General features: G+C 41.2%; 4 protein-coding genes across 8 annotated transcripts in view; 3 read left to right on the plus strand and 1 right to left on the minus strand.

Moving 5' to 3' along the window:
* Positions 1-3497: 3497 nt before the first annotated feature.
* Positions 3498-19151, plus strand: kcnk5a (potassium channel, subfamily K, member 5a). The gene is made up of 5 exons (XM_066675381.1): positions 3498-3987; positions 14343-14454; positions 14932-15098; positions 15588-15756; positions 16014-19151. The coding sequence occupies exons 1-5, from the start codon at positions 3802-3804 to the stop codon at positions 16958-16960; spliced, it is 1581 nt and encodes a 526-aa protein (XP_066531478.1). The 5' UTR covers positions 3498-3801; the 3' UTR covers positions 16961-19151.
* Positions 19152-50689: 31538 nt separating this feature from the next.
* gnmt (glycine N-methyltransferase) lies at positions 50690-65054 on the plus strand. Its single transcript, XM_066675433.1, has 6 exons — positions 50690-50973; positions 60586-60713; positions 60817-60930; positions 61057-61199; positions 62236-62360; positions 63496-65054. The coding sequence occupies exons 1-6, from the start codon at positions 50768-50770 to the stop codon at positions 63668-63670; spliced, it is 891 nt and encodes a 296-aa protein (XP_066531530.1). The 5' UTR covers positions 50690-50767; the 3' UTR covers positions 63671-65054.
* A 616-nt stretch (positions 65055-65670) lies between these two features.
* lgals8b (galectin 8b) lies at positions 65671-70768 on the plus strand. Of its 4 annotated transcripts, none has more exons than XM_066675404.1 (9): positions 65671-65777; positions 66181-66300; positions 66543-66631; positions 68019-68229; positions 68538-68657; positions 68768-68794; positions 69029-69117; positions 69177-69360; positions 69976-70768. In XM_066675404.1, exons 2-9 carry the CDS (start codon positions 66262-66264, stop codon positions 70123-70125), a joined length of 909 nt encoding a protein of 302 aa, XP_066531501.1. In that variant the 5' UTR covers positions 65671-65777; positions 66181-66261; the 3' UTR covers positions 70126-70768. The 4 variants fall into 4 exon arrangements, with proteins under 4 accessions (XP_066531501.1, XP_066531508.1, XP_066531492.1 ...); XM_066675411.1 differs by lacking the exon at positions 65671-65777 and adding an exon at positions 65780-65857; XM_066675395.1 differs by lacking the exon at positions 65671-65777 and adding an exon at positions 65867-66023.
* Positions 70769-71353: 585 nt separating this feature from the next.
* Positions 71354-72089, minus strand: part of LOC136700171 (palmitoyltransferase ZDHHC14-like) — a 57987-nt gene continuing 57251 nt past the window's right edge. For both annotated transcript variants that reach the window (XM_066675453.1, XM_066675444.1), the window contains exon 10: positions 71354-72089. This exon is cut by the window's right edge. In XM_066675453.1, the coding sequence (XP_066531550.1) occupies positions 72049-72089 (41 nt within the window). In that variant the 3' untranslated portion in view covers positions 71354-72048.

Here is a 72089-nt window from a genome sequence, read left to right on the forward strand (position 1 = left end):
TACACTAGGAACACTACACCAATAGAAGCCCTTTGGTAAGACTCATAAAACTGCAAAAGACTACCACTGAGTGAAAACCTCAAAAAATAAAAAATAAAGTCTCTTTAGAAAAAAGTATCTGCCAGATAACATAAATGTAATTGTAAACAATGGACTGATCATAGCTGAGCCCAGACCTCAACATCACTAAACATGTTTGGGATTGGGGTGTGTCTTAGATCCTGTAAATGAGACAATTTAACAGCTTTTATCTGTGCAAATCTGTGCTATATTCCTGCAAATTTCTTTTCAAAACTTGAAATAAGGCAAAGGGTGGATGCACTACTACAATTAATACATTCATTCATTCATTCATTATCTGTAACCCTTATCCAGTTCAGGGTCGCGGTGGGTCCAGAGCCTACCTGGAATCATTGGGCGCAAGGTGGGAATACACCCTGGAGGGGGCGCCAGTCTTTCACAGGGCAACACAGACACACACACACATTCACTCACACACTCACACCTACAGACACTTTTGAGTTACCAATCCAACTACCAACGTGTGTTTTTGGACTGTGGGAGGAAACCGGAGCACCCGGAGGAAACCCACGCAGACACAGGGAGAACACACCACACTCCTCACAGACAGTCACCCGGAGGAAACCCACGCAGACACACGGAGAACACACCACACTCCTCACAGACAGTCACCCGGAGGAAACCCACGCAGACACAGGGAGAACACACCACACTCCTCACAGACAGTCACCCGGAGGAAACCCACGCAGACACAGAGAGAACACACCACACTCCTCACAGACAGTCACCCGGAGGTAACCCACGCAGACACAGGGAAAACACACCACACTCCTCACAGACAGTCACCCGGAGGAAACACATGCAGGTACAGGGAGAACACACCAAGCTCCTCACAGACAGTCACCCGGAGCGGGAATCGAACCCACAACCTCCAGGCCCCTGGAGCTGTGTGACTGCGACAACTACCTGCTGCACCACCGTGCCGCCCCAATTAATACATTTTATATAATATTTTGTTGTTGAATATTTGTATGTCATATTTTCTCAATTATTTTTTTTCCAGTTGAAAATGTACCTTGTAACTCATGGCTCTCTCATGACAGGAAAAACAAACAAATGAAGAGTGCTCTTTTGTGGACTTTCTGCATTAGCAGGACTGTCTGGTCTGGTGCAGTGTTTTAAGTGGCTGTTGGTCTTGATAATCCAGGTCCATTTTCTTAGCATTGTGAACCTCTGTGGAGCCCAGTGCTTCATGCACGTGTATGTCATTGTGAGTAAAAGCAGAATTCACATACACAAGAATATAACCGTGTCTGTACACAGAAGAGTGTTTCCAAATTAATGTGCACACACAGGGAACAAGACTCGCCCTTTAGTAATGTTTGCTCTGAAACAGTTGCCAGTTCTGGTTATAAATTGGTGAAGTGCCAAGAGTTCCTTTCAGGGGCAGTGAGTGTATGGGGGTTAAAAGTTAGACCTGTGACTGAGAGGGGCCCTTGAAATGTTATTATGACACAGGTGGTGGAGCCCAATATCATACCATTTCATGGGCCCCAAAATCCCTATCAGCGTCTGTTTCCTTTCCAAGGAAGTCCTCCTAAAAGACAGTCTCTAAACTTTTTGCAAAAGGCCTAATTAAATGTGGTCTTCAGTGTACCTGACTGTAATGCTAGTGTCTTCATGGCTCAGACTACAAAGGCTTTCTCCACTCAAAGCAAACGCTAAGGTAGGTCTACGTAGTCTGCTACTGACAGTATGAACGGCCAACACCTTGAAGCAGAAAATGTTCATTTTGTCACATCCATGCTGTTTGTAAGCTCAGGCATGCCCAGGCCTAGGACTCACAAGTCTAAACAATAGGTTTGAAATGACTAAATTACATGAACATCTGTTATTATAATAGTGTTTTCCTGCACGCCAAGGCTGGCACTCAGTCACACTATTTAAAGATTAAAGAGCGCTAAAGATACAAACCTCAGACGTAAACACACACGTAAACTTGGCACAAACAACATAGCCTTAGGTCCATTCATCTCCCCCTGACCTTAAGCCTCCAGCCAGAGTAGATACATGCAGCCATAACAGAGTCATGTCTTCAGATAACCCACTAATCCCCAGGCAAACAAAAACACACGGATCCAGCCTGCAGACATTAACCCTGCGGACAGCAGAGCCCTCCCTAACACAATAGCAAGCTCTTTATTCTTAAAACTGCACTTCATCTGTGTTTACAGGAAATGTTCCACCTAACATTTCCCCATAGCAAAGAAAACCAAGAAAACATAACCCCTTTCCCTCTGTACAGAGTCTTCTCTGACATGGTCATCCTGAACATCCTCACAGCTTCGTATCAACACACTTAGAAGAGAGAAAGGGGAGCAAGTGAAACAAAAACATCCTGGATTTAGAGGATGGAGCAAACAAGGGAATAACATCTGATGGAAAGATGGGGGTCTATAAATGAGGACGAAAGCACGTAAGCAAACATGGAAGGAAGAAAGAAAGAAAGAAAGAAAGTGTCATGCGAACAGTAATGGTCAGAGTGATGATGGCTGTGTGTGTGTGAACGAAAGAGAGTAAGAAAGAAAAGTGTAACATGGATAGTAGTGGTGAGAGAGATTAACGGGGTGTGTGTGTGAGTGAGAGATGTTTTTATTGCCTCTTATCCCTCATTCTTTCACCACTGAAATACATAACCATTTAATATAATATAAATGTCTCCATTGTTCTGGAGACACAACTTATACTTTCACTTGTAGAGTGTGTGTGAGAGAGAGAGAGAGAGAGATAGTGTGTGTGTATGTGTGTGTGTGAGAGAGAGAGTGTGTGTGTGTGAGAGAGAGAGAGAGAGAGTGTGTGTGTGTGTGTGTGTGTGAGAGAGAGAGAGTGTGTGTGTGTGTGTGAGAGAGAGTGTGTGTGTGTGTGAGAGAGAGAGAGAGAGAGAGAGAGAGAGAGAGGGTGTGTGAGAGAGAGAGAAAGAGAGAGTGTGTGTGTGTGTGTGTGAGAGAGAGTGTGTGTGTGAGAGAGAGAGAGAGAGAGATAGTGTGTGTGTGTGAGAGAGAGAGTGTGTGTGTGTGTGTGAGAGAGAGAGAGAGTGTGTGTGTGTGTGTGTGAGAGAGAGTGTGTGTGTGTGTGTGAGAGAGAGAGAGAGAGAGAGGGTGTGTGTGTGTGAGAGAGAGAGAGAGAGAGAGAGAGAGAGAGAGAGAGTGTGTGTGTGTGTGTGTGAGAGAGAGAGAGAGTGTGTGTGTGAGAGAGAGTGTGTGTGTGTGTGTGTGAGAGAGAGAGAGAGAGAGAGAGGGTGTGTGTGAGAGAGAGAGAGAGAGTGTGTGTGTGTGTGTGTGTGTGAGAGAGAGAGAGAGAGAGAGAGAGAGAGAGAGAGACATTTTTGGCCCCTGGCTCTAGTAGGCGGTGCTTATTTGAGGCCCCGCCTTATTGCCTAATGTCGGTGTCGGTGCTACAGCTGTGCACGTGGCCACGGTAAAGATCAGCGTTCTGAAACACCGGCTTCAGTGCTGTTGCAATCCACTGAGATCCACTTCCCTGGCCTTCTGCTGGCCTTTCACTGCCCAGAGTGCCGGCGGGAAGCTCCGGTGGGGCTCATGAGGAGCAGAAGAGACGCGACTGGAAATCCTGAACCTGGAACTCCTCCTCTTCCCCGCAGAGAGCTGCCCGTGAGAGCGAACGATTTGAGTGTGGCGGGCGTTTAAAGAAGTTGGTGTTGGTAGATGGGCAGGGTTGAGGCAGTGGCGCCTGCTCCTCTGCATCTCTCTCAGCTCCATTATGGTGGATAAGGGTCCCCTGCTGACCTCAGCTATTATCTTCTACCTGTCCATCGGGGCAGCGATATTCCAGGTGCTGGAGGAGCCCAACTGGAACCTTGCAGTCAACCAGTACAATGACAAGAAGGAGAAGATTCTGAAAGACTACCCGTGCCTCACCAAAGCTGACCTGAACAGGATTCTGGAGGTAGGCTCCTTTTACACAGACTTTGTGACCTCCAGACCTCACTACCACTGTATGTTTTGTGATGTAGGGTGCAGTGCCTTAGCCACCTGTGTGTGCTCAACTAAAGATGCACATAGAGGTGTTTGCACTGTGCTTTGTTTATATTGTCTTATGAAAAGACTCCGTTGCATGACACTTCATCTTTCTCCATTTAAAAGTTCTCCAGGTTAGTTTTAAAAGTTCTTTAAACATGTCCTACTCCATGCACCTGTGAACTGGAGATTGTAATGTTATTCCAAGTTAAAAACCACTTCCCAGAGACTGTAATTTTACAGCATTCACAGCTTTCTCTTCATTGTGTGTAAGAAATTGCTGCATGGAGTATTTGGGTCTGGTTTCAGGAGCATTTCCTCACAGTTTCAACAGGTGCACTTTATATTTGGATCCAGTAAATTATACCGCAACATTTTGAAAGCACAAAACAGGGCAGGAATCACACACTGATGTCAATAACTATTCATTGATCACTGTATTCAAAGTAATCATTGAACACAGCAGCTGTCCTTTTCATTGTGTTTAAATTTCACGAGGAACAGACTGTTTAAAAAGCTCCAAATTTATTGGAATAAAGTCTTTTAACAGTGACTCCCACTGACATTTAAGGTTTTTCTCTTTTAAAGTTACTATTTTGGTGATACAGCTACTCTTTTGGATAGTGATGATATATTATTTAAACTCAGTAATTATTGAATGAAACATGAGACATAGTACTATATTACCTGTTATTTCACTTCAGATATATTAAGAAATATTCTGCTTGGTGACCCACAGAACTAGTTCCAGGACTAATTCTGACATGTAGTGAAAGGCAGCGTTTCCCAACTGCAGCTCCACTTTATGAGATTATTTTTAATTGCCAGAGGTTTCATTCCACTGTAATCTGTTTGTGTCCTGCTTAATGGCCACTTGTTTTTGCCTCATGTCATGAACTCATAATGGGTTGGTCACCTCATAAGACTTGAATAGACACACTGTCTGCACTTGCTCTTCTTGCCTTGGTTTCTTTGTCTGTTCGTTTACTTGACAATTTACGATTCTCAATTAATGCCTGTAATCTGAGTGTTGGATAAGGAAATATAGTTTATGGTTGAAGACCATTGTGTTTACACTGTCTCAGACTTTTATAACTGCAAGTCATTATTTTTGCACATGGCCACTTTTATACATTCAAATGACCTGCTTTTAATGGAAGATGTGCACTTAAAATAAGCCTCCAAATGTAGGCGGTTGTGTTCAAACTACTCAAACAGGTGCAGTAATGTAATGAGAACATTGATATATATCCCAATATATATGGTGTCATGTCTGTTTTTGTGGTTCCCAACTTTCATCCATTACTCTCCTGTATCTCATAGCTTCATTACTTTTATATCAAGCCTGATCCAGAGAGGGGTTTCTGAGAGGCCAGTTTATATTTGTTAAAGTTTGGAAGATGCCGCTGGTGAAAGGTAGTTTTATTAAACAGGGAATGTATGTTTTGCGCTTTTCTATTGTCAGTCTTCAACTCAATATCAAGACGGAGTAAAGAGGTCTAAGACACATAAAATGGCACAAAGACACTGACCTGAATGCCAGCCAGGACATGTTGAAACAAGTCCTGTCCATCTGCCCCTCCAGAGCTTTTTGGGCATTGAATAGCTGAAGCTTGTGCATAATTCATGAACCCCCCACCTCCCTCCCATAATGACCCCCCACTCCCAATGTAAGTGGAAGGAAAGTGGGAGAAAAATAATTTGTATGCCCCATTGAAAGCTGCAACCACCACCAACCCCCACTTCGCTCCTCTGTATTCGCTTTTGTCCCAGTTCGGTTGATGGTAGGTGGGTTTGGAATTGAAGGATGTGTGTATGTTGGCCAGTTTTGTGGAGGTTTGTCCAGGCTTTGTATGTCAGCTGTTAGAGGTTTGATCTAAACAGCCAGAAAAAAACAGAATAAGGCCAGAATAAAAAAAAAACCAGACTTTTACCAGAAGCAACACCTTCTGAATGTGCTGCTTGCTGCAAAGAATATTAAATCCGCCACGCGGTTATTACGAAGCGCCAAAAATGATTATAGGCTGTTCTAGCGGTTAACTAAATTCCGACATGAATGCAGATCCTCTTTAATTTCTCGGATGGGTTATGCTAATGCTTGTGGCTTTATGATTTATGAAGTACTCAGTTTTGTTTTAACTTAGTTTTGAGACTCTAATTTCAAATTCAAACCCACATATTTGATGGATGACTGTGTTCTGTTCTTTTGTACTGAAGTGGGCCTTGGTGCTACTATCAGGCAGCCCATTGTTTTACACAAATTAAGTTACACCTGGACTTCTTGGGAATGTTGGGTAAATAATTAGCCCGGATGGCAGCAAAACATTGCCTTCAGGCGTAACACTGTTGTAAGTTTAAGAAATTACTCATGTCCTGGGATTTTTTTTTTTTTAATGTCGGAAAACCCAATCACCCAGAGAAAGGAGGCCGCCTTCTAGCTTTGAATTATTTAGATTACAAGTTCAATAAGGAAAACACTTTTCAAATAACTTGAATGGGTATTTCATATCTTATCAGTGTAACTTTCTGGTGCAAGCGATTGGCATTGGACCCAGTTTTCTCTGGAACACAAAAACATGTTTATTATCACCATTTAGGTCCGAAAGTGATACCTGCTTCCTTCTTCAGTACTCTAAAGCATGTTGAGACGTTTATAACACAGTTTGCTCTTTAGCAAAGGTAACAGACGCCACATGAAACATATTAAGTTTAGAATTTCCAGAGATTTCAAAGGTTAAAATATACCTACTGACTAGGGTTACAGATTAGCTAGATTAGATGGTTTATGGATGACAGTGAAGCAATCCAGCCTTGAATGCTTCTCATGTCTAAATTCTTTTGGAGACTGAATTATGTCGATCATTAACTTTGCAAAGATATGATACCCTTTATGAGGATATCATGAACAGTGAGACGGTATACAGGGTTTGCAGACCTCTGTAAAAACTTCTCAGAATGTTATGTAAATTGACCTATTTAATTATGTTCGGGAGAATTCATACTGAACATTTCCATTGATGTTTAATGTGCTTTTCTTTTGTATTTAACTTTGATTCATTCTGACTGTAGTTTTTTCACATGGGGGAAAAATTAGCCTTATGTTGATTCCTTTTGACTGTCATCGTTGGTGTACTTGGTTGTCATAGCGTCTCAGAAATGCATCACAGTCCTGTCCACTGTAACTTAGCTTCACAAACCAAACAAAGAAATATTCTATTAGTTTTAATATGTGTTTATTGTTCAGGGTAATCTTTCACTTTGAGATGTATTTAATTGCATGCCGGGAGCAACTGCAAGCCAATATGTTTTGGCTACTGTAATTTAGACCATGAGCTTGACCAGTGGTGGCTCTTTAAAGCAAATGGTGTAAGACTTGCTTAATGCTGAAAAAGGTTATTATAACAATAGTAGAACTCTTTTGGGTACTATATAGAATCATTAAAACAATTTTAAAAGAGCTGTATTCAACATGTTCACTGTTTTAGAGACCTTGTGACCATTTGCTTTGAAACGATTCTTTGTTTTGGCACAACCCTATACATAAAGGCATTGCTTTTACTAAAGAGCCCTTGAGGAATTGAATCTTAAACAATTCAGGTGCCACAGAAAAGGTAATTGTAAGCCAAGAAACTCGTGATAATCATAAGAGATTCAGAGGCTACATAAGTCTCGTTGTTAGAAGATTCACAAGCCTATCATCAGCGAGTCAGGTGTGTTTTGCTTGATAGCAAGACTTTCCTTTGATCCAAGAAAGAGCCATTTTACTGACATGCAAAGCGACCAACCGTAGACTGCTGTTTAGTGTGGTGCAGAGTATTAGTACAGTGCTGCAACACAAACACACCTGCGGAAATAAAACTCGTATGTGCTAACCAAAATGCAGGAGTATTTAAATGCTTCAAATAAAACCTTTTTTTTTTTTTCAAAAGTCTATCTTGTTCAGACCTATTGATATGGAATTTTGTGTTTGCTTAATCTCCACAGTATTAAGGAAAACCCTCAGGCAAACATCCTAGGGCTAGATTTGACTTGTTCCTCAAGTGCACCTGGAAAAGCTGGCCAAATACCATAAATGCAAATGTACTGAATATATATGTAGCTCTTGCACCCACTGGTTTGATGAAAAGAAGTGCATATCCATGGACATGCAAGCAACCAATCAGAATAAAACTGAAATTACTGATAGCTGGGGCCAGTTTAACGTACTTTAGATATCAGACGTCTCCTATCTTTGTGGTCGAAGCAGCTGACGCTCAGACTGTTGTTTGAAACTTGAAGTATGAATCTTTGCTGCAGCTGTAATTTCGTAACATCGGTTTTGTGATAGAAACATGAACAAGGTCATGTGATTCTGATGGTTTAGTTACTCAAAACAAGAGAAAAGAGCTTCTGCACTGTCAGCCCATTTGTTTGTCTGAATTAATGGCTGACTGCACACTTTTTCACAACACTAATGATGGGATGGCATCCGAGCATGGGTGATGGCTGTAGAAAAATGTGACTGTTTAAGTGTGTGTGTGCGGGACATGGTTGGTGTATAAACTTGTTTAGTATATACAGCAGCATGACTGTATGTTATTATACATAACAGTAAGAATTATATGTGTTTGTATATATTCTCAAGGCGATATTTTAAAAAATAATTCAAATGTTTCAGGACACTTCTACTTGCCGATTTTTCAGTGCAGTGCTCTCCTCTGACCACTCTTCATTTATGTAATTTCAGGTCAGATTTGCCATGAAATGAACGTAGATGTGTTTCTGAGTGGATTAGATTCAAGAAAACTCACAAACAGAGAAAACGGAGTTTCTAAAACTGGTGATAGAGAAAATGGACCCCTAATAAACATTCAATATCAGTTGTTTTAGCTTTGAGTGATCAGAGACACTCTCATTAAGCTCTTATGCCTAGTACCGTATAGTCGACAATATTAGTGTCTATTGCATCATTTAAATCATGATTGACATTATGGGTCTCTGAATTTCCTGGGCTGCTAATGAAATCTCTTTTCTGACTATGAAACTGTTAAATGGCTGTATTATTTGAGGCTACAGCAATTCAATCCCTGCCCCTCAGAGCAGCTGTTTCAAGTTCTTAGGCACCTTGTGCTCTCTCCATGCAGAGGAATGGAAAACTACCCGCAGTGTAGATCCTTCAGTCACAGAGTCAGCTGGCTGATAACAGTTGGAGTTTGTCATTGTGGGTTTACCACATGCTGTTTATCAGCGCTGCACCGGGCTCCACCATAGAACTTTCTTTTCTCTTTCCCTTTCTACTAGTGTAAGTTTGCCTGTGGGTTTCAAATCCAGAGGAAGATTGGGGCTTGCTTTGAAGAGAAGAACTATCACATATTTTATAAAAGAAACTTTTCTACTCTATAGTTGTGGATCTTTGTGGGATTTTAGAAGCATTTGTAGTTTTTAGATTTCATAAACTTCTTCAAAGGTCTTTGATGTTTTGCCCGGTCAGCTGTGCTTTTTAATGCCGCCAGCCTTGAGGACTGATTGACATTGATCAGATAAGGAAATGAACGTGTTAGCTTTACCATTTGTTTTGCCATGACCTTCCACAGACCAAACAGTGACTAAGGTTATGATGGTACAGAGCTAGACTAAATCATTGTTGTTGACTTTCTAAAAGCTGCCTGAAACTATACACATTTCCAGTCATCTTGGGACTTCTTATTCTTTTGAAAAACATGCTGGCTTTGTGGTTGGCTTTTAGGGAATCCGACAGAGGCTGGCGGTAATGTGACAGAAGTTGGACCGCTGGTAGTTGGACACTGAAGTAATGCTGAGCTCAGAGTGGTTTCAGGGGACTTGGAGGAAACCTCTCATTGTCTGTGCTTATGGCAGGACCATTCTTTGGAAGCTGAAGTGCCTGGGGGACTGTGGCTGATGGCAACATTATGCCATGATGCTTAAACTTGCGTCATATTTTCGAGGTCTGAGGATGAGGGTGGTTCTGGCCCTTGGAAAAGGCTAATAAGGCGTTTGACAAATGCATTGTACACAGACAGTCTGCAACAGCACAACAGCTTTTGTGGCTTTTGAGGCTTTGGAACATTGAGGAGGCCTAGTTTCTCCTCTTTGTTATTATTGTTAGGGTTCTTATTATTGTAGCACACAGTGTTGCTTCATTATCATTGCCAAATTTGTCATCACTGAAACAAATCCTTTTTATTCATCAGACACTTTGGCACCTATTTACTTCTGTATTAATATTTGTTGCTCAATATTATATTACCTACTGCATAAAGAGACAAGTTTCAACCATTGCAAAAGATGGTAGACCTTAATATTAAACTGGTTCATGTTACTGGTCCATTCCAAATTCTTCTTCAGAAAGAAGACAATGAGACAATGTCTAGAACATTTCTCAACATTCCCTTCATCAAGAGAAAACACTCTTTCAGAGGCATATTGACTTCCTTGATACCATGGACTAGGGAAGAAACAATGTTATGATATTTCATGCATACCTGTGATAATAGGGGTGAATTAATCAGAATATTACGGGAAAAAAATCTTTACTTTTGGTTTCATTATGAATGTCTGTCAGTAAAATGTCTATCTGATTTTCCCTTTTTTTATCCATTTGTTGTACCAGTAAGGATTGCCCTGTTGCAGTTCATAATAAACCCTGTCCATTAAGATGGTACTCAAAGGTCGCCATTTTTTCCCCCTATAAAAAGTAACCCGAGGCCATGTTTGAACCAACAACCTGGTGCTACATGTTGTGCCACATTTTTATTTATTTATTTATTGGAGAATGCTTCAGTTTTGATCATAAGCAGCTATGTTTGGACCACACCTATGTCAAACACAACTTTCCCTTTAAGTAACCTCTGGTCTCAGGTCGAGGGATAAGTCTTTTTTATGACCCAGGATGATTTAGAGTTGACCAGCTGATAAACCTTCCGAGAGTTATGGTCTAAGGATATGGACTGCTGTCTTGGTCATGTCCTTTATCGGCAGTGGAGGAGTGCAGATAAGCTGTTGATGAATGGCCTGATTGGGAGTTCTTCTCAGTGTAAATATTTTGCTTCCTTGGTTTTGAACTGGAGCAACAAGTCCTATCCAAATGAGATTTACATGGAGATGAACTGAATTTAATGCACTTATGACCGGTCTGAGCTGGATATGCATAACTTAGAGGTGTGCAAGTACCACAGTACAATTTGCTGTTTACAAAAAAAAAAAAATCACATGTCCAAACATATATATGTAAATCATGTTTTGGTATGAAACCAAACGTTTTCTACAATTGTCATCACATGCTGATGTTTAGAGTTGTGTACTTGACGTAGAACTGCCCGTATTAGCTATTGGGATGGTTAATAAAAACACAGAAACTCTTCCCAAAGATGCAATGAAGTATTCTACCAATATAGACCGATAAATTGGGCTGATTTTTGGTAGGTCCAGAGCATCCCATTCTATTGCCCCTCCGCCTTTTTTAAATGGAGATTGTACAGTGTGCACAGCTGAAATTGTGTCAGAAATGGTTACACCAGAAAGTAACCAAATACACTAATTAGTGTGGCTGTCTAAAGCTGTAGTAGAAATAGAACTGAGTCCTGAATACTGAAAAGATGTGCATGACTTATATTTCACAGCCAGAGCAGCCTTAATTCTATCTGCTAACGCACATTCATGCCAAAACACTGAGTGTAATCATCAAAACGTTTCAATGAGCTGCATGTTTAGTTCAAGGACGTCTTGATTTGTAAACACACATTTTGGCCAAACTCCCACACAATTCTCTTCTCTGTCCAGTCACACTCACTGCTGTATGCTAAGCTATGGGTCCTGTGTCATGTCCGTGCATGGTGCAATGTTGACAGTTGGTGAAATCAGATTGGACAGACTTATGTGTACATGTTTGAATTTCACAACCAGATACATTTTCGCTTCTGCTTTCAGCAGCTATCCTGTCTTCAAAGAAGCTATTTGCAGAAGCCCTGTAGACGCAAGATTTCAGATCCCTTTTTAAAGAGAGTTTAAGAATGTCACATGTTGTGTTCTTGGCCTGCAGCTGGCACCATACTGTAGTCTGTGTAAAATGGAGCTTTTCTTTGGAACTCAACAAGTGTCTGTAAGCTTTTTTTGAAATCTGAGGTTTTGTGTCTGTGACATTCAGAGAAATCATTCAGATCCCTTTTAAAGAGTTTTAAGGTCATCACATGTTGTACTCTGGGCCTCCAGCTGGCTATAGACTTTATAGTCGTCAGAATGGAAAATTTTCATTTTGCTCAAGTCTTAGCAGGTGTCTCCTAGTCCTTATCCAAAGAAATCTCATATAACTTCTCAAATGCTCCCATGCTGCACCAAATGGTGACTCCCATAAAGCCTAGTGTCCCATCATGATGTATTCAGCAGATGGATGAATCGCTGGCCCTCAAAGGCTCTTGACCAGCAGGGGCCTGTAATGGAGGGGCCAGCCACAGCACATCATTACTCAACACTGAGTCTACTGATTTGATGGGGCTGCAGGGACAGTGATTTATTCGCCAAAATTTCTCTTGTCTAGTCATGCCTCCCAGACCCAGACATCTCAGGAGTCATTTTAATAGCTGTTCAGCATCTGTTCTCTGAAGAACTCCTACTGTTTCCAGCTCTACAAAGTAGTGGGTAATTCTGCTAACTTCAGGATTAGTGCTTGATTCCCCTCCTCGGTAACCCGCCTATGCTTCAGCAGTAAAAGTTCTTGGGCAAGACTCCTAACACTACACTCCCCTACATCTATAACTTGATTAAAATTGTAGGAGTGCATGGTACCTCTTTACGCCATTGCATAGCTGTGTTTTTTTAATTATTGCAACACAAGGGAGAAATCTACTCCAAAGCTAGAAGAGCTAATTGTGTACATATGCCTTCTGTGGAAATGAAACTGCAAAATAATTCCTGTCACTGAATAATTTCTGGCATTTAAGTACTGTGCATGAAACACTGTTCTGATTTATTTATTTTATAAGACCAGATTAAAGACCAGACACACATGTCAATTTCTTGGAACAGTCTGCTTATAAATGTTAATTATTCCACTCTTAAATATAAAATTTCCTAAATAGTTTTTGGCTTAGTTTCATAGCCTGAGATCGCCCCTCTTTTCTTAAATTTCCAGTCTGATTTTGATCACATGGTTAAGGAGATATTTATTCATGAAATTGACTTGCAGAAAATGAAAAAGTATGTTAGATTTTCAAAAGGTATTTCTGCTAAACATTATTTTCATTCAAGACAGATGGTTTCTGACCTTTGTGCTAAACATTATGATTCTAGGAAAAATATTAATCGGTTTATATTTGTTGCATAATGCTCTCTCATGTACAAAACGTTATTTAAAGAGCCATACATTTAAAGGTTCTTTAGAGAAGCAGAAATTAATTAGTAGCTAAGTTACAAAGAAATATTTTTGCCAACTTTTTTTTTAAGATTTTTCTTAGAAACAGCAGAAGCTGGCGTACATAAAGTGACATAATAATGATTTATGGAATCAAATCTGCAGGAACCCAGTGATCTCCTGTCCATGATTGCATGGTATTATTATTATATCACTGTTGTTCAAACAAACATCGCTTCTCTACTCCAGCACTAACTAATAGAACTAATTAACTGAACTAATAGAAATGGTCCAAATTTGCTTAAGCAAAATATGAAAATGATTTGTCATTCTATTCCAAGATGCCATTTTGAACATAAGAGCTCTGTACCGGAATGAAGATGCTGTAAACACGGAAGTCCATAGTTTGTTGTTTTTGAGACTCGAACATTCAACTCGGTCAGCTGTTGTAAGTGATGTATTTATTTTCTTAAGCTGGAGGGAACTTTCTGAATGGTTGCCATGAGCAGACCCCAGCTGCTCCTTTCATCTGTGATTACACAACTGCCTGAATAGCTGTTTAGGGACAAATCCACTCTGTCGCATATCTGTGATAGCTGTGCGTGCCGAGGGTTTAGAAGCGAAGCCAAAAGCCCTTCAGGTGAGGGATGGTCGTCTCATGTCCCCAAGTGGCCTGTTTGTCAGCACTGTCCTCATCAGAGGCCTGCTGATGATCTCAGTGGTTCACAGGAAGGATGTGGTACAAAGTCTGGACTGAGACACAATAAATCCTCCAAAGTGTGCCTTCTTTACCCCTTAAATTAAAGGCTAATTAGCTGCTTATTCTTTTATTAAGTGTTAATCCAGAGATTTTTTCAGAAAGTACTTTGTCTATATATGCTCTTTTATAAAGGCTTTTGGAGTTTAATTGGTTAAATAGTTGTCTTTTTCTTTTCTAGGTGGTGTCTGAAGCCGCAGGGCAAGGCGTTACAATCACTGGAGATAAAACGTTCAACAACTGGAACTGGCCAAACGCAGTCATCTTTGCTGCTACAGTAATTACAACTATAGGTAAATGTCCAGTCTCTCCATTTCACAGTGCAAATCAGTCCAATCTGTTTATTGTTTAGGAATAAACAGCGGGAGGACTGATTATCTTAACTAATCAGATAGGACAGGAAGTAGTTAGCTTTATTTATCCCCTGCGGATCTCCGGAATCTGTTTAGTAATCATTTGGAAACAACCTGTTTAAAAGTTTTCTGGGCTGTTCACACTCTCAGGTGGATTGCTTGCTGTAGTGTCAGCATCACCAGAGTCTAAACGTCCAGTTCTGTGTCCTGATAAGAAGAAGTTGCTTGAAAGACAAAGACGGAGATAAGAAGAGTTTGATTTGATAAACCAGTGTGAGCAGAACATTTAGAGAACAACAGCATAATGATGTTTTCTCCTCAAGAAATGTTATAAAAACAGTTTTTCTTTATCTGATTGCGTGTGGAATTGTGCACCAAGTACAGACAACTCTGACTTTTCTTATTCTCTTTTCTTAGGTTATGGAAATATTGCCCCCAAAACATCATCAGGGAGGGTTTTCTGTATTTTCTATGGACTGTTTGGTGTCCCACTTTGTCTGACCTGGATCAGTGAACTTGGCAAGTTTTTTGGTGGTCGAGCAAAACACCTTGGACAGTATCTCACCAAAAGAGGTGTCACACTGGTAAGTAACACAAAGCTCAGTGGCATGTCCTTTTAACAATGGGTACAAAACAGTCTGTAATTGGAATTCCACTTGTTTTTCAAAATTTTAGCATAATTATATTTTTATGATGAAACAAATTATGAATGGCTGATTTATTTGATGTGACGATCCGAAGAATGAGTTATTGCTTTATGATAGTTGTAAAACGGTAGTTTATCTTTAAAAATGTAACAGTAGAATGGTGTATAGAGTGGTCACTATTTTACCTTTATCAATATTTTCATATCAAATACTCAGTTTATTAGAGAATATTTGTATATATGACATAGAAGTATTAAAAATAGTTTATATTAAATGCAATGATCAACAGTAATTGATTCTGAATGGGAGTTTGTCTTAACAGGACAAAGATTTTTCTTTTAAATTTCCTTTTTAACATTAATTTTTGTGCAAGAAATGTATGATTGCATCTCTAAATATACCTTTATCTCTTTTTTGGCTTTACAGAGGAAGGCACAGTTTACCTGCACAGCCATCTTCCTGCTGTGGGGAGTACTGGTGCATTTGGTCATTCCTCCATTTGTGTTCATGTCTCAGGAGGGTTGGACCTACATCGAGGGGCTGTATTTCTCCTTTGTCACTTTGACAACTATTGGATTTGGTGACCTTGTAGCAGGTGATTTGTACATTGATATATAACTAACTGTTGAGAATATATAAACTTTATAATTCAGGAGAACTGCCCTGAACCCTTAACTATTGACTCTGTATGTGTGAATGATGACTGCCTGCCAATAAATGAATTTATATCACTTTCCGAGAACCATAGGAAATGTCTCTTCCCCAATGAAACACAAGATTTGAAAGTTATCCTAATGCTACCATTTGTTCTGTAAAATATAATTCATGTGCTTTCCATTTTTGTATTTCTAGGTGTTGACCCCAATGCAAACTACCCTACACTCTACCGCTATTTTGTGGAAGTGTGGATTTACCTGGGCTTAGCATGGCTGTCCCTCTTCTTCAACTGGAAGGTGCGGATGGTCATCGAGGCCCACAAGGCTCTGAAGAAGCGGAGGAAACGGCGCAAGCTTTCTTTAGATGAGCTGCATTACAAAGAAAATCACAAGGCCCTGCATCTGCCCCCTACTGCCAACGATGTCAACATCTTCAGCTTTCTGAGCAAGAGACAGGAGGGTTACAATGACCTAATTAAGCAAATCGGTGCCAAGAAAGAAGGAGGTCAGTGTGCAAACGGCGTGACTGGGACCAAGTCAAAAGACTTCAACCGCTCTAAAAGCTGCAGTGATGCTGTTCCCATTAATGGAAACACGATTCTAAATCTGGACCGCTCCCCCCGGCAGAAGCGACGCTATAGCTTCAGTGACAGGGTCACTGTGGCCTTCTCTAAGTCTAAGAACTACCTGCTTGGTCAGGAAGGAGGACCTCTGCTAAACGAGATGCAGGGTGACGGTGACGTTGATGTAGAAGCAGACCCCGAGACGATGTTTGAGAATCAGCTGGATAAAGATGCATCTGAAGAACACGGAAATATCGGGCCGGGAAGCCACTCGGCTGGTCGCCACATGTGGGAGTCCAAGGAGTATCATCCTCTCATCTATCAAAAAGCCAACATCAGCTTCATCGATGAGGAGAATCTCCTGAACAACAACCTGGAGGAGGAGGAGGAGGAGGATGAGGAGGATGAAGACACTAAGCCCAAACTATCAACCTCTGATGAAAACATTGAATCTGAGACTGACTCCAAGGAGGAACAGTGTTCTGAATCTGAAGGCTCAGTGTTCACAGACAGATCTGAGCACTGTTCCTATGAGCAGCTGGTAGAGGAATACTCCAAGGAAGACAACACTGAGATCTGAGGCATCTACAACAGAACACAGACTTAATTAGACCCTCAGTGACTACATTTACATGCACACCAGAGGTTCAGTGTTAGTCAGACTAAGTAAAATGGTTTGATTGTTATTGTCTGAAAAAGGTCCTAGTTAAGCTAAACTTAGCCTGATTTAAAGCATGTGGTCTGTGCTAGTATTAGCCAGACTATACAAGCCAGACTTAGATCACTCCAGTCAGTCTCATATGGAGCTTTTGAGGTTTTTTTTTTCCAGAGGGAATTACTACAGTACGACCTGTGATGAAAACTTTTTTAAAATGATAGAAAACTTGAGACATAGAAAGTGAAGGCGCTACACCATTGCACATGGGAAGAAATGGGCTTAGTCAAACATGGATTAGTCATTGAATTTTCATATTTAAAGGGGATGTCTATGATTTTAAGGAAACGCTGTTCTCTCTGGTTTGTTTACATTCAGAAGCTCCACAGTTTTTATTGTGGAATGCTATGAGGGAAAAACTACTGTTTGAAAGTAGCTGAAGTTTAACTTGTCTAAGTTTTTACTCACTGTTTGAGTTACCATAGAAACTAATTTGGAACTCAAGTTGTTTAGTTTTGTAGTACTTATAAATGCGTTTGGCCGTCTCTGGAATTTGGAGACATTTCCAACTTCCATCCAAATGATCCAAAACAACAAAAATAATTCAAAAATAATTGCCCCCCTCTGAAGCAAGAATAGAGATAAATCCTCGTCTCCGTACATGCTTTTCGACTTTTGGATTTCCCCCCATTGTTTAAGTCTAGCATACAGTACTGGGCACTTTTTTAATGTATTTTTTTACCCTTTTATTGACACTGGGGCATTCAAGCATGCAAACAGACTGGAGAGCAGCAAATGGTGAAGAAACATCTTCAGAACTTTAAAAAATCGTGAATGTCACATTTTAAATAGAACAAACAGTCTAAAAGGTAATCGCAGCTGCATCTTGAAGAGAGTTTTTACTGTAATGTAAATAGACATTTCTGCAATTAGTCTTTGTTCGGTCCAGTTTCTTAACTTGACTGAGTCAATCTAATGTGTGCATGTAAACACAGTTACTGAGAGTTTCCTAGATTGATTTTTATTTTTTTCCACTTTTGGACATTTTGCACAAACTTGAAGATGAGACTTTTCTTGTGCCTGACTTTATCAAACAAAGAGGACTGCCTTTGTGGCCTGTGAAATGTCACACACATACTAAGGTGTTAATTTAACCAAAATGGAATCTGAAGTGCATTTCAGTCAGTATTATGGCAAGCAAAGAAGTGGCGTCTTGCAAAAGATTAGCATTTGTCTTCCTTTGCTTTCACTTCAGCCAAATGATGACCAAAATGAAGTCCACAATTTCATTTATTGACTGATGCTATGGACAAATGGAGGTTTTAATTTTAGAAACTTTCATGACATCTTGACAGTTGCCAAGATCAGTAGTGGGTTCGGCTCTAATTTTCAAGTAATGTCGTAAATGTAATTTATTAGATTGTGAAAACAAGTTGACCTGTAATTATATGAATTGCATAATCAGTTCAAATGGATCCATGGTTTATAGACTATGAACAATAATGAAAAGTGATTCCTTTGAGAATTGCTCCTGGTTCTCTGACTCGTATGCATCATATTGGTGTTTTTATCTTAATCATAATGAAGGAAACACAAACTTAAGTTTTACCCACTTGTATGGGTTTTGTATTTGTTTCTCCACATCTGACCACCATCGGTTCCCTAAATCTCTGAGTGTAAGAGGGGTAGCAAAGTTATATCTCAGCCTTGTAATATATTTTTAGTATCACTAAGGAAAGATGAAACTGACCGTGATGGTTGGTACATGGGAATGCAAATGGAAATTCCCAATGCCCCTGGAGTTCTTTCATTGGATTGCACACAATCTGACTCACAAAACACACCACTCAGATGGTTTTTAATTGCTGTACCACTCCATCCAATGCATCTCATTACAATGAGATACTTTCATTTGAAGGTCTTCCGTTGCTTGCTAATGCCTTGTGTTTTGTAAATTATATTTTAAATTGGTATATGTTTTTACTGAAAAGGACAACTGTTTGTATGTTTAGCCTACCCCCACCCTTTTATTAAATGTGAAGATACATGTAAAACTGGTCAAATTTCCTGAAGAACTTAAGCGGTGTTAAATCACTTTTGTTTTTGATTAATATTACAGTGAAAGTATAATAAAATATTTTTAAATATGGATTGTTTTTGTGTAATATTTTGATGTCTCATATATCATTTCTCACCATACTGTGGCATCAGAGTGCTTTTTATTATGGTACTGAAAATCTCTACTGTCTGTTGTAAAGAAATCACTGGACAAAGCATTGACAGTTTTCCTCTTATCCCAGTTGTACCAGCTTGTGTTAGTTTCCAGAAGTCATAGAAATTGTGACTGTAATCTACAAATTATATATACATCAATGACAAATTTAGAACAAACTTACATGGTAATGTTAAATTCAATGTAGAGTTAACAGTAAGTCATAAGGATGCATTTTTGACAAAGATCTAAGCTGCTACTGACTTTGTTTATTAGCAAAGCTATCCTTGTGACTCCTGCATTAAAAACTAAAGCAGCAGAAGTTGGACACCAAACACGTCTTTAATTCTCTACTACATTTGTGGAAAGTATAAAACTGACAATTTAATTTTTAACCATTCATTGTTAGTAGTCAAGACATCTTTCTTCAATTTTTAATCATCATATTCTGTAGCGTGTGTCATGATTTTCAACTAATGCCAATCTTGATCCTTTTGACAACAAGAATGCAAGGTAAAAATGTGGATATCCTGCTGACAGTTCCCGCTACAGGTTCTCACACTGGGCTCCTGCGTCATGACACTGGGCAACTCCAGCGGATGGATTCAACAGCTTCCTGACGGGGTTTCCTGGCTTCCTGGAGATTATTTACACTGTTGCACATATTTGAGCAGTTTCATCTTCATTCTGTCTCCCACTGCAGAGATTCTAGTTTCTGTGGACCAAATTCGGGATTTGATGTTGGAGTACCGCCCCGCTGTGTTAACATGTCATAAATGCATGTGGCTCCTGGAAACGGATTAAGGCTTATGGGGTTTTATTTCTGTAAAACCTTCTCAGATGTAAAGGCCAAGTCTAATAATGAATCTAAAGGGATTGAAAAAGTCCAGAACCAAAATAGATGCCATTTACGTTCCCAAATTACTTCTCACCCAGAGATTCAGTGAATCCCGGTGTGTTTTACAAGTAAACACTGGACATCTGCCCAAAAGTGGCTACTGCTGTTCTGCTTTGTTCAGGACATGACCTTGTAGACTGTTTACATTTTTGTGCTCCAAGTGACATGAGTGACCATAAACAGACTTAACGTGAGTTACCAAGGTTAACACGAGCGCTCTTAACTCTTTCACTGATGTCAGGAGCTAGAGTGTCTGAAATGTTTCAGTCATTGATGATGCTGTTTGTGTGTTGTGTCGTGTGTATGTGTGTTTTGAGTCTCGCAAATACAAGCTATGAACAGGGCTGGGTAGAAACTACACTTATAAAAAGGTACTTAATTAAAATAGATATATACAGAATATTAATGAATAAAGGAAAAGGTTTTTACCCATATTTGAGCCTGCCACATTTGGCTCTTAGTTCCTTTTTAGGGTTTAAATTCTTTGTTTTATCTCTGCTTGGGAGCCCAAGTGATCTTTGTGGAAAACAGGTAGTGTCACAGCTACACAGCTTCAGGGTCCTGGGGTTCACAGCCTCGGGACACGGCGACAAGTTTGGCGTGTTCTCAATGTGTCTGTGTGGGTTTCCTCTGAGTGCTCCGGTTTCCTCCCACGGACAAAAACCACATGCGGTTGGCTGTGTTACGTTATCCACAGGTGTGTGTGAGAGTGACTGGGTGTGTGTCTGCCTATTTTGTGGCAAATGGATATGGATAGGCTTCAGACCCAACAGAACTAGATGAAGTAAAACAATAAATGAATGAATTGGAGCATAATGCTAGTTTTGAGCAATAAAATTGCAGTGAGACTTCATATGTCTCAGAGGTACTGTGTGTCTATAGAGAAATATGCATTGCTTTGTAATTGGTTGCACGAATTGAGTTGACTATTGAGTTTTAGAATTTAATTTTAGACCCAACGCACTGAAAATGTCCTGGATATTAAGTTCCAGTGCCATTCTGGAAGTTACTTACTACTCAAAGGTTAGCGAACTGCTACTTCTGTACTTCTACAGAGGTCATTTTTGGGAAAGTACCTCTCTTTTAACTGTAGTCATTGTTTTACTGCTCAGTACTTTGACTTGGGTATGGATTTATGCTTCTGTACTCAGTTCTAGCAATGAATATAAAACATAGTGGTGAACCACATGTTAGGACATGTACAAATACAATTTTACACCAAAGTGTATACAGCGTGATTAATTATACATGGTCTTTGTGTATAAACCAGGATATGAAATATGAAACTCCTCATGCCTTAATCAGCTCATACAACAATTCCTCACATTGATTAGCATAAAAGTGCTGAATGCAGATTGTGAGTGGCATTAATTCCCATTAAGTGTCTGTTTTAGTGGCAGGTCAATCTCGTAGGCCTTATTAGTTTTCAGTTGAGGCCACTTTATAATCTGTCACTTGGGGTGGGCTTTTTTGTGGGTGAGAGGTTTGGGCTTAGGATAATATTTCTGTGTTGTAACTCACAAGGACAAGCTACTGTTTCTTTTACTGTTGGATATTACATTTCACGTGTAAATGTTATTCAACAGAAACACAGTGAGAAACTTCATGATATGCAAGGCACCTCATGGAAATGGCCTGCATCCCACATACACACTAACACATTCACTCACTCACTCACTCACATACTCACACATGTTTAGAAACTGTTCCAAAAGGGGGTGCTACACAGTGCTTCACATCAAAAACACTATGTTTTAGAGGTTAATGTTATGCTTTTTATTTGTCAGTCTCAGCTTCATAAATTCATTGTTGTTTTGCTCTGGTGTCAGCCAGAAAAGGATGGGCCCCCAGGCCTTTTCCAAATGTCTCCATAATATAATCTCTGAGACATGAACAAAATTAATCAGATCCATGTCATGTGAAGTGATTGGTTATAGAGAAGCTGTGATTATAATTATTGTCATAAGAACCAGGAGACAAAATGACAGCAATACAGATTGTTGTTGTTGTCATTTTGTTTTGTTTTATTTCTCCACAAATGTTGCATTCCTTAAATGCATTGCATGTATATATCAACAAAACAGGCAAGCCCATTTTTGCTGGACTCCCATTGATTGCAAAGTACTTATCACAAAAATATTCAGAAATGGTGGTGTGAAAAACCTCACTGTGTCTGTGTTGTGAGTTGCTGCAGGGCAAATAAATGACCCTGTGCTCAGCGAGCTACTGGAGGGAATAAAACTCACTTGGCCTGCTCTGTGAGCTATTGTGAGATGAATAACAGTCATGCAACCCCCATGCACAAGCTAACCCTAGGTGATTAAACATCACTGGGCATGCTCTGGGAGCTACCACAGTGTGATTAAACCTCAGTGTGTTAAACCTCACCCTCCTCACATGCAGTTTTCAAAGAAGTATCTCAGATCAAAGACGCTTCTGGGCAAGCTCTCTATGCACAAATGAATAAAAGCCAGTAAAAATCTATCTCAGGTTAAAAGCCTCTCTCAAAACCCTATTAAGTAAACCCTATTAAATAGTAAGTCTTTCTGGAATGAGATTTCATGAAATGCATAATTTCTGAGTTATTCCTAATTTTTGTATTTTTATTTATTTATTTATTTTGGGGGGGATGTTAAGTAATGTTATTGTATGGATATTATCTAGTAATTCATTCATTCATTCATTCATTATCTATAACCCTTATCCAGTGGGTCCAGAGCCTACCTGGAATCATTGGGTGCAAGGCAGGAATACACCCTGGAGGGGGCGCCAGTCTTTCACAGGGCAACACACACTCACACTCACATTCACTCACACACACTTTTGAGTCGCCAATCCACCTACCAACACGTGTTTTTGGACTGTGGGAGGAAACTGGAGCACCTGGAGGAAACCCACACGGATACAGAGAGAACACACCAACTCCTCACAGACAGTCACCCGGAGCGGGAATCGAACCCACAACCTTCAGGAGCCCTGGAGCTGTGTGACACTACCTGCTGCGTAAATAAAGCATCAAATCATTTTTGATTATCAACATTTTTGCAATCCCTATGAAAACTAAACCATTCGGGTACGTTGCCAAAAATTAAGCATCACACTGTGAGAGTGTGTGGATGCAAAGAAGTTACTCTTCCACCCTACAGCCTGAGTGACTTTTACCTGACTCTAAATTTGAATAAAGGTCTCAATTTCAATCAGTGTAATTCCCCTTTAAATAATACATGTAGCACTTACTGTACTAGGAGTACAGACATATCTAATCAATTACCTATATATATCATTCCACTGATTCTGCATGTTGACGTTGCATGCTGTAGATGTGTGAGGGAATGTAACTCATCACAACTTCAGTCCTCCGCTGGAAGAAGATGTTTACCTTTCTGACACATTCCTCCAGCGCTGAAACGACTGAGATTAGAGCTGCATACCAGCAGTACTATGTGAGGCCACTAGGCTAACTGGACACATTGTCTGGATGTGGTCAACTGAAAAATCTACACCAAGTTCTGCCTGAGCAATAAATATACTGCCCTGACCTCCTGAGCCAGCATTGCATAACCGGGATTTGGGTGCACAGACGGGCGGGTGTATGTGTGTTGTGTACCGTAGCCTGAGCTCTTACACTCATGTAGAAGTGTAATAATTATTAAAAAGATGTTCTACATCAGTATTTAAAAAATAAAAGTGGCGATGATGGTGTAGAAGTGAAAGGGTCAGTGGATATGCAATAAACTTTCCTAGGATTTTGGTCCCATTTTCTCACCTACCAAGCTGGGGGAAGTGAAGGCTAGCACATGCTTCTTCTGAGACATGCGAAGAGCCACTGAGTTGTGCTGTGGTGTCCAAACAGCTTCTGAATTCCTGGGGTCCTTGGTTCCATCCTTGCCTTGGGTCTGTGGGGAGTTTGTCGTATTCTCCCTTCATCTACATGGGTTTTCCTCTGGTTCCCTCAATCCAAAACATAATCCAAATCACATTGAAAGATGGATTGGTTGGGTAAAACTTTCCACAGATGTGAGTGTGTGAGTGAGTAGGTGAATGTGAAATGCACTATGATGGACTGCTGCTGTCCAGGCTGTGCCTACATTGCACCCAATGATTATGGGTAAACTCCACACCCACCACAACCGTAACCAGAATGAAATTGTTACAAAAGGTGAATAAAAAAGCAAACAAAACTCTACACACTTGGAGGAGAAGACTAACTGCGCCACAACATTACATTTGCTAAAAGACATTGATAACTGATAAGAAGAGAGGGAGGGCCAAAAAATGCAGCCACATCACAGTGTTATAGTTCAACATTTACAGACTTTAGCCCACCTGTTTCTCTGCATTCTTTCTTATGTGTTCTTATGGTACAAGTGGATCAGACGCAGCAGTGCTGCTACGTGTTAGTGCTGGTGGCAGGTGGACCACTGTCTGTAATCGTAGCACTACAAAGTGCTCCTTTGTGGGCAGTGGAGCTGACAGAAGGGTAGGTGTTCCTAATCTAGTGAGCGTTAAGTGTATACACAGCTATCAGTTACACAGATTTTCATCACATAACAGTGAATATTTTACTCTCTGTATTTCACTCAGAAATATCACTAACGTAAACATTGTAAACACATAGCGTGCAGTGGAAAATATACAGAAAACTTTCCAGTCCAACTTCACTGACCTGTGACTGGGATAAAGTGTTGATAAAGTGAAGTGGATTTTCTGAGTCATGTTAGATAGCATCATGCTGACTTTATTCACTTTCCCTTTCCGATTGATAGGATCTCAGAGCAGTGTCAAACAGAATGTACTGCCCGCAACACAAAAGAAACACAAGTAAAACATAGCCACAGAGAGCATGAGAAGATATACCATAAAGAGAGATACACTATAAAGACACTTGATCATACCAACTTTTTTTCCTTGAAATGTTTCCTTTAAAGTCTGACACATTAAATAATAAGGCAATAAAACATTATGTGTCCCATTAACTAAAAATATAGATGTTTTTGATTTATACATTTTTAATCATATAATTTCTGAATGTATCCTATTTAGGTATTTACTAATATATTTTCCTCCGGGTGACTGTCTGTGAGGAGTGTGGTGTGTTCTCTCTGTGTCTGCGTGGGTTTCCTCCAGGTGACTGTGAGGAGTTTAGTGTGTTCTCCCTGTGTCCGCGTGGGTTTCCTCCGGGTGACTGTCTGTGAGGAGTGTGGTGTGTTCTCCCTGTGTCTGCGTGGGTTTCCTCTGGGTGACTGTCTGTGAGGAGTTTAATGTGTTCTCCCTGTGTCCGCGTGGGTTTCCTCCGGGTGACTGTCTGTGAGGAGTTGGTGTGTTCTCCCTGTGTCTGCGTGGGTTTCCTCCGGGTGACTGTCTGTGAGGAGTTGGTGTGTTCTCCCTGTGTCTGCGTGGGTTTCATCCGGGTGCTCTGGTTTCCTCCCACAGTCCAAAAACACATGTTGGTAGGTGGATTGGCGACTCAAAAGTGTCCGTAGGTTTGAATGTGTGAGTGTGTGTGTTGCCCTGTGAAGGATTGGCGCCCCCTCCAGGGTGTATTCCCGCCTTGCGCCCAATGATTCCAGGTAGGCTCTGGACCCACCGCGACCCTGAACTGGATAAGGGTTACAGATAATGAATGAATTAATTAATGGTCTATTACTAAATTCACTGCATCAGTTAAAGCAGTTCTTCAGCCTTTTTTTTTTTTGTCTCTGTTCTTTAGAAATTATCAGGAAAACGTAACTTTGAGCCGATGAGAGCTGATTAGTACACCGTTATTAATTATGACCTTTTTACATTTCATTTACTGGTGGTAATAAAAACACCAAAACCACAAAGTTTTTTTTGTTGATCTGCACAACCGTGTGTTCACATTTAGAGGAACTATGGTTGTTTCAACAGACCTCCTACACTCCTCTTTATCATCACCTTCTTCCTCTGAATCTCTCAAAATCTATGTTGACAAATCAGACAACAAACTTTGCACACAAAGGCATTTGGAAAACTAAAAATACATTTTAGTTTCATAAAAATACTTTGTAAAATTGTCTAAATGTGTTTTGTTGCTGTAAAGAACAGTTTGAATTTAGCAATAAAATAGTCTTGAGTTTTTCTCCTGTGTTTTCATGTGTTTCAATGCTTCCACTTCATTCACAGTTCAGTAGAGAACTCAGAACACTTGCCCCAAAAGGATGGAAGTTTGTTTTGGTATCACTTCATTAGATGATGAAAAAGCCATCTCCAAAGATTATGTATCGTATTTGATATGTTTGGTGTCAAAGGGTTAAAGTCACTGATAAGGAGTTTGTTCTTCTTTGTTCAAAAGTCTTAGGTACACCTTAGATTAGGTCAGGGACATTTCAAGGTATTTAGACATGCGCTTCCTTTAGTGTGTCTACTTTAATCCAGTGAAATGGATCTCATTTCAATTGGTCTTTTTAATTTTTATTTAAAATGATAACACTGGAAACTATTTTTTTTTTCCCTGATGGATCTGTGTAAGGTTAAATGGGTAATAAAACGGGAAAATGCTCTATCAGTAGGGCGGCAGGTATTTGTCGCAGTCACACAGCTCCAGGGGCCTGGAGGTTGTGGGTTCGATTCCCGCTCCGGGTGACTGTCTGTGAGGAGTGTGGTGTGTTCTCTCTGTTTCTGCGTGGGTTTCCTCCGGGTGACTGTCTGTGAGGAGTGTGGTGTGTTCTCCCTGAGTCTGTATGGGTTTCCTCCGGGTGCTCCAGTTTCCTCCCACAGTCCAAAAACACGTTGGTAGGTGGATTGGCGACTCAGAAGTGTCCGTAGGTGTGAGTGTGTGAGTGAATGTGTGTGTGTCTGAGTTGCCCTGTGAAGGACGGTCGCCCCCTCCTGGGTGTATTCCCGCCTTGCGCCCAATGATTCCAGGTAGGCTCTGGACCCACCACGACCCTGAACTGGATAAGCGCTTACAGATAATGAATGAATGAATGCTCCATCAGTGTGTTTTCTGGGGCAGTGTTCACCCTGACATGAGATGCACTGGCTACTTTACACTGTTCACAAACTCAGCAGGACTTTACAATGAAATACTCAAATGTTAACAGACAGAACTCTGCATCATTTCCACACGTGTATCATATATCACTCTGACCTTAACCTGTTGTAAACCATGGATGAGCCTGAGTCTATTCATTTATCTCTGGCCCTGGCACTGAATTCAGCCACAGCATTGCTTGAAACAAGCACCCCAGCATTTTTCATTCACATTCATTTAAGCCAGTCAACAACAGAAGCAGCTTAAAACGTTTCACTGCAGCCAAAGGTGGGTGAAAAATGAGTTGATTAGGACTGTCAGGACAGGAACACTGCAGTATTATACCTATCTGTGGAAGTATAAATCCTTGAGGGAAGGGGGGAGGAGGGCTCCTACAGGTTGAAGACCCCTGGAGTAGGTAATCACTAAGAGGTGCAGTATTATACACAAGGTGGACTGAGCATTTCTACATGCCATTTTACGTCACTGTGCTATTTGGCTTTTCATTACACAGTGGAACCTGACTGAAGTGGCCTTTACAGTGCTTTACTGTGAATTGTATGGTATTGTATGAAACAGTTTCATTTCATAAACCCTCTCTGTGTGACACTGAAGACTGACCTGCTGTGTTTACTAAGGGCAGAGAATTACTTTAGTGAGTGGAAGATGTGCCTGGAAGCATGAAATAAGTGCTGACACAACCAGCTGGTCACAAGACTGGGACTCAGAGTCTCATCCCATCTCCCTGCAGAGAGGGACTTTTGTTCTGAAATTCTTTTCTTATCGCTTTTATTCCTTGTAGAATATATATTTCTGGTGCTTTCTAATCCTGGAATTGGACTTGAGCAGGGATAAGCTGAATTTCATTGTACAGGCAATGAGGAGCTATTGGTGGCTCTTAGACCTTCAAAGAATTACATACATGATTACATACCTGTAATTTCCTGTTCATTCATATTCAACATACTTATGAGGTTAGTTGTATTATATCTGAAAAAACTTAAGCATTAAATGACAATTACAAGTACATTTTATGTGAAGGACAGCTGCTGTGTTCAAATGATGAAGGAATCTAGAAATGGACAAAAATGGAAATACATGTTTTTCATTGGACAGTGACGATGTATGCTAACACAACTGTTTTCATACCTGAACTCACTTGATACTTGTGGTGTACCAGCTTTACGGGCAATGATTCTGGGTGGGCTCCAGACTCGCAGTGACTCTGATGCGTATAAAGTGGTTACAGAAAATGAATGAATGATATATTTGTGGCCCATACTAAAGCCATAGGTTTAGATGCAGACATGACCAAGAAGCAGCGTTGGGACCAAAAGGTCACCGGATCTTCTGCATGTTCTGGAAAGGTGGGGATGGGTTAGTGAAGGAACAGTGCATTCTCTTACCTCAACTTTCACAGCTTAACTGTCCTCGAGCAAGGGACCTAAACCCAACTGCTTTCTGGCTGGCCACTGTGTGTGTGTGTGTGTGTGTGTGTGTGTGTGTGTGTGTTTGTTCACTGCATCAATGGATTAAATGTGAAGTCTTATATTAAAGATGTGAAGCTTTGCAGAGCAGGCTGGCTACTGGGTGGAATTGAAAAAATTGAAAACATGTACAAACACACCCTGCTGTTCAGGTGCGTCTAATACACTTATCTAACTAGTGTGAAACTACAAGCTGGAACATGCAAATGTAAACAGCAAATATATTCCCACTAAAATCCTGAACACAAACATTACAAATTCCTCAGTGATGTGTGAACAGGAGTCACTTTCACTTTGGGTTCCATAGAATGAACTGAATTCTGGGGTGGTGTACGGTACTGTTTTACTGCAGTACCTTTAGTTATGGACATTACACACACCTGAGTGCAGGCTTTATATATATATATATATATATATATATATATATATATATATATATATATATATATATATATATATATATATATATAAACCAATATTAGCTGGTTGTGGTCTTCAGGCCCAAATGTGGCATTGCATTGAAAACAGAACCACTTCTGTATTTTAAATCACTGCATGGGCTCAGAAACTCTTCCCAAAACCACTGTCTGTGAACACAGTTTGTCGCTGCATCGAAAATGCAAGTTAAAACTCACAAATAGAAATAGCTCGAAGCTCATTTTTAAGATTGACTGAAGTGAAATCGGACAGTGTCCTGTCCAGTGTCCAATAAATCAAAAATTGAAATTCTTTTTTACAAATGCCACATCCCCTAAGCTAAAGAGGAGAGGGTCCGGCATTTTTTTAAGTGCATAGTTTAAAATGCCAGCATCAATTATGGTATGGACGTGAAATAGTGCATGTGACATGAGTGACCTATACATCTGTAAAGGCACCGTTAAAGCTGAATGATATATACATGATTTGGAGCAACATCCAGACAGATTTTTTTTTTTTTCTGGGAAGTCCTTGATTATTTCAGTAAGATAAGGCCAAGCATGGCTCCTTAGTATAAGGCTCAGTGTGCTAAACTAGTCCAGACCTGTCATCCATTGAAAACAATTGGTGCTTTATAAAACAAAAACACTATAAAGTGCATCTGAGCTGCTGAGAAGCTGGAATCCTATATCAAGCAAGAATGTGAAAAACTTTCACTTTTAAAATAACAGCAAATGGTTTTTAAAAGATGTGTTGCAACAGAGTGGTAAACATGCCTTTAAAAATTCATTAAAAATGAATTTCTCTACAAGCACATGCGTCTAAAATGATCAAAGGCACTGTGCAAAGAAAAAAACAGGTTTGTTGCAGTTTTGATTACTCAGCTTTCTAGGGATTTGAAAAATGATGATTTACAGTACACTGTACAGTACAGAGATTTACCAATAAATGAAATGTTTGTGTTTCTGAGAAAGGATATGAAACCATTTAAGAACCCACCACATAAAAACAAGGCCTGTCACCCACATGACCTTATTTAGTGTTGCAACATTGAGCTTCAGCACACTGATATCGGTGTTTTATAATTAAATCCATAGACACGCCATTGCCAAAAGTTTTATACTCCATAACAAAAGTGTATGTCTAAAGAGGATATTCAGCAAACCTTCTTCTGAAAACGGATTATAATATTTAATTTACAGTATAACAACTATTCCACAGGAAACATTCCACAGAATATTCTGAGATTTTGAATCTTCATGTGTTGGATTAACATCTAGAACACAGTTGGTGATGGTCTTCACATGTTTAACTGTTAATGCAGATTTCATTGCACTTTAAGGTTCAGTGATAAGTGGGTAATAATGTACAGGGTGGGCCATTTATATGGATACACCTTAATAAAATGTAATGGTTGGTGATAGTAACTTCCTGTTTGTGGCACATTAGTATATGGGAGGGAGGACATTTTCAAGATGAGTGGTGACCATGGTGTCCATTTTGAAGTCGGCCATTTTGGATCCAACTTTAGTTTTTTTAATGGGAAGAGGGTCGTGTGACACATCAAACTTACTGAGAATTTCACAAGAAAAACAATGCTTGGTTTTAACGTAACTTTATTCTTTCATGAGTTATTTTCAAGTTTCTGACCACTTATAAAATGTGTTCAAAGTGCTGCCCATTGTGTTGGATTGTCAATGCAACCCTCTTCTCCCACTCTTCACAAACTGATAGCAACACCGCAGGAGAAATGCTAGCACAGGCTTCCAGTATCCCTAGTTTCAGGTGCTTCATCAATGGCCACTGGATATGCGAAATTGCTACATGATGATGTGTTTTCCTCTTTATGCACTGAAGCTGGCATGTTCCTTGAGTTTTACCAGCAAGATGGTGCACCACCACATTATGGGTGTCAGATCCGAGCATTCCTAGATGAACAGTTTCCTGGAAAGTGGATTGGCCGTCGTGGGCCAGTTCAATGCCCCCCAAAGTCTCCCGATCTGACCTCCTTAGACTTTTATCTTTGGGGTCATCCGAAGGCATGCTGTGAAGATACGAGATGTGTAGCACCTAAAACTATGGATACTGGAGGCCTGTGCTAGCATTTCTCCTGCGGTGTTGCTATCAGTTTGTGAAGAGTGGGAGAAGAGGGTTGCATTGACAATCCAACACAATGGGCAGCACTTTGAACACATTTTATAAGTGGTCAGAAACTTGTAAATAACTCATGAAAGAATAAAGTTAACTTCAAAATGGCCACCATGGTCACCACCCATCTTGAAAAGTTTCCCCCCTCCCATATACTAATGTGCCACAAACAGGAAGTTAATATCACCAACCATTCCCATTTTACTAAAGGTGTATCCATATAAATGGCCCACCCTGTAGAACTATTATGGTAACACTTTGTGTTTACCTATAAATTCTATTACAGTATCCTTGTTGTTATTTAACATTACTATGTAACACTATGCAATTTCAGCAGAACTCCTGCAGTTTCTGGGGTAATTAAATAATAATAATAAAAAAATCACAAATATTTACAGCTGCAATTACTGAATAATTACATAATAAATAATTACTGAATAATTAAAATATAATATAAACAACAAAAACAAAACAAAACCCTGACATTTAACGTATGGTCCGTACTGTTTGTTACCATAAAGTATCAGGGTTTGACCCACTTATTAGTGATCTGTAAAGTGGAACCTAACTTTCTCACTTGTAAGTTGTTCCATGTGACCAAAAACTGAACTGAATCTGATAAACTAAAGGAAAAATAAGCTCATGATTTAGCCATATGGCTTTACTGATTGGAAACATTTCTCTGTGCTTTGTCTGGGAAGGACAATTCTGTTCAGCCAATCAGAACTGAGAACATATGCATAGCTCAGTCTTAAAGACACAGTAATCTAAACAGTGAGCATAAAAAATAGTTGTGAAAAATAAATGATGATTCTTTTCCGTACCTGAAACTGCTCATGTTAAAGTGAGTTTGTATACTTCAAAACTAAAAGATAAATCTAGAATACAGACTATTAAAATGTTGTCTGAAGAATCTGAAGAAACCTAAAAGTGTATGGTCAGATGATTAAATAAAGCCACATGATTATCTGATGTCCTTTTCAGCTGCTTTCCAAAAGCCGTTTGTTTTACGCACAAACACACCAGTGACCTTTCATGTTTCTGGTCCTCGGGGTTGGTGCTGTGAAATCCTATTCCTGCACCTGCAGTTACTCGGTTTCCTTTTGATAAAAGTAAGTGTGCACTTATCTGTCTTACCTGATATTATATAATGCAATGTTTTCCCCCGCAAGGTTTATGTTTTTAATCAGGCAAATGTTTGAGCGGTTATCGCCTTTAAGATTACACAGTGGAAAATAATACACGACAGAGATTTGTACCTCAGTTAAAAACAAAGGAAAAAAAATCATGCTGATGTAGTGCATACTGTTTATTTAGGTGCGCACTGGATTCTCCATCAAAATGCAATATTACTGTAATCATATTATTACTATTATTATTATTATTATTATTGCATGATCCAGTATCTCCAGAAATTTGTGATCACATATTCATGCAAACTCAACCAAGCAAAGGCTCTTGCTGCTGTTCCATTTCTGAATCGTTTCTGAATTAACACAGCTTCAGCTACTTTAATGTGCATCCTCATGGGACATGGACACAGTGAACACACAGCTTGTATAATCTCAGCAGAAATGAAAGCAAATAGATGTGATGTTCTGGTGTATTAAGTCCAACCGTGGAACAATGCTGTGGAGCATTGGAACTGTGGTCTCTGGAGTGATGGAGCACAATATACTGCCTTTGAGATGAGCTGAAGAGACGTTCAATCATTCAACACCAGTGCCTGACCTCATGAATGCTCTCATGGCATTGATCAATACCATCAATTACTTGCTACAAACGTCTAACCTCTAGAGTAGATGCTGTTACTGCAGCAGAGTGGAACAAACTTTCTTTTGATCTTCTTTATTTCCCAAGACATTATGGATTAACAGGTGTCTAAAAACGTTAAGTCATAACGTATCTCATAGTCAAGAACACAGCTCAGTGGGGGCATAGGTCATGACCCAAATGACGGTAGTGTCGCAGTCACACAGCTCCAGGGACCTTGGGGTTGTAGGTTCGATTCCCGCTCCGGGTGACTGTCTGTGAGGAGTTGGTGTGTTCTCCCTGTGTCTGCGTGGGTTTCCTCCGGGTGACTGTCTGTGAGGAGTTGGTGTGTTCTCCCTGTGTCTGCGTGGGTTTCCTCCGGGTGCTCCGGTTTCCTCCCACATTCCAAAAACACACGTTGGTAGGTGGATTGGCGACTCAAAAGTGTCCGTAGGTGTGAGTGTGTGAGTGAATGTGTGTGTGTTGCCCTGTGAAGGACTGGCGCCCCCTCCAGCGTGTATTCCTGCCTTGCGCCCAATGATTCCAGATAGGCTCTGGACCCACCGTGACCCTGAACTGGCTAAGCGCTTACAGATAATGGATGGATGGATGGATGGATGGATGGAAGATGAGATCACTCCACTGGGCAACACATAAGGAGAACCCAAATTTAAGCACTTCTCCATCTCCTTATCAGGACACATCAGAGTCTAACACCACAAACCACATTTGGGCCTGTTTTATTCCAGTACCACTGATCTGGTTAGGACATTATAATTGGTGGTTTCGAGAGTGTTTAACCCTTAACTCACAAAAATCAGTGTGATTTTTTTTTCATACATTTTCTTAAAGAAAAAGCCCCGTTGCTGTTTTAAATGATTAAAATACAGACAATTATTAAAATAAATACAGAGATCAAGTCAGAAAGCAACATTTTTAAAAATGATTTTCAGTCAAATCAGGCACTAAATAAGTATTGAATTTTCCAGAAGATATTTTTGTGGATGTTATAAATAGTAATGAAAGGAAATAATAATGAAAAAAGCAGTTTTCAATACTGGTATTCTAAAAATGATTTACAGTTACAGAGAAAATTGCACCACTGCCTTGCAAGGCCTGTGAAGAAGTATAATATACGTGTGCTATATTTCACTTTGTCAGACCTCTTGACATGTGTCTTTATGGGGCCTTGTCTTTATGAATCAATGCATCTGTTGAGCTCAGGTCATGTGTCAGTTTAGTCATGCGACTGAATACTACGTCTGAGAGTGTACTGTTTTGTTATGAATTGGTTCCCTGTGTCTACTCACATGAATAAGTATACAACAACTACAGATACAAAACAGATTTTTCCTGGTTTGACAAACCACCAAAACCGTCCTCATCAGATAAACAGTTCATATCTTTCTGACAGTTTACATGCCATTTATGAGACAGGGGAAAATAATTACTGCTCTCAACATTAATCTATGAAAAGCCATAATAAAATCAGCCCTGGGTCTGAAAGGATGTGGAGGTTTCAAGAAACCAAAAGAGGAAAATGAACAAATCTGCTGCTGGTGCTCTCAATGGGCTAGCCACCCCAGAGTAGAGGTGGGCGATACCGGGAATTTCCGTATCGATACGATACCAAGTAAATACAGGGTCATTATCGCCGATATCAATATCGATACGATACTGATACCGGTAGCCTGCTCTGTGCTGAGTCATACACAGACTTTAACGGGAGAGCAGCGGGAGAGAAAAAAAAGCTTGAGTATCGATCAATACCAATACCAGCGTTGGTATTGATGTTACCGATATCTGGATCGATCCGCCCACCTCTACCCCAGAGCCCAGATCTGAACATCACTGAATGTGTTTGGGATGGATGGTGAAAAGTTGAAAATGCAGCCAACTTCTATGACTAAAGGTCTTATTGAATGTGACTGAACAGGAGTCCTTTATAAATTTAAAGGAACTGATATTAGGTGCCTAATAAAAATAAATGAATAAATAATAAGCCCAGTACAAAAGTAAAGCCACTTTCATATGTGTCATATCACAGTGGACATTAATAAATACACACCCCAATTAAAATGCCAGGTTTCTGTCATGAGAAAAATTAAGTGCAAGGTAATCATTCGTTCATTCATTGTCTGTAAACACTTATGGAGTTCAAGGTAACGGTGGATCCAGAGCCTACCTGGAGTCACTGGACACATGGCAGGAACACAGCCTGGAGGGGGCCCAAGATAATAATTTCAGATATATTTCCACCTTTAATGTGACCTATAATCTGTGACGTTTAATTGAAAAACAAGCTGAAATAATTTAGAAACTGAAAAAAAAAATTGTGGTTGCATATGAGTGATGCAACAGTGTTCAGGATTAACTTACTGCACTGCAACCCATGTTAAATAGTAGTGAGTACACACTTGCCATCAGTTATAGCAAGGTTTTAGCAGAGATTTACAGACATCTTAGGCCAAAAGCTATGATCTGCATAGAGCTTAGAAAGCATCAAAGGGCTCTCATTGTAGAAAGGGTGTGTTTTTATGCAACCACATTGTTGTTTTCTTAAACATTCACTTTTGAGTCGCCAAAACTCAGAGGAAACCCATGCAGACACAGGGAGAACACACCACACTCCTCACAGTCGGTCACCTGGAGGAAACCCATGCAGACACAGGGAGAACACACCATCTCCTCACAGACAGTCACCCAGAGGAAACCCACGCAGACACAGGGAGAACACACCACACTCCTCACAGTCGGTCACCTGGAGGAAACCCACGCAGACACAGGGAGAACACACCACACTCCTCACAGACAGTCACCCAGAGGAAACCCACACAGACACAGAGAGAACACACCACACTCCTCACAGACAGTCACCCAGAGCGGGAATCAAACCCACAACCTACCGGTCCCTGGAGCTGTGTGACTGCAACAACTACCTGCTGCACCACTGTGCCGCCCCTTTATTAATCTTGTTCTCATTTATTCATATCACAAAAAAAACCCTTGCAATTTAACTTGGGTGTGTAGATTTTTATATCCATTTTACAATATCAGAAACAAGGTATTGTACCTGAACTTAATAGTTCAATAATGGTAAATGTACCTAGTTTTAAAGCCCCGTTGTGTTCCCTAAAGCAATACTGAATTCTCTTCAGAGGAAGTAAATATTTTAAATATTTTAAATTATAGAACTGTGTTAAAGACTGTGGAGATAAAATACAATGTATAAATTCAATCAACCTTTGTAGAATGAGCTACAATAAATATAGAATATGACACTCATTGTGCTTCCTAGGAAGTGCTGAATCAAACGGCCTGATGGCAAATGGATAACTCCAGGTCATCTTACCTACATCTGCACAAAAACAACCTCAGACTTCCTTTTCGGTGTCAGATAAAGCTAAATGTAGCACAAGTTAAATGTTCTTTGCAGATCCTTACACTCTGTGACCTCAGCAGTCTGCAACATGGCTGAAATAAGCGTCTGTCAGATACAAACTAGATGAGTTTCCTTTGGTGGAAGTAACTCTCAGAGAGTTGTCTATACATGCCTTGTGTGTGTGTATATATGCCCTTGGTGTACAGCCCTCAAAACATCCACTTTGGCACAGAGAAATGGCAGATTACACACACATAACACACCTCCTTCCCCACATAGTAACACAGGAAGAGGAAGAAGTAGCAGCTGGGTCTCCATTCTTATTTTTCCTCACCTCACTCTTCTCTCAGGAGAACAGGGCTGTGTCTTGCAACACTCCTTGGTCCCTATGTAGTGCACTAGTGTCAATCATTATTCTTTGTAATGAATCTATACACATAATTTACAGATATAATAGTGAATGCAGCATGAGGAGTCCTGCACAAAGACTCCTATCCTGTTAGAACTATTCTGTAGGAGCCAGTATTTTAAGACCTACAGAGGACGTAGGGAATAGAGATCCATTTGAGGCAGAGCCCTGATGTTGTGCTAGACCCACATACGTCCCTCAATGACACCAATTGTTTCCTGAGTTTGCGAGGCCGGCCTTCCACAGGAAAGTGTTGGTCACTCCTGGTCAGAGCGTGGCTGACCCTGGGAAGATAGCGCTGGCAGTAGGCCATCACAGTGTTTACAAGAAAGAGCCGAACAATAACAGGAGCCCCAGCTCTCATGGCACAGGGGTATTGTGCGAAGAGGAAGGACGCAGAGTTGTGACCCCTGACCTTTCGGACCTTCCAAGGCTAAGACAAGTTTGCTGTTTCTCAGAGGCTTTTGTAGTGGAAGATGTCATTTTTAAACATTCCTTAAGATTCATAACACACCATTGTTTTGATCAGACTTTTGATCCAATGTTGCTGTGATGTCATAAAAGCCAAAGTATTTACATATCAGCCTACAGCTGTTTAGCCCCTCCCATTCACACTGAAGTCAGGCTTGTATTAGCACAGACTGTATTTTTGAACAGGTATCAATTTAAAACAGGATTTATTTGCTTAAATCATTTTTAAATGTAAGGTAACTAAAGCTTGCAAGAAAAAATTGTAAATCTAACCAAAATGTATTTGTATAAAGTGTTTTCCAACTAATGTCGCAAAGCAGTTTAAAAATGTCTAGTTGCAAATGTAGCAGCAGACAATAGATCAATAACATGTGAAACGAAACAAAAACCTAAACCTCAGGTTAGCAGGCCAAACAGCAACAGTGGCAAAGAAAAACTCCCTCAAGGTTGGAGGAAGGAACCTCGAGGGAACCATGGCTCAGAAGGTGGACACATCCTCCTCTGGTCTCAACAATTATTATTGATAGAGGGTCACAGCACCACCACAAAGGTCTGTTGTATGCTCTGGTCTACTGATATGGATAGGGTGACCAGACGTCTTCTTTTACCCGGTCCTCTTTTTTAGACTTAAAAAAATGTCCGGGCGGAATTTCCCAAACGTCCGCCATTTTGTTTTTCTAGAGCTTACATAGAACTTCGAGAAGTTTCGTTCACAAACTAGTCCCGCCCTCCCCTACTCCGATTGGTTCGCTTGAGTGAGAAGGGGGCGTGGTGAAGTAGCCTAAAATCTTCTGATTGGACGGTCTGACTGTAGAGCTACCGTTATTGGTCGATAACCTTCTCTGTAAACATTTAATTGGTCAGTCTGCACGTCAGTAGTCCTTGTTTACGTCAGGCAAAGCTCATGTACCTACCCTCATCTCGAGCAGCTATGCCGAAACGTAAATGTAAGTTCTCGGATGAACCCTCGGATGTGTCCTCTTTTTTACCGTCTCAGATCTGGTCACCCTAGATATGGACATAATAGAGAGGATGGGAAGAATACTTAAAAGTAATAATGATTAATGTAAAAAAAATATTTATAATTGGAGCCCATGAAGTTTATTATTGTTATTTGTGTGGGGGAAACTAATCCGATGTTGCAACAGTTTGCAGTGAATAGCAGGATACCCAGGCGGTCAGTCTTCCCTCAGTGTCAGGCGAGACAAGTGGACAGACAGTTTCTCAGAAAATGGAAAAATGATGTACCAAAAGTATGACAGCTTTGTACAAAACCCATAAAAATGTTATCAATTGAACAGAAAGTAAGAGCACGCATGCCTTGTAATAGACCTCATGAGTGAGGATACTCATTATCCCCGCGTGTCCGCCTTGTGACGGTGAACCCCTAGTGTTTTATATTTTATTTATTTATTTTTTACTTCAGCATGGACTGGTTGGGTCGTGGTGGTTTGCCAGGTTCAGTTCAGCAACTGCAAATGTGGCAGCAATGTTCTATGTGCAGTGCAGGGACTCTGATCACAGGTTGAATTCTAAAAGGATCAACAAGGACATGTCGCCCTCTTGTGGACAGTCTGTGAACTTCACACACACTATAATAATAATTAATTCATTATCTGTCACCCTTATTCAGTTCAGGGTCGCGGTGGGTCCAGAGCCTACCTGGAATCATTGGGCGCAAGGCGGAAATACACCCTGGAGGGGGCGCCAGTCCTTCACAGGGCAACACACACACGTTCACTCACACCTACGGACACTTTTGAGTCGCCAATCCACCTACCAACGTGTGTTTTTGGACCGTGGGAGGAAACCGGAGCACCCGGAGGAAACCCACGCAGACACAGGGAGAACACACCACACTCCTCACAGACAGTCACCCGGAGGAAACCCACGCAGACACAGGGAGAACACACCACACTCCTCACAGACAGTCACCCGGAGGAAACCCACGCAGACACAGAGAGAACACACCACACTCCTCACAGACAGTCACCCGGAGGAAACCCACGCAGACACAGGGAGAACACACCACACTCCTCACAGACAGTCACCCGGAGCGTGAATCAAACCCACAACCTCCAGGTCCCTGGAGCTGCGTGACTGCGACACTAACCTGCTGCACCACTGTGCCGCCCTATAATAATAATAATAATAATTGCCTTTGATATATAAATGCCCCTATGGAAGTGTTTAGATCAGGTTGACAAATGTATAATTTCAGGATTGACCAGCAGAGGTCAGGGCCTAGCACTCTATCAGAAGAATAAAATCAAGTGAGTAAAGTGTTCCACTAACAAATATAAATAACTGTAATCAGAATTCATGAGCTCAAAATGTGAAAGCAGTGCATTAATTTACTCGTTAACTTTCTTGTTCCAACATTTAGTGTACAACCATCCTGGAAATGTAGAGTCTGTTACTGGACCAGAAAAGACTGTTACTCTTTATTAATAAGCTTGAATCTGAATATATGCAAAGTGGCTAACAAGGGAAAGCTAGGATGAAAATGGCTTCTTCTCCACAAAGCTAAATGGCATTTTAAATAAGCATGTGCACTGCAGTAGCAAAAGGATCAGTATAAGCCCGTCCCATTATGTTCCCAGGGAAAGGGTTACAATAGAACTTCACAATGTTGCTCTGCACATTTGCCTGCTATTCATTTTCTGATGAGCTGTTCATTTCTATGACAACTTGACCTCTCCCTAAAGTGAATGAGTGGCCATTATCCGTGTGGTGGTCCATCAAGATAGTGTCAAGGTACTAATCCTAATGAAAGCTATCCAGTTCCAAAGAGAATAGAAGTGAATTACTTAGTAAAAATACTACACATAATAAATATCCCCAAAGACAAGCAAAATACAGCAAAAGAAAGAGTACAAAGCATCACAGAAAGCTGTGGAGAGGGCAGTCAACCGCAGGGTTTAAATGGGCTCACTAAATTGACTGTCACAGGGCAATGGAGATGAGCTCCTTCAGTCAATTTTAGCAGCAGCTAGCTGCAGTGGTAGCAAGCTGCTAGCAGGAGACAGGCTCCCTCCTTTGAGAATTAGTAGGCCATTGCTGACAACAACCGGATTCCTCTGTCAGCAGTCCAAGCAAACAGAAGTGGTAGTGGTAGTGAAGGCTAAACCACTAGCATTAGTGATAGCAGGCAGCTAAGTGCCAAGCAACAACAAAAAGAACATGTTCCCGCAATCAGAAGAACAAGCTAACAGCTGCACAGGAGGCAACCCGACACATATTCACAGACCAATCAGAAATGGCTTGTTAAAATACAAAACACAAGGAGAAGCCACAGTCAAACATAACGATAACCGCATACTCATGCCCAGAACTGATGTCAGAAGTAACAGTGTCCAGGTATCTTGTTTTAACCTTTGACATAAAGTCAGTAGGAGGAGTTGTTGTGTTCTCCCTGTGTCCGCATGGGTTTCCTCCGGGTGCTCCGGTTTCCTCCCACAGTCCAAAAACACACGTTGGTAGGTGGATGGGCGACTCAAAAAGTGTCCGTAGGTGTGAGGGTGTGAGTGAAGGTGTGAGTGTGTGTGTGTGTGTGTGTGTTGCCCTGTGAAGGACTGGCGCCCCCTCCAGGGTGTATTCCCGCCTTGCACCCAATGATTCCAGGTAGACTCTGGACCCACCGCGACCCTGAACTGGATAAGGGTTACAGATAATGGATGGATGGATGGATAAAGTCAGTAGGCTTGTTCGAGATGAACTGTGCCTCTCCTTGGTGGTCAGCGAGAGTAGCCGGTTGCAGTTTGGAGGGGAGGGAAAGGGTGCCGTCAACACAGACAGTAGCCACCTGCAGCCCACGTGAGCTCTAGCAGATCTCATGGCATTTCATGACATGAACTATATCATATTTAAAATAATAAAGTAAATAAACTCACTCAATGAGAGATCATGTTACTGCATTATTACTGTACATACAGTGTCTTTAAGAGAGATAATTGAGATTTACCTTTTAGAACTAATAAAACAAACATCATAGGTTTCTGCTGAGCTTACAGCCAATGAGAATTAAGCTCTGTCGTCATCAGGCTGTCTCTCATCTCCCTCAGCTCCTGGGGAGCAACTGCAGTGGCTGGCTCTGGAGCCTGCAGCTGCCTTGCACTCGCGAGATTATAGCACCATGTGTCATTGTAGCGTGTAGCAGCATTAAAAAATTAAGCAGCATACGCCACACTGAAACAGACGGCGATCTCGCTCAGAGCTGGGTGAAATCAATCAAGCCTAGTGTTAAGGGGTACTCACACCTGCCCTGGTTGAAACATGTGCCGTACTTCGGTTGCCCGCCCTCCTCACTCCCCCAATGGTCTGTGTTTTTACGTCATTTTTTCCGTTTTAAGTCATTTTGCATAGCACAGTGGACTTTAGGATTACACTTAATGGCTTTTTTGGAGTGGTTATGTCCACAGTACCTTCAGCAGTTATTAGGCATCGGGATTTTCCTTTTTTCCTACTGCACAAATAAGGTTTTTTTCCCCCAGAGGCAAATAGCCACATAGTTGATCAAATATCTCTTCAAAACACTACCAGCAAACCATGCCCCTCAACAGCAGACCCTGTAGAAATAGACCAGAGTGATCCTTTGTGTTCGGGCACAATACAGAGCACTCACACTAGTCCAATGAGCTGAACTTTGGGGTTCAAATGTGCCCAGGCATGTTTTTTTATTGCCTAGTGCAAGTACACAATGTCCAACTGTGGAGCAAAGATTAAATAGAGAATTTCACAGAATTAGTAAGAATTCAAAGAAGTGATAAAGTTTGCTGTGCACTTCATAGTAACACTATACTATTATGATGGTGTAGGGGGAGCATGATATCCACCAAATGTAAGCGCCACCACTGAGCCACTCTTTACAAAAAATTGTTTTGTTGAACACTTAATGAATATACTTGAGTATTGTTTTAGTTCTTTAGAAATAAAACAATGCACATTCATCTCAGGCATAAACCTGATGTCAAAAACATTATACATCCATCCATTATCTGTAAGTGCTTATCCAGTTCAGGGTCACGGTGGGTCCAAAGCCTACCTGGAATCATTGGGTGCAAGGCAGGAATACACCCTGAAGGGGGCGCCAGTCCTTCACAGGGCACACACACTCACGGTCATTTTTGAATCGCCAATCAACCAACCTAGGAAGCCGGAGCACCCGGAGTAAACCCACACGGACACAGGGAGAACACACCACACTCCTCACAGACAGTCACCCGGAGGAAACCCACACAGACACAGGGAGAACACACCACACTCCTCACAGACAGTCACCCGGAGGAAACCCACGCAGACACAGGGAGTACACACCACACTCCTCGCAGACAGTCACCCGGAGGAAACCCACGCAGACACAGGGAGAACACACCACACTCCTCACAGACAGTCACCCGGAGCGGGAATCGAACCCACAACCTCCAGGTCTCTGGGGCTGTGTGACTGCGACACTACCTGCTGCACCACCGTGCCGCCCAACACAAGACATCACACTGCATATACATAACATTGTACATTCTAGCTTTCTGCATTTCAAACACACGGTTACTATCACAAACACTGTGAACAGTTCTCATTTTAAACAGTTCTCTAGAATGAAGCATTTCACATTTAGCCACTCTGAACCAAGACCTGAACAACATTTCTTAAATTATAAATAGCAGTGTATGAAATACCTGTAATTAAAAAAAAAAGTTGTTAGATTTTTAAAAAGCTTTTAAGCCTTGCTCCTGCTATTATTCATTCTCAATGGTTTGGGAATGCCAAGCATGTTCTTTGGTGTTATTTCACTGAGTTTGGTTGAAAGATAACACTAATCAATCTTCCACTAGACATTAACACTCCAGTCCAGCTGCTCCAGATCTACAGAAATAGAGAACGAAGGTCAGCGGTGTTTGGCCGATCTTAGACCTAGTTTGGAGCAGGTGTAGATTAGATCGGTGTGTGTTTGTGTGTGTGTGAGAGAATATATGAGTATGCTCATATTAGAGGGGACTTGTCTTCTTTTAGAGTTAGAAATTATGTTTACCACAGTGTAAATTAGGGCTGAAAAGGTTTTAAGGGAAGTGTAATGTAATGGTTAAGGTTAGGGTTGGGGTAAGTGTGAGGATTAGGGTAAGATTAGGCTAAGGGTTAGAGTTAGGGTTAGGCTTAGGCTGAACACATTCTCCCTGCTAAGATGGTGCTATGTTTATGGGAAACTGGGTTAGGGTTGGGACTAGCCTAGCCGTAGTTATGGTTAATTTTAGAGAAATGAATGGAAGTTTATGTAATGTTCCCTGAAACCATGGTGACAAGACTCTCTCTCTCTCTCTCTCTCTCTCTCTCTCTCTCTCTCTACCAAAGAAATGAGGGGTTTACAGTGGCAAATTTTACATGGTGTTATAACTGTTATTGCTTTTGTGTCTGTTTTAAACCCTTTAGTGACCTCTGAGTGTCTGCTTTAAAGGGAAACAGTATTTCATTGTTTTACTCAGTGTGAGCATTTGAAGCCTTTTTTATATCATTTTTAAGTTGACTTTTTCTTAGGTGATGTGAGTTTGGTTTTTAAGAGGTTGATGCAGGCGGTGGATTTGAGAGTGTATGGGTTTTGAGAGTGTATGAATCAGTGTTATGATGGCATTAATAAAGTTCAAGTTTAAAACTCAACTCTCTCTCTCTCTCTCTGTGTGTGTGTGTGTGTGTGTGTGTGTGTGTGTCTCAAGGCCAAGGGACAAAACACAACACTGATATCCCTGTAAAGGCCAGTAACAGCCCTATACACAAACGTGCATTATCAGTGAGATGTGTCCTCCACACTGTTTGTGCATATTATTGGTGTTGGAGCCGTCTTCAGGGTGTGTGTCATATATAACTCACACTTTATACACTGACAGGCAGACAGGGCTTCAGAAGTGGAGTGTCCATATTGTGTTATTAATATTAGACATATTAAGACATATTGTGTAGCAACTACTGTAAATTATTCTGAAATTAATAATTAATCACCAACTTAAGTAATCTATTAATTAAGAGTATACGTTAGTTATTATATATTATTAAGTTTAATATTTTACTCAGTAGTAACTGTAAATGCTTAAGTGACATCTGTAAAATATTCCATAACTACCATAATCTATTTAAACATTACTACACTTAAAATGTTCAGCAACTACAATACTACCATTTTATAGTTCAATACAATTTTTTTATTTTAAATCTTCCAGTTATTGTTATTCATGTACAATTGTACATTATTCTCACAAGTATTCATTAGTACTACCACTTTTAAATTATTCACTAATAGCTACCGGTCAGACTGAGGATCTGGGGAGTTGGAATATGTTCTGGAAGGGCTGTCTATGATAGCAATTCGAAGCAGATCTTAGCTCTCCGATTAATTCCATCAGTAGCTGTTTGTTGGTTTAAATGATTTACATCACCAAAGCTAAGAAGGTTTATCCGCATTTCTGAATTAGCTGAGACTGGATCAGCCGATTCTGAGAAAAGTCAATGGGGACTGCAGTCAGTTTAGGAGGAAAAATTTAGTTTGAAGAGCTTAAGCTGAGGTAATACTTGCTACAGATCAATGATGCATCCTGTATGAAATGTACATTTATTTTGTAATGTCATCATTTCACAGTCCCACAATGTCACACAGTACTGATTCATCTGAATCACCTCTGGACATGGATAACGTAAGTATTTATTTTGGCACAGTAAAGTCATTTGTGGGTGTAATTACATATTGTAGTGCTTGTCAAAGGTTTGGCAACATAGATGTATGACACTTCTTGATGCAGCACTATCTGAAGGATCAGAGGTTGTAGTTATCTAGTGTAGGTTTATGCTCTTGCCTTATGCACTAATATTTTAAAATATTCCTTGAATCTTTTGATTATGTCATCATGTATAGGCAGTGAAATAATATCCACATTCCTTGCTACCTTCTTCTGTGGTACAAATGAAATATAGTTGAGCAGAAAAAAATGAAAAGGCTTTTTTTGTTGTTTTTTTAGAATTCTCTATACATTCCATATATATTTAACATTTCTTATAAAGATCCAAGGGCGGCACTGTGGCGCAGCAGGCAGTGTCGCAGTCACACAGCTCCAGGGTTCGATTCCTGCTCTGGGTGACTGTCTGTGAGGAGTGTGGGGTGTTCTCCCTGTGTCCCCGTGGGTTTCCTCCGGGTGACAGTCTGTGAGGAGTTTGGTGTGTTCTCCCTGTGTCCGCGTGGGTTTCCTCCGGGTGACTGAGGAGTGTGTTGTGTTCTCCCTGTGTCCGCGTGGGTTTCCTCCGGTTGACTGTCTATGAGGAGTGTAGTGTGTTCTCCCTCTGTCTGTGTGGGTTTCCTCCGGGTGACTGTCTGTGAGGAGTGTGGTGTGTTCTCCCTGTGTCTGCGTGGGTTTCCTCCGGGTGACTGTCTGTGAGGAGTGTGGTGTGTTCTCCCTGTGTCTGCGTGGGTTTCCTCCGGGTGCTCCGGTTTCCTCCCACAGTCCAAAAACACTCGTTGGTGTGGATTGGCGACTCAAAAAGTGTCCGTAGGTGTGCCTTGTGAAGGACTGGCGCCCCCTCCAGGGCACCCAGTGATTCCAGGTAGGCTCTGGACCCACCGCGACCCTGAACTGGATAAGCGGTTATAGATAATGAATGACTGAATGAAAGAGTTGCAGTGACCAATTTGAAGTGTGGTCAGATGCTGGACCTCTGCTGGAGTCAATGAGGTCGCAGAGAGCAGTGGAGCAGTGCAGGAGAGAAAAAAGCAGATTACTGGGGAGGAATGCAAGTCTAGGCCAGAGCCAAGTCTGTGCTTTGTGTGTGTGTTTCGGGGGGGCTAAGATCCTACTTTTAGCAGCAAGTGAGGACCATTTTCTGGGATTCAGACTGATCTGTGCAAGAGAGTTCATATGCAGCTGAACTGGAGAGACAGCAATGGGCAACTGAATGTTCCAGGCTAGGGTTGGACAATTAATCTAAAATTAATCGAAATCGACATTCTGAACTTCTAATCGACATGATCTTGTCTATATTGACTATATCAATTATTATTAACTGTTTTTTTTTATTTTTTTACTTTTTTTTATTCAGTTATGTACCCACTGTACTGTCCCTTTAAAACCACATCTGCCACACGGAAGCAACCTAAACGCAGATGCCGACAAAGCGACTCGAGCAGCTCATACCAAAGAAAAACACTGTCTGGGGTTTGGATGTGCTGTGTTTTGACTATAAATAAGACGACACTGAAAAAACGTCAAATGTAAACGCTGAATAAAAAAACAGTTTCAACGACCAAAGTACAATCACACACCAAATATAAACAGTGCTCAAAAAACAAGAAAGGAACAAGCTCCCATCAAATCCAAAAACCTGTGAGAGTCACGGAAAACACGTGAGTAACTTGATCCACAAACGCAGATTCAACAATTTACAAATAAATTTAAAATTTTAACTTTGACTTTACAGATATATTCAATGTAAAATTCGCATAAAATTATATGTCTGGGAAAACCAAACACGTGTTTATGAATGTAACTGTATTTGTAAAAATTGCAGACTGTGAGACACAGATTGGGATGTATTCATTTGTGAACATTCATTTATTCATTATCTGTAACCCTTATCCAGTCCAGGGTCGCGGCGGGTCCAGAGCCTACCTGGAATCATTGAGTGCAAGGCGGGAATACACCCTGGAGGGGGCGCCAGTCCTTCACAGGGCAACACAGACACACACACACACACACACACGGACACTTTTGAGTCACCAATCCAACTACAGACATGTGTTTTTGGACTGTGGGAGGAAACCGGAGCAGACACGGGGAGAACACACCACACTCCTCACAGACAGTCACCCGGAGGAAACCCACACAGACACAGGGAGAACACACCACACTCCTCACAGAGAGTCACCCAGAGCTGGAATCGAACCCACAACCTCCAGGCCCCTGGAGCTGTGTGACTGCGAAACTACCTGCTGCACCACCGTGCCACCCTCACAGTGAAACATATTTGTGTCTTGTGTTTAATTTGTGGATTAACATTTACGCATTTGTAAAGTATTTTCAGACTAATCTCTCTCCACATGTCAAGGGAGTGTTTTTGTCACTTAACCACATTAAATCTCAGAGTGTTTTCAGGGACTGTCTGAATACTCCTGATATTGATAAAAGGAGAAGTGTGATGACTGTGAAAGATGTTCTTATGATCTACAGGGGTTGGACAATGAAAGTGAAACACCTGGTTTTAGACCACAGTAATTTATTAGTATGGTGTAGGGCCTCCTTTTGCGGCCAATACAGCGTCAATTTGTCTTGGGAATGACATATACAAGTCCTGCACAGTGGTCAGAGGGATTTTAAGCCATTCTTCTTGCAGGATAGTGGCCAGGTCACTACGTGATGCTGGTGGAGGAAAACGTTTCCTCCAAAACACCCCAAAGTGGCTCAATAATATTTACATCTGGTGACTGTGCAGGCCATGGGAGATGTTCAACTTCACTTTCATGTTCATCAAACCAATCTTTCACCAGTCTTGCTGTGTGTATTGGTGCATTGTCGTCCTGATACACGGCACCGCCTTCAGGATACAATGTTTGAACCATTGGATGCATATGGTCTTACTGGTGCAATGTGCAATTAATGAAGATTGGCCACCAGGCTGCTCCAATTTAGCCATGAAACCTCCCACACTAAAATGACAGGTTTTTCAGGTTCATTGTCTAAATGCAAGTGTCTATTCATGGAAAGTGATGGTTTAGGTGTTTGGTAGTTTAGGGCATATGGAACATAGGGCACTATGTTTACTTGGCCTACAGATTGTAGGATTGGGAAAGAGGAAGACTAAGTACAGCTCTGTCTCAACCTGTACATTTGGAGAAGACACAGTTACCTGTATCTGTGAGAATGGTGTATTGTGGATGTAATAATAAATTGGATAGCAACTCTGAATTATCATTTGGGTTTTATAAGATGTTTTATTTTCTATGTCAAATCCAAATAAACGTGTGTCCATTTGTGTGTGTGTGTGTGTGTGAGAGAGTTCATTTACACAGATTCCAAGAGCATTTCTATTCGTCACTGTATATGTAAAGAGGAACAGGTTATTTAAATTGAGCAAAAGCAGACATGAACTGACACTGGCTTAAGAACTGCAGGCCATGCCCTTCTTTCATGATCAAACCTGCAGAGTCAACTTTACTAATCATAATGACTCAACCAGCAGAGAAGCCAAGAGCAAACAAAATGCCACAATAACAGTGTCTGCTCAGGTTTCCTCCCACAGTCCAAAAACATGGAGCTCCTGTAAATAACTGTCCTAGTGTGAGTGAAAGAGTGTGTGTGAATGAAAGTCTGAATGTGTGTATGCCCAGATTTGTATTGCCATTATCCTGGGTGAACCCCCTAGTTCCCAATGTAGTCCTCCAGGTGGATGGCTGTTCCTGGTTGAGAGGCCACTGTGCGCATTTGGCTGCTGCTTCTCGTCAGTGTGTGTGTTGCATGAATGTTGAATTGAATGCCGTTCTGTGCCCTGTTGATTGTAAAGTGTCCTTGGGAGTCTATAGACTCCTCTATAGAAGGGCACTGTTTAAGTGTCAAATTTCACTGATTTTTAAAGTGCTGTTAACACATCATATGAGCTACAACACATCTTTAACACACAGAGTGAGACCAGTCTCCTGGCCACAGATGGTTAATGAATCATCCTCATCATCATCTTTTCCGCTTATCCACTTCAGGGTCGCAGTGGTAACAGGGCGAGCAAAGAAGCCCAGACGTCTCTGTCCCCCGTAACTTCCACCAGCTGCTCCTGAGGGATCCCCAGGTGTTCCCAAGCCAGCCGCGAGATATAATCCCTCCAGCATGTCTTGGGTCTACCCTCTTCCAGTTGGACGTGCCTGGTATACCTCCAGGAGGCATCCTTACCAGATGCCCGAACCACCTCAACTGACTTCTCTCAACACGAAGGACCAGCGACGCTACCCCGAGGTCCTCGACCGATCATGGAGAGTACGCCCAGCGACCCATCGGAGAAAGCTCATTTCAGCCGCTTGTATCCGCAATCTCATTCTTTCGGTCACTACCCAGAGCTCATGACCATAGGTGAGAGTGGGTAAATTGACCGGTAAATTGAGAGCTTTGCTTTATGGCTCAGCTCTCTCTTCACCACGACGGTGTGGTACAGTGACTGCATTACTGCAGACGCTGCACCTAACCACCGGTCAGTCTCACAATCCCTCTTCCCATCACTCGTGAACAAGAAATTCGAACTCCTTCACTTGGGGTAGGTTCTCACCCCCTACCTGAAGGGAGCATGGCATCTGTTTCCAGGAGATAACCATGGCCTCAGACTATACCGACCACTTCACACTCAGCTGCAAACAGCTCAAGTGAACGCTGAAGCCCTCCGCTGATGCGAGAAGAACAACATTTTCAGGCAAACAGCAGAGATGCAACCTCCCAAGCCCCTCGATGGAAGACTTCCTGTCCCAGGCTACGCCTCGCCACCCTGTCCATGAATATCAGGAATAGGAGTGGAGACAAGGCACAACACTGACGGAGTCCAACGCCCACCGCTAATGAATCACCCGGGTTTAAACTTGTAATCTCCAGAAGATAATTTCAAATACAGTTTTGCCTTAACTACTCATTTCTAAAAATGTTCTAAATACAGTGTTACGAAAGCAGAGCATGTAACAATTCTGTTACAATTAAATATTTATCCAGTAACCTAATGTCCAAGCCATTAATGTTTTGAAAACAGCACTGCATGTTTACTGATCAAACTCCTTTAAAGAGGAACTTTCTCTCACAATGAGTAAACTGATAGCAGAATGTCACTCTGAGTTCTCTGGGTTCCTCACTACCACATGTTACTTCTCACAGAGCTCCAGCTTCACTCCACACACCTCACCTTCCAGAGGGAGTCCACCAATCAAAACAGGAGGAGGTGACAGCACTCAGCTCCACAACACTGTGGGGGGATATGTGATATGGACACGTTCCAGAAGTCCATAGAGCTAGACACATTCACAAATAAGATTCTATAACTAATACAGTTGTATCTTTATTTTTGTGTTCATAATGATTCATTGAGTTTATCAGATAAACATTGTTAGCAAGCTTTTATAATTTATAACTACTACTGATATATGATTGATTAATAAATTGTTGGAACTGTTGTTAATAATTTAATTGCTGCTAGTGGCTAACAATATGGATGTTAGTATTTCTATCTTTGTGGGAGCCATTTTGTTTTATTATAGTCAAACTGTATACCCTAAATGTCACAAAAACAAACGGCGATACACACAAACAATCAGTGTCTGCCTGGAAATATGATGAAACACGGACATTCACAGACACAGACAAACATTAGCCGCCTCCACCAATCAAAACGGAGGCGTGAGAAAGATGTCGTGTTTGATTGGCTGAAAGTATCTGTTTCTGTTTCGCGGCGCTATAAATAGCAGCAGAGCAGCAGCGCGTGGACTAGCGACAGGAAAACAAGTAGAGGACAGAGTAGTGTATCAGACTCAGAACAGAAACCCATACACACACACACACCTGACCAGCAGCATGGTGGACAGTGTGTACCGCACGCGCTCCCTGGGCGTGGCCGCGGTGGGGTTACCGGACCAGTACGCGGACGGTAAAGCGGCGAAGGTGTGGCAGCTGTACATCGGGGACACGCGCAGGAGGACTCAGGAATACCGCAGCTGGCTGGTCGCTCTCCTCAAACAACACAACTGCAACTCTGTGCTGGATGTGGCTTGCGGCACAGGGTAGGAACACACACACGTCTCCATGGTTTCAGTTTATGGTTAACCCTCTCCCTGACATTATCTTAAGTCAAACCATAGCTTTTCCCTAACCTTAACCTTAACTTTATCCTTGCTCTGTTTCCTTATCTCTAACCTTACCCCAACCATAACTTTAACCATAACCAAGCCTTAACCTAACCTAACTCTAACCTTAACCCTACATGCCCTTACCCAGTGGTTCCCAAACTTTTAATTTAAATTTCATATAGATCAAAAAATATTTGGGCCCCTTGAAATAACTTGGGGTGTGTATACGCTGAGCTTAACTCATCTTTACCTTAAAATTGAATGTTTTACTTCATGGAAATGTGTTTTTTTTTGGATTCTTTCCAATGTGATAGTGTAAACAGGTTTGGTCACACACTTGCATGCATACAAATACACACACACACACACACACACATACATGAACAGACACATAAGACACAACATATTTCTCTACAGCCACAACTTTTACTTAAAAGCCCCATAAAATTACAGCTTATGTGCTGTAATAATCATATTTAACTTTTGCTCTAAAACCACCATTGAATAATCTTCTGAAGGGTTTTTAATGAGCTTATGAGTTGACTGAGTTCACGGAACAGGAAAAACAATAAGCTGTGCAGTGTGGGCGTAACCTTACTCCAGGAACAGAACCAAAACACAGATCTACTTGCTGCAGGCTGTAGTGAAACTTGAAGCCACACTGAAGATGTACAGATAGTATACAGGAAATAAAAGAGTCTGGGTTAAGTGTCTTATTTTGATTTGATCCAGGGGTAAGACTGCTCCAGAAATTGTTGACTGGGTCAAACTAACACATTCCACATTTGAGACAGATGTGATGCCCTGCCAGCGTGGCTGGTTTACTGACCCTGAAAGTTCAAGGCCATTCATTCCCTACAGTAGCTCCTGTCTCTCTGTCGGGGTAATGTTTGGTCACTAGGTAGATTTTTGGCTTATGTTGTGTTTCACATAATGAACTCAGAGAAGCCCTTTAGGTTTTGCGCCATAATCGGTCATGACAATCCTTCAGTGTTGCTTTAAACACAGACAGGGCTTTAATCTAGTCCTGGAGCATTTAAGGAAGAGAGACTCCATTGCACAACCTAAGCCTTGTCTGTAAACCAGCCCTAAAAATGCTAACTGGATAAACTTAATACAACTTGCCATGATTCCTTTTAATGCTCTTGTATTGTTTAAAAAAAAAGCAAACATGGGCATTACAACAACTAAAATAAATATTTATAATTCTCCAAATGAGCTCTGCATTCTTCCTACAATTCAAAAACACATTTTGATACGTGTATTGGCTGCAGAAGTGTCCACAGTTATGTGACTCGGTGAGCATTTGATGCTCTGTGATGGACTGGCACCTCATTCAGGGTGTGTTCCTTTCTCACGCCCAATTATTCTGAGTACGGTACGGTAGTGGTACATTATTGTCACTTAAAAGCACCACTTAATGGACCTCCATGAATATTTCACATTATTTTAGTTACTGACAGATATAAGTATGAATTAAAATGAAAATAGCAGCTTAATTTGCTTTAAAACTGACAATTTTATTAAACTGACGGAAAAACCCGAGCTCGCTACGGAAATTCTTGAACGCAACCGTGACGTCACTGGTGGACAACAGCTGAACAACGCCGCGGTAAAACACCGTTATGACCGACTGTTATGACAGTATCTAGCTAAATAACCCACATTATTCATGACAATAGCCTAGCAATAAGCTAAACTCAGATGTAGAGGTACCGTTATTCTTGTAAATGTGATCGAAGTCGAACTCGAATTCATCCGACACTATAAACCACCGTAATGCAGCTACGTAGCCGAGTATAATCTGAGCCACCGAGTTTAGCGAGTCAAGCTAACGTTAACTAACACCAACTAAAACAGGCGAAGTGAGTGTCCTTACCCTGTTTACCTCCATGTTACAGAGGCTCTTGAACACCTTTCGTTGGTGTCCTTACATGCCCATATTGTTGGAAAAGCTCCAGTGAAATGAGCTACAGATAACGGAGTGAGCGGATGGGCCTTTCCAAAGTGTCCGTTTAAAGTTGACAGATTTAGACCATTTTCTGGATATTTTGGGATCTTTGGGCCATTTGTGTAACAGTGTAAATGTATCTTTAAAGGTACAGCAATGGTGTTAAAGTCAAGTGGAGTTCCCTAAAGGTCCATTACATTCTCTTCTCCAGAAAGAGAAGGGGATATCTGTAATCTTTCATTTTAGAACTGTGTCAGATAAAAAAAAAAAAAACATAGGTCCTGGAGATGAAAGGGGCGTATGAAATCAACACAACGTCTACAATCTACAATCAGAACAAGGTACTATTACGTTCCCTATTTAAAGGTACATATAGATTCCCTTGAGGGTACCACAGTGTAGGGACACCATGACCTCAGGATGAAGCAGTTCCAGAATGAATAAATGAAGGAACAAACTTGAGCCTCTTTAGGAAATCAAAATGGTTTCCTCTGTCTTTCAGCCAGTGGGGTTTTCAGCTTTCTGTTGATCGTAGTTAAAGCCCTGTGCATTAACCATACATTAGACTTTAAAATGGATGTGAATGACCACAATTCAAAGTATGAAAGGAACTTGCCTTGCTTTTAGGGTGGTACACAGTCTGTACGTTCCAGAGGGGATCACATGGAGAAGACATGACTAATGTATCGCTGGATTTAATCCCACAAACCAGGGCAATCCAGTATAGCACATGGCTCCTGACTCAGTGGAGCACTCTTGTGAAGAGGGTGTAGTGGGAAAAAAGTTTATTTCACTCATCAATATCAAAAACTCCTTTCCCCATGCTGTAAGGTAAATGTTATCGGGAGAGGCTCTGATGATGAGTGTCTGGAATGATTTGTCTTGATGATAGCTGGGATATTAACTTGAATGGTAGAAGATATTATTCAGGGTCACTGTGTGTCTGGAGTCCACCCAGAATTCCTGGGCGCAAGACACAACAGGCTTTGTTTAGCTTTAGTGTGAAGATATATAGCTGAAGGTGTTCTAAGTGTGAAAGGTATCTGCACACACTGGCTACACCTCTGCTAGTTGGCCTTACATACCCTGGGTGACAGGAACAGGAAGGGGAAGAGTACAAAGCTCTTGACTTCATAATTCCAGGTCACAACAGCACCGTGTGGAATGCTGTTAGATTTACAGATTCTTTAAAGGCTTTGCTTTGCTGTAACCCACTGAAAGTTTTTCTCTCACCAGTGTAACACTGACACACTAACCTCAACTAATAATAGTCTCTCTTCGCTGCTGCCGTTCCCTCTCACAGCAGCTGCTCTGAGGGCAGTGGCCCATTTCAGAATGCTGCTTCAGCACATTCTATATACACCATCACTCCACAGCCATAGGGATGAAACTTCAGATGAGTCTAGTACTTACAGTCAGTCTTCTGCTGAGAGGAGAATTCACTTTAGATTTAAAAGTTCTTTATTCATGCCCTGAGACATCAGCACAATAGTTTATTGGTAAATTGCAGATATTTCTTTATAGAGGTGGCTGTTATTCAACATTCATTCATTCACTCATTATCTGTAACCCTTATCCAGTTCAGGGTCGCAGTGGGTCGGAGCCTATCCGGAATCATTGGGAGCAAGGCAGGAACACACCCTGAAGGGGGCGCCAGTCCTTCAAAGGGTGACACACACACAAACTCACTCACACCTATGGACAGTTTTGAGTCACAAATCTACCACCTACCAACGTGTGTTTTTTTTTTTTTTTGGAACGTGGGAGGAAACCGGAGCACCCGGAGGAAACCCATGCGGATACGGGAAGAACACACCGAAGTCCTCACAGACAGTCACCCGGAGGAAACCCACGCAGACACAGGGAGAACACACCACACTCCTCACAGACTGTCACCCAGAGGAAACCCACGCAGACATAGGGAGAACACACCGCACTCCTCACAGACAGTCACCCAGAGGAAAACCACGCAGACAAAGGGAGAACACACCGCACTCCTCACAGACAGTCACCCGGAGGAATCCCATGCAGACACAGGGAGAACACACCGCACTCCTCACAGACTGTCACCCAGAGGAAACCCACGCAGACACAGGGAGAACACACCGCACTCCTCACAGACAGTCACCCAGAGGAAACCCACGCAGACACAGGGAGAACACACCACACTCCTCACAGACAGTCACCCGGAGGAAACCCACGCAGACACAGGGAGAACACACCACACTCCTCACAGACTGTCACCCGGAGGAAACCCACGCAGACACAGGGAGAACACACCGCACTCCTCACAGACAGTCACCCGGAGGAAACCCACGCAGACACAGGGAGAACACACCACACTCCTCACAGACAGTCACCCGGAGGAAACCCACGCAGACACAGGGAGAACACACCACACTCCTCACAGACAGTCACCCGGAGGAAACCCACGCAGACACAGGGAGAACACACCACACTCCTCACAGACAGTCACCCGGAGGAAACCCACGCAGACACAGGGAGAACACACCACGCTCCTCACAGACAGTCATCTTGATTACAGACTGTAATCAAGAGAAAAGGGAGCCTCTGTTGCTACTCTGTGCTCAGTACGGCAAAAACTGCATTATTGTAACACGGTGAACAGAAACGATGAGACTCAGATGTATGTGCATAAGTGGAAATTTAATAAATATAATTGTGAACGGAAAACAAAGTTTCAAAATGCTGCCGTTACAAACACATGGAATTGACTGACGAGGCATGGCTGGATACAACAGGCTTATAACGACAGGGAAAACAAAGAACACTCATGAACTCAGTCACATGATCCCTGAGAACTTTATGAGGGCAGTGGCCCATTTCAGAATGCTGCTTCAGCACATTCTATATACACCATCACTCCACAGCCATAGGGATGAAACTTCAGATGAGTCTAGTACTTACAGTCAGTCTTCTGCTGAGAGGAGAATTCACTTTAGATTTAAAAGTTCTTTATTCATGCCCTGAGACATCAGCACAATAGTTTATTGGTAAATTGCAGATATTTCTTTATAGAGGTGGCTGTTATTCAACATTCATTCATTCACTCATTATCTGTAACCCTTATCCAGTTCAGGGTCGCAGTGGGTCGGAGCCTATCCGGAATCATTGGGAGCAAGGCAGGAACACACCCTGAAGGGGGCGCCAGTCCTTCAAAGGGTGACACACACACAAACTCACTCACACCTATGGACAGTTTTGAGTCACAAATCTACCACCTACCAACGTGTGTTTTTTTTTTTTTTTTGGAACGTGGGAGGAAACCGGAGCACCCGGAGGAAACCCATGCGGATACGGGAAGAACACACCGAAGTCCTCACAGACAGTCACCCGGAGGAAACCCACGCAGACACAGGGAGAACACACCACACTCCTCACAGACTGTCACCCAGAGGAAACCCACGCAGACATAGGGAGAACACACCGCACTCCTCACAGACAGTCACCCAGAGGAAAACCACGCAGACAAAGGGAGAACACACCGCACTCCTCACAGACAGTCACCCGGAGGAATCCCATGCAGACACAGGGAGAACACACCGCACTCCTCACAGACTGTCACCCAGAGGAAACCCACGCAGACACAGGGAGAACACACCGCACTCCTCACAGACAGTCACCCAGAGGAAACCCACGCAGACACAGGGAGAACACACCACACTCCTCACAGACAGTCACCCGGAGGAAACCCACGCAGACACAGGGAGAACACACCACACTCCTCACAGACTGTCACCCGGAGGAAACCCACGCAGACACAGGGAGAACACACCACACTCCTCACAGACAGTCACCCGGAGGAAACCCACGCAGACACAGGGAGAACACACCGCACTCCTCACAGACTGTCACCCAGAGGAAACCCACGCAGACACAGGGAGAACACACCGCACTCCTCACAGACAGTCACCCAGAGGAAACCCATGCAGACACAGGGAGAACACACCGCACTCCTCACAGACAGTCACCCGGAGGAATCCCATGCAGACACAGGGAGAACACACCGCACTCCTCACAGACTGTCACCCAGAGGAAACCCACGCAGACACAGGGAGAACACACCGCACTCCTCACAGACAGTCACCCGGAGGAAACCCACGCAGACACAGGGAGAACACACCACACTCCTCACAGACAGTCACCCGGAGGAAACCCACGCAGACACAGGGAGAACACACCACACTCCTCACAGACAGTCACCCGGAGGAAACCCACGCAGACACAGGGAGAACACACCACACTCCTCACAGACAGTCACCCGGAGGAAACCCACGCAGACACAGGGAGAACACACCACGCTCCTCACAGACAGTCATCTTGATTACAGACTGTAATCAAGAGAAAAGGGAGCCTCTGTTGCTACTCTGTGCTCAGTACGGCAAAAACTGCATTATTGTAACACGGTGAACAGAAACGATGAGACTCAGATGTATGTGCATAAGTGGAAATTTAATAAATATAATTGTGAACGGAAAACAAAGTTTCAAAATGCTGCCGTTACAAACACATGGAATTGACTGACGAGGCATGGCTGGATACAACAGGCTTATAACGACAGGGAAAACAAAGAACACTCATGAACTCAGTCACATGATCCCTGAGAACTTTACAGGTGTTAGACATCAACGAAGAGCACTGGACAGTCGTCTTATGTGAAAACAGCTTTAAAATAGAGGGTTACACACCAAACCACCTTCAGTCTATTTACATCTTTAAAACCTTTTATTGTGAATAGCAATAAAACTACAAAAATATTTGTGAATATAATGCTTTTATCAGAATTATTTGAGTCAAAACTGTAGTATTTGGATCAGCACTGTTGAATGGCTCTGCGTGACCCTGCAGCTGAAACCGTATCAGTATCAGACAGTTATTATTTAAAGGATCTTTATAAGTTTGATATGAAATTAAATGAAAACAGATGTTTTATTTATTATCGCCCTTGCTTATGTTATCACATTGTTATAATGTGTATTATAATGTGTATTATTTGTATTTACCTTAAAAGTCTGAAGTTGTAAGACGAGTACAGGGTGATAATATGTAGCAATGTGGAAGTCTCAGTGTCATGTCAATGGCTGGAAATTCAATAAATGCTTACCTTAGTCTGCTATCTGTAGAGTGCTGTGTTTACTGATCAGTGATCATTGCTTTTGTTTCCTTAGCTCCTTGTCTCTACTTATAAATCTGGCTCTCTGTTAAACTATTCCATTATTTTAGGTTTTTTTCTGACTTTAAATTAAGATCCTGTTTTTGGACCCACTTATATTGCTCTGGTCTGTCTTCTGGTTCTGACTTTTAGCCTGAGTCCGTTTTTGTGCCATCTGGGTTTCATGTACAGTCCTCCAAGTTAAATTTGTTTAACTTGTTAATGTTGCATACAGTTAGCTTTACCAAATTCAAATGTAAATAATGTAGGCTATAGTAAAACATTATTATATCATGTCAATGCTTTGTATTCACCTGCACATAGCAATATTCATTCATTCATTCATTATCTGTAAGCGCTTATCCAGTTCAGGGTCGTGGTGGATCCAGAGCCTACCTGGAATCATTGGGTGCAAGGCGGGAATACACCCTGGAGGGGGCGCCAGTCCTTCACAGGGCAACACAGACACACACACACACACACATTCATTCACACCTACGGACCGTTTTGAGTCGCCAATCCACCTACCAACGTGTGTTTTTGGACTGTAGGTGGAAACCGGAGCACCCGGAGGAAACCCACGCAGACACAGGGAGAACACACCAACTCCTCACAGACCGTCACCCGGAGCGGGAGTCGAACCCACAACCTCCAGGTCCCTGTGTGACTGCAACACTACCTGCTGCACCACCGTGCCGCCCAAACATAGCAATAGACAAAAGAAAATTCCATTGAAACATCCATTGAAAATTCCAGTATCATGTGTGAAAAGTACTGAAGCATTGAACATTTTCAGAATCTATACACAACAAAGATAAAAATGACATTTTAAATACTTGCCTACAAAAGAAAATGTATGTATAACTTTTGTTATGTAAACATAGGGCTGGACAGTAATTCAATATCAATATACATCGCAATATAATATGTTTCAATAATCATGATTTTGAAATGCATTTTCAATATTTCAACATACATTATTTACAACATCTGTCACTGACCAACGGTCATTACAGGGTGCTGTCGTTAGTTTAAAATTTAGTTTAAAAATATTAATATTGACAAAGTTATTCAATGGATTTTATACTGTTCATATCGATATCGGAATTATATCATATCGCCCAAAAATTTGAAATATATTGTGATATAAATTTCGGCCGTATCGTCCAGCCCTATGTGTACAAAAATTTAAGTAAAAAAAAAAAGTTGCAATTAAATACAACTATAATCACAAGCTTTATCTGCACATATTTGATTCTAAAGTATAGATTTTCCTGGTTATTTATTTATAGACATAAGAGTGGACAAAATTAGCTGTGTAAGAATAGATTTATTACTTACAGAGATTCAGGAACACTGCTTTTAACTTTGTCTGACGTTTGTTGTTGCAGAACACCTCAAAGACAGTGAATAGCTCCCATAGAGTACAGTCTGCCATTTAAAAACACGTCTTTTGCTTTACTTTAGATTATTTAGATAATGGGCTAGATGTAAGGTACATTAAATTTTTTTCTCCTTACCTTAATTATCTTGAGATCTCAAGATAATTTATTTGAGGGAAAAAAAATGAGTGGAATGTTGCCTGAATGGAGTATTATTATGGAGCGCCATAATAATCCCCTCGAATAAATTATCGTTTCGTTTTTTTCCCCACATGTCCCTTCGGGGGCTCCGTACTACAGCACACAATGTTGTTGCCAAATAGTGATCCGAATACTCATTGACTTTATTCCACAGTGGTAAATTAGCTACTGAGGGGCCGTATAAAGCCAGGCCTCATGACTAACAGTGTTCTCTTTATACAAAAATTATGATAAACCCAAAGCATGGCTTTGTTTCTTACAAACAGTTGTCTACATAAAGTTACAGCACAGCTTCTAAGTCCAGCAAAAAAGCCCCAGCATGCACAAACTGCATGAGCACCTCTTAAAGGAACAGCACACTCTTATTAGCTGTTGCTGGGACAAACCATAAAAGGCTGAATTAATTATAACTCTGCCTTAGAAAGTCATATATAATCATTCAGTAGTGTCCCATTATAACTTGCCAAATGTAATATGCTAGAAGGTCAGAGGTTGTTGACCCATGACTTTGATAATGCCAGAATGTTGGCATTAGACATCATATTTAAACATGATCCAAGACAGGAAACTGGCCCTCACTTCTAGTCATCACTCAGCACGATGCTAGCCAAAACAAGAACTTGTAAAATACATAAAATTGGCACTTTCTACAGCAAATGTTACAGCTATACTAGCCTTTATCTATCTTAGTGGCACTGGGGGATGTGGAAACACAGCTAAGTGTCTCTAACTAGCAACATCTAAAATTGAGAACCAAAAAATGAATTGCTAGATTAATTGTCAAAATACCGAGGAGCCCTATTGGTCTATAAGGTTGTTCAGTGCTCTTCTTTTTGCAGGGTGGACTCTATCATGCTGGTGGAGGAGGGCTTCAAGTTAGTGAGTGTGGATGCCAGTGATAAAATGCTGAAGTACGCTCTGAAGGAGAGATGGGAGAGGAGGAAAGAGCAAGCGTTTGACCAGTGGGGTGAGGAAGAGTTCCTGATTTCAGGAAAGTGGCTTTTAAAGATGTGACTTCACTGGGACACAACCATGTAACTATACTCTGTGGTGCACCATCTTCCCTGCAGTGATTGAAGAAGCTAACTGGCTTACACTTTCAGAAGATGTTCAGAAGCCAGGAGAAGGATTTGATGCAGTAATCTGCCTGGGGAACTCTTTTGCTCATCTACCCGATTTTAAAGGTCAGGATATTAAAATATTTTATGTTTCATTTGTGAATATTGTGATGTGCTTATTGACAGACACACTCTCTCTCTCACTTTCACTCTCATTCTCTTTCTCTCTCTCTCTCTCTCTCTCTCTCTCAGGGGATCAGAGTGATCAGAAGCTGGCTCTTCAGAACATCGGCAGCATGGTGAAACCTGGAGGAATCCTCATCATCGATCACCGTAACTATGACTACATCCTCGAGACCGGGCGAGCTCCACAAGGGAAGAACATTTATTACCAGGTATGATTTCTAAACACAAAACCATCCCATTTTCAAAAGACAAATATCCTAAACCTGTGTCATCTGTTGTTTCCCTCTCTGGTCCACGTATGCTAGTTTGTGAGTTTTCCAAATTAAAATTCACTGTATCTATTTCTGCTCCTGTTTCCTCCCACAGTCCAAAAACACACGTTGGTAGGTGGATTGGCGACTCAAAAGTGTCCGTAGGTGTGAGTGTGTGAGTGAATGTTTGAGTGTGTGTGTTGCCCTGTGAAGGACTGGCGCCCCCTCCAGGGTGTATTCCCGCCTTGCGCCCAATGATTCCAGGTAGGCTCTGGACCCACCGCGACCCTGAACTGGATAAGGCTTACAGATAATAATGAACAGTTCTTGCTTTTAAAGAAGCTAACATCATATTGACACAATATTTCCCACATTAGGGGCCAATGTTTTAACAAAGAAAACTGTTCCCATCTCTAATTTGACTGAAATGCGAGTTTGTATTACTTACAAAATGGTTTAATGCATAAATGTAACTAATGTAACTAAGCAGGGCCTTCCTCTGAGCTTTATGTTCCAACCTTTTTACGTCAGAGTAGACTAACCGACTAACCTAAAGAATACATTACGCATAACCTTACATAACACTTCCACAGAATGACACTCCTAACATAAGCATAAGAACAATGATTATTTACATCCTTTGTGTTGAGTTTACACTTCACTTTTTGTCCTGAAATCCAAGTTCAACACGTCTATAAGACAAGAAACAAACAAACAGCATTAAACAATTCCAGGAATTGAGTAAAGTGAACTCTAAACAACTCCTGGGCTTCTAGTTCCACAAACTATTGACACAACAAATAATGACATAAACCTATTGAGACATCTATAAAAGCTTAGTCCCAAAAGAACGAGTAGATTTTACGATGACTGACCCTTGTTGGGAAAAGGCCCATATAGATGTTAATATAGGCTTATGATGGTACATTATGAGTGATAACCAGAGTAAAGTGTAAGTGAAAAAAATAACATTTGGCTGGTATTTGTTTTCTAGAGCGACTTGAAACAAGACATTTCCACCTCAGTCCTTTGGGTCAACAACAAGCCACACATGGTCACACTGGACTATTCTCTGGAGATCCCCCAGCCAGAAGACGCACACACACCCCCTGATACGAGGTACTGGGATTTGTGACGTAAACCAGGAGGCTTCTAGAGAGATGAGTTTAAAAAGAATAAAAGAAACTGTTGGTCAAATTCCAATATCAGTAGCTTGAGGAATAGACTTGACCTAGTTTGTGTGACTCTACGCACTGCTGTGTGTTATCGTTCATCTTCAGTACATTATCAGCAGTGCTTTTATGAGCAATTGTGGCCTGTCTTGGTGAAAACTGCACACTAATGTAACCTGAGACAAGTGTAAATTAAGGCAGCACAGATTTGGTGCTGATTCTTACATAAGGTGCACTTTAGAATCGCCTCACCTCCTTGTTTGAGTTTCTCCGATCACAGCGCTGGACCTGTGTTTACGTGAGAGTGCAAAGATGAGGTTAAACAGCAAAACAAACTGAATGAGTGTGAAGAAATAAAGGTACTGATTATATATGGAGGAAAACAAAACAAAACAAAAACAAAGCAAATGGCTAAAAAAATGTCAGAGATGTTTCATTCAGAGCACAGAATACAGGAGGCCCTCGGGTTACGTCAGTCTCGAGTTACGACACATCTCCAATTTACTGTATAAAGCTTTGTTTCGACTTAAGTGTTTTTGCGACGTAACCGTCGTAACGCGAACTTCGTGTGTGGTGTGCGCGGCGAAAGAATACACGGTTACGTGGCTCAGGACTGTGTTAGGATAGGATAAGTGCTTACAGTAGGTAATTTACGTACAGTATGTACGTATGTTCCGACTTACACTGAAAATCGGTTTACGGCGCGACGTAGGAACGGATCAACGTCATAAGTCGAGGACCCCCTGTAGTGTGTTCACTCGAAGAAAAGGGGTACATGTCCCCTTTAATATATTTACATAATAACACATTTACTTGCATTCTGGCATGAACAAGTCATATCTCTGTCCCACAAAGCAACTGCAAACACTTCCTGACAATAAATACAGAGCGATTTATTTCCATTATATTCAAATAATAACAAAATATATTCTGCAATATTTTACAAACACAAATGAACCTTAAATGAAGGTTTAGACTTTCTATGAGCTCAGAGTGAATAATATTTAATATAAAATGACAGAATATTGCAGTAATAATGGCGTCCTATATGCTATATGATATTTCCTGTGTGTGTTTTACAGTAAATTCCGCTTGTCGTATTACCCTCACCGGCTGGAGAACTTCAAGGAACTCCTGAAAGAGGCCTTCTTTGGACAGTGTGAGCAGACCATGTTTGCTGACTTTAAGCACTATGAGCCAGACCAGGGAGAAGCTCCTTGCTACTTCATCCATGTGGTTAAAAAGAACATTGTGTAAAAAAAAAATCTGTACAAGCCTTTTTCTCTTAATTTGTTTGTGTAGATGGTACATCTCTTGTATTTCTCTGGTGCTTTGCTTCTTCATTTTACTGCAGCGTCTAGTAGCAGGCCTCTCCAAAAAACACAATCACAGACAGAAGCTGTTACTAGAGAATCTTTAAAACCTAATGGTGCTGAGACAATTCTTGATATCCTAATATCCAGGAGATGTCAGGGAGTGAACATTTTTGTCTAAGTCTAAGGTGCTCTGACCTCCATTTAAGCCTGGAGTTCTGTTTTGGAGGTTTAAGACCAAGCCTTTTGAACTTATATTAGTGGGATGCCAATATTATATCGATCTTTACAAATGTATTTTTTTAGTCTTGCTTTAATTTCGAAAGCAAAAATGTGCATTTAATATACAACCTCATGTCTTAAACTGAAACAGTCAGAAGGGATGTAGAGCTGTTATAAGTGGCTTAAAACCTCACTAAGGCTGCTGATTGTTTTTAATTTGATACACCACTAAATGTGGGTTGTAGGACGGTGGAATCATGAGCTAAGAAGCTCATGGATGCTAAAAATGTATGTTCCAAACTGTAAAAGGTGTGTTGTTTTCTGTTTTTTGAGAGTCATTGAGTTATTACCACAGCCTCTGCTCATGTGTAGATCTTTTGTGTTTGGCTTGACTAGTAAATGATTTGTCATTTTAAACTACCCTTTGCCTTTATCCCTCTCTACTGATAGATCCTGACCTCATCGTTTATTTGAAAAGTGAATCTCTCCTTGTGTCACTCTTATTTCCACAGTCTCAGTGGCATCTGTGTGAGGTTTATAAATTAGCCCAATGTAAAAGCAGGTGTACACGGTGTCTTTTCTTTATCTGAACGGTGTTTGAGTTCAGCTGAGTTCCAGCAACAGTCTACCAGACTTGAGTTTTGTGCTGAGAACCTTTGAGAACCAATGAAAGCTCTCTATCTCCATCTGTTGGACAAATTGAATTTGTCTTACACAAAAGTAAAGTATTTTTGTATTCTTTAGTGGAAAGAATTAGGCTGATTTTGTTGAGACGGTTTTTAATGTTTCGCAGACTGGACTGTGGTTTCTACTCGATTGTGTTTTTTGGCTTCAGTAGTAAAGTACAAAGTTCAGTATTTGAACTTGCCCGAAAGTGCCCCACAATCAAAGATTGTGCCAACAAAATCCACAGTTATTTTCCAAATAATTTTCACTCTACAATTCAGATCTGTATTGTTGCAAAATGCCCATTGTATTGTGGTTTAATTCTATAGCTTTAGTTACTGTTTTTGTGGAGACACTGAACAGAAGCATTTGCCTAATGTTTGCAGAAGAAGAACCAAAACATTAGTTGATTTTTTTTAAATACTATGAAAAACATACTTGTAAATAATGCACAAGTTTGAGAAAGGCCTTTTATTACAAAACGTTAATGAAAAATAAACTTGTTCTGTTTATTTCTTTCTTAGTTTTGGTTGACTGGAATAAAAAGATGTTGCATAAACCATGGATGTTTTTTTTTTTTCTTTTCATTATGCCACAAGAAAATTTGAGGTTCCAAAACAGGTGATATATATTCTCACTCTCTATCCCTCTCTCTGTCTGTCTCTGTCTCTCTCTGCCAATACACAATGGAGGTTAAAATATATGTACATATATATTTGCTAACAAAATAGAGCCAATTCATAGAAAATGAAATAAGGACTTTGTAAGAGTAGTATGTAAAGTTTAACCAAAATATTAAAATATAAGTAAAATATCATTACATTTCTTTTGCCTTGGATTTTAGAGGGGGGGGGGCGACTACTGATGTGCAGACTGACCAATTAAATGTTTACAGAGAAGGTTATCGACCAATAGCGGTAACTCTATAGTCAGACCGTCCAATCAGAAGATTTTAAGCTACTTCACCACGCCCCCTTCTCACTCAAGCAAACCAATCGGAGTAGGGGAGGGCGGGACTAGTTTGTGAACGAAACTTCTCGAAGTTCTCTGTAAGCTCTAGAAAAACAAAATGCCGGACGTTTGTGAAATTCCGCCCGGACATTTTATTTAATCTAAAAATGAGGACATGCCCGGGTAAAAGAGGACGTCTGGTCACCCTAAAAGTATGGGAATGATATATACAAATACATGGTGTATATATAGCACGACACGATGGTGGGAATGAGATAACATAGAGATTAAGGCATGTGAACCACATATTAAAATCGTGGAAATATTAAGTTCTACGCATTAAGTCGTTCGCACGTCTCGATTTATTTTGAAGGATGTGGAGTCACCAGTAGAGCTCTGTAGTATTCAGTAGTATCTTTCTGTGCTCGTGAGTCCAACGTCTGGTTCCATTAACAACTGTAAGCATATGACTCTACATTTCTGTTGAATGAAGCCTTTGATGTGGAACCTCTGTGAAAGACTTTATCTACATCTTCAGCACTTCATTAACAGCGTTGTGTTGAATTGGCGGAGTTCCCCTTTAAATCTCAACCGCTTCCCCCATCTCTCCCTCAGCACAATGGCGAACTGAGCAAGTAAACAGCGCCAAAACACGACAAACCAGCAGCTGCAGAGACTCATAAACAGACTACACAAATGTCCGTGGCCAATGCGAGGCAGACCATCCTCAGTCCGGTAAGAAAACAACGACTCATGGCTTTTTAGAATAGAAAACTGGAATGTTACTGATTCACCTCAGATGCGGATTGTGTGGAGCTGAATGGAGCGTCGAAGCTAACGAAAGCAAACACTGAAATAACAACAAAAAAAAGTCGCGTTGCTAATGCTGGATGAATGGAGTTTATGTATCTGACAAATTACCGACATTTTGCTTGTGTAAAGGTCTACAGTGTTGCTATTAAACTGTGTGCTTTCAGGTAGTTCCTTTCACAGGGACCATATCAGAAGGACTTCACCCAGGAGAGATGGTGGTTATTCAGGGCTGTGTCCTCAATGAATCTGACAGGTAGAACACCTTCATTAACCGTTATTGTCCCTCACCAGGTGAGTCCACGACTCTGGTGCAGTTTGTCCCCCGTTGTTACAGTAATGTGTGTACGTTTAAAGGAAAAATGCATTTTAACCATGGGGTAAATTGTCCTCCACAGCAAGCTGCGGGCATGTTACAAATCAATAACTTAACGGTAATTGTAGCTTATATCCCCCTGTAAGACTTTAGTGGCTGCATTTGCATAAATGTGTAAACACAACTGTGTACAAATGTGTCATTCAATTTTCAAACATTTCTCCCATTCTAGTCATCTATAGTTAGATGGTAATTTACATAGTATTAAAGTGATCATTTCATAATGAGGAAAAAATTGAAAAATGGATGCAGTAACTAATTCTTGCTATTTTCAAACTATTTCAATTTTGGGTAATTTTTGTTTAATAAAACAATTTGTCATTTTTAATACAAGTAGAAAAATAAGTTTAAACTTCATTCATTCATTATCTGTAAGCGCTTATCCAGTTCAGGGTTGCGGTGGGTCCAGAGCCTACCTGGAATCATTGGGTGCAAGGCGGGAATACACCCTGGAGGGGGCGCCAGTCCTTCACAGGGCAACACACACACACACACATTCACTCACACACTCACACCTACGGACACTATTGAGTGGCCAATCCACCTACCAACAGGTTTTGGACTGTGGGAGGAAACCAGAGCACCCGGAGGAAACCCACGTGGACACAGAACACACCACACTCCTCACAGACAGTCACCCGGAGGAAACCCACGCAGACACAGAGAGAACACACCACACTCCTCACAGACAGTCACCCGGAGGAAACCCACGCAGACACAGGGAGAACACACCAAACTCCTCACAGACAGTCACCAGGAGGAAACCCACGCAGACACAGGGAGAACACACCACACTTCTCACAGACAGTCACCCGGAGCGGGACTCAAACCCACAACCTGCAGGTCCCTGGAGCTGTGTGACTGCGACACCTACCTGCTGTGCCACCGTGCTGCCCAAGTTTAAACTTACGTGCACCTATTAAATTCTAGTTGCTTCATCTAGGTTTATTGATGATTGTGAGAATACACATAAAATACATTTTTTTAAATAGAAGTGATATTTTTCTCATTGTATTTTATGCTATATCATTTGAGGGAGACCAAATTTTACAGGTATATAATACAGATTGAAAATGAATGAATAAAAAAATTCTTAATGCCCTTTGAACCTAAAGTTTAAAGACTAAAATGACACCCCAGTCGTGGACCCACCCTGTTACCCTCCCTGTCTTATTCTGTCTAACGGAAAGCCTGGGTACTTTGTGCTTGGCAATTTTATAGTGCCCTGTCCTCACTGAGTTCCAGTGGCTCTCATTGATTCCCACAGGTTCCAGTTTGACCTGAGCTGTGGTAGTAGCACTAAACCTCGAGCAGACATAGCTTTCCACTTCAACCCTCGCTTTAGAAGCCCCCCCTGCATTGTCTGCAATTCACTGCAGCAGGGTAGCTGGGGCAGAGAGGAGAAACTGGAGCAGATGCCCTTCAGGCAAGGAGCGACTTTTGAGACAATCATCCTGGTCCATGAAGATGTCTTTAAGGTAAGAGACTGGTGAACTGATATGGTGTGACGATTCTGTATTTAGAAAACATCTCCCCTGTATCAGAATGGCTCACTGTTACACAGGTACTGACAATAGACTTAATACACTAGCCTTATTAAAGACCCAGTAGGGTTTAATGTAGTTTTGAAACGAACTGAAATGAACCTCCACCTGGATTTGCAGCTCTACTAAATCAAGTTTGATGCAAGTTTTCCACACATTGCTGGCCAAAGCACAAATACATATAGGATTAAAGTAATGCAAGACTCCATACCTTGTTGCTCATTTGTCCCTTGCTCCTCTAGGTGGCAGTAAATGGAGCCCACATACTGGAGTATAAGCACAGAATCCCTCTGGAAAGGGTGGACACATTCTCCATATCAGGAAAAGTAAAAATACAAGCCATTGGCTACGTACCTAACTCTGTAAGTAGAGCGGGTTCTCCCAGTGGTCATGAACCGACAGTTTAAGGAAAAAAAAAAAAGTCATAACTCTCTGTTTTGTATTTTTTTCATATTTTCTTTAAACTCTACAGGCAATATTTTCAGAATCAGGTGACTTGGTAAGTTTTCCACTTCCTTCATATGATTGCTGTCCAAAATGTCGTCAAAGAATATTTGTACAAGAATAATGATATAATTTATTATTAACAATCATTTTAATTTAATTTGTAGATCTCAGAATTCATTGTGAGGTTATAAAGGAGATTTTTAAAAACACAATTTAAATGTTATGTATATCCTTGGCATTTGGTTCACCACAAACATGATCTCTATTAAATATTTCTTCCCTCAAGAGTATACCCTACAAAGGCAGCATACTCAAAGGGCTCAGACCAGGACAGCACATCACCATCAAGGGACATGTTAGCTTATTTCCTCACAGGTAAAATTACACATCTGGGCATCTATTGATTCGTAAGTACTCTATATGATGATAATTAGTTTTTCTTTGTTTCCCAGCTTTACTGTAAACTTGAGGTGCAGTCAAACGGAAAACATCGCCCTGCACCTCAGCGCAAGGATCAAATTGAGCATGTTTGTCCGCAACTCTTTCTTAAGCCATGCCTGGGGTCCTGAGGAGCTTGAGCTGCTGTGCTTCCCCTTCTCAGCTGGAAAATACTTTGAGGTATCCTTGTGTTTTACTACTCAAAGAAAGGGGATGAATTTACATAATCATTTAAATCAAACATGGCCACCTTCAAGAGATCCATTTCAGTATATTTAGGACTTCATCCGCGCTGCCTTAACACTGTCACTGGTGAAGGATTATAACTTTGGGTTAAACCTGGATTAAAGTGTGTGGGGTCAGTTTTATGAGTTCATTCCCATAATAAGTTGGTGATGCCAAAACCCTTCATGGCCAGGAATTCAAGAAAGCATAATTGGCCTTGCTCTATTTCGATGGGCAGTAGGGAGGCCATTCTCACATCACTCAACAAGATCCTAGCCAACAAGGTTGTCTGTTAATCTACAGAACAGAAATGTGCAGTTAGCGTGTTGTGGAATGACATGGCATTAGCAGCAGTTTGGAAAAAAGAAGTGAGTGCTGGCTTCAGACACATAATTGACATTCAACCTCCAATGGTAACATGAGTCAGGGAGACCTAATTAGTTGGTGGAACTGGCACTAACTAAAATTCATGACTTTGTGCCACAGAGAATGAGGCTTGCATTGGTCTGTGGGGAGGCAAGCTTTGGGAACTGTTCTTTTGATGCTAAACGCTATATTCTCTCCTCTCAGATAATCATCCTGTGCCAATCTCATCAGTTTAAAATTGCGGTGAACGGTGCCCATCTGCTGGACTACAGGCACAGAGTACAGGACTTGAGCTCCATTGACCAGCTGGAGGTGGAGGGGGATCTGGAGCTGCAGGACATTAAGCTGTGGTGACTGTCATCAGCAACAGGACATTGTGATAATAACCCTCATGTTTTTCAGCCTATTCACTAGCTAATGCTACCTGAAAAGTATATCTGTATCACATCTGTGTCCATATGACAGAGTGCCCTCTTTTCCTTTATATCAGCCTCATGGGAGTAAGGGCTGAGCTTCTGAAATATGACATGGAACAGTAGGCTACTAAATCTACAGAGCTCACATTAAGTGTAGCGGCTAAACAGCGCAGAAAGTACTTGGACAGAATTGCAACTTTAACACTCGCTGTCTAAAATTGATTGGAATTTGGTCCAGTGTGTTGCTGTGTGTATGTAGTCAGTCAGTGGCAGATGGAAAATACATTTTATAAGATTGTTATTGAAAAATGCACTTTTTAAAGAGAGGATATACAAAGCTGTTGCATGTGCCAAGACCAACTCTTAAGAGGTTCTAATGGTACTTTGCACTTAAATATGAACATTATGTGAGATCCTGATCCGCGACAACATTACAGCTTGGCCATAATTCACATTTGGTGACAAAGTTGCAACGGGATTAAGTGGGGTATCAAGGGGCGAAAAGACTGTACTTTATAGATTACTGAAATATTTAAAAGCATGTACGAAAAAATGGTTTTCAAGAAATATATAGACAATAAAATGGCATAATATATTGAGCATCATTGTGTCATGTTCCCTTACACTGTACAAAAGAAATGTTCTTATTTGAAAACAGCTTGTGTTCATTCACACAAATAATCATCTTAAATTAATATAAAAACTGTAATCTCTGATAAAATTCAGTTTTTCAAAATATAAACTCGTTGTAGAGCTATTAATTATGAATCTTTCTTTTAAAACACGTTTAGAAATGAACTTAGATGCCACTAGATGGAGCTAAATATCTTTGATAAAGGTGGAGAGCTAGTCCAATCATTGTTCCATATTCATTTATAAAACTTGACCTTTCAAACGTAATATAGCAATAGCATATCAGCTCTTTGTCTGATACGAAATATTTTTTTTAATTTAAGATAAGTTTAATTTCGACTCCCAAGCATTCTTCTGCTATTTCGAGTAGCGGCCTACAGAGATAAAGCATTAAAAACTATTATACTCGTAATAACTAAGATCAGTTTAGACCCCAGCATTTACAAAGTAACCAAAACATCAAAGTGCACTGGAGACACCCATGTTTGTCAGTGTAGTATTTTTATAATGTCCTTTAAAGAACCCCCTGGGTACAGTGTAGGCGAATTTGGAGATTTTATTGGGCAGTGCATCCTTTCATGACACAGTATAATTAGGTCTTGTTTGGTGGATAACAACCACAGGAAATTGTCACAAGATAATGCTGCAGTTATGCATTCCATCGAGGGACTCGGGAGATGCACAAACAATTACAGAATCCCATTTAAAAACTCTGGGATTTTATTAATATCCACAGGAAATATACAAATTATTTGAAAGAAAAAAAATCATTATGGCACAACACAATAAGCAAAGTCCTTAGAACATGTGTAACACAAAAATAACGGTGTGATACGCAACGATAATCTCAAATATGAAAGGCAGAACACTTCGTCCTCAGTCGCCGGGCGGGCTGTCCGGGTTACGAGAAGAGAAGACAATAAAGGGAACCCAGCAACCAGGAGCTGAAGCAGCTTTGAGAGGAACAGAAAGACCACCTCTTACATTGTATGATACACTCCACTGGGTACAGCCCTTTGTTGTGATAACCACCCAGCATTCGGGGCAGTAAACAGTCCATAGAAGAGCAAAGAAAGGTGGCAGGTTGTAGACTGGGAAGAAATGAGTTCAGGCTCATGACAGCGTGTAGAGAGCAGAGGTGGTTAGAGTGAAGAGGCGCCAAATTCTTGGCACAGAATTAAAGGGAGGTGTCGAGGGACGGATGATAGTGATAAACACTTGTGTCTATTCAGACTGAGCTGAGTTTAACCAGACCCCTGACAGAGTCCT

This window comes from Hoplias malabaricus, chromosome 1, assembly GCF_029633855.1.
Source record: "Hoplias malabaricus isolate fHopMal1 chromosome 1, fHopMal1.hap1, whole genome shotgun sequence".
NCBI classification, from domain to species: Eukaryota; Metazoa; Chordata; class Actinopteri; order Characiformes; family Erythrinidae; genus Hoplias; species Hoplias malabaricus.

Coding starts and splice junctions, on each gene's coding strand:
- kcnk5a (XM_066675381.1), top strand. CDS start 3,802: ATGGTGGATAAGGGTCCCCTGCTGACCTCAGCTATTATCTTCTACCTG. Junction 3,988..14,342: donor ACCTGAACAGGATTCTGGAG/GTAGGCTCCTTT, acceptor TTTCTTTTCTAG/GTGGTGTCTGAAGCCGCAGG. Junction 15,099..15,587: donor CCAAAAGAGGTGTCACACTG/GTAAGTAACACA, acceptor TTGGCTTTACAG/AGGAAGGCACAGTTTACCTG.
- gnmt (XM_066675433.1), top strand. CDS start 50,768: ATGGTGGACAGTGTGTACCGCACGCGCTCCCTGGGCGTGGCCGCGGTG. Junction 60,931..61,056: donor TCATCTACCCGATTTTAAAG/GTCAGGATATTA, acceptor TCTCTCTCTCAG/GGGATCAGAGTGATCAGAAG. Junction 61,200..62,235: donor GGAAGAACATTTATTACCAG/GTATGATTTCTA, acceptor TTTGTTTTCTAG/AGCGACTTGAAACAAGACAT.
- lgals8b (XM_066675404.1), top strand. CDS start 66,262: ATGTCCGTGGCCAATGCGAGGCAGACCATCCTCAGTCCG. Junction 66,301..66,542: donor GGCAGACCATCCTCAGTCCG/GTAAGAAAACAA, acceptor GTGTGCTTTCAG/GTAGTTCCTTTCACAGGGAC. Junction 66,632..68,018: donor GTCCTCAATGAATCTGACAG/GTAGAACACCTT, acceptor TGATTCCCACAG/GTTCCAGTTTGACCTGAGCT.